Source organism: Brassica napus, chromosome C7 (genome assembly GCF_020379485.1).
Source record: "Brassica napus cultivar Da-Ae chromosome C7, Da-Ae, whole genome shotgun sequence".
Taxonomy (NCBI): Eukaryota; Viridiplantae; Streptophyta; class Magnoliopsida; order Brassicales; family Brassicaceae; genus Brassica; species Brassica napus.
In genome coordinates this window covers 23,523,263-23,595,351 of record NC_063450.1, presented here as the reverse complement: position 1 = coordinate 23,595,351, position 72,089 = coordinate 23,523,263, and the positions used below count along the sequence as shown (strand labels likewise).

Here is a 72,089-nt window from a genome sequence, read left to right as displayed (position 1 = left end):
ACTGTTAAAAGTCTCACATAAACTTTTGTGATCAATGTTTAAATTTTTTTTCTAAAATAAGATACAATGATAATAAAATCATATAAATGAATAATTTTATTTTAATAGATGTTTATGTTAATATATATATATTTCATATCGTTTAAATTTAATGATATATCATATACGATAGATAAGATTGATTGTTTTGTTTTATTTATTCTAAAATGATTGCGAATAAACAAGAGTGGTCATTTGATTTATATGTGCAACCCAATTTATTACATAATAGTAACTGATTTCTTAGTTATTTAATATATAATTATTATTTTATAATATGCAGAAAAATATAAAATAAGTATTTATTCTGCACAACGCAGATCTTAACCTAAGTATGTATCTCTTTAATAATTTTGAATCTTAAACAATTTCTAAATCTCAAGCCAAAATAAAAGAAATAAATGAGAATGAACTAAAAAATCAATATTTATATCGAGCAATAACCAAAATGACACAAAAAAGAAAAAAATATCGAAGATAGATAGGATTGGCACGTGAACGTAAACTTCTCATAATCATAATTAACTTTTAAATTGCTAAATCATGATATAAAACCGAGCAGACATAGTTTCATTGTAACCAAATAGTAGGCATGAGATTTTTCGGCCTAAACATTAGATTTTTATACGATAAATAATTTTTTGACCTAAAATATTTTTGAAAATAAGATCAGTTCATTAGTAAACAAATTATGTAATTAACAAAAAAAGTTTTAAAAAATTGTTTAAGAGCCAAATATATTTATTCAATCAATAATATAATTTTTTTCCATACGATATTTCTTAAATAATTTTCATATAAATTTACTATGCGCAAGGCGCAGGTCTTATCCTAGTATATGTTATATATGCATACTACATCCAACTATCTATTTTACAAAAAAAATACATGTATATTTTAACATCGAGATGTTCAGTCACCTTACATAGATGGGATACTAAGGATATAAATTCCTCCAGTATGTTATATGTTCAGTCTACATCTCTATTTCTATATAATTCATGCACAAGGATGTACTTGTATAAAAATTAATGGAAATAAGTAATAAGCCATTAATAATTAACATATAATCATATACATCGATGTATAAAATTCAAACCACCTATAGATTTCGTTTTTTGCTAGGTTGTATCAACAAACCAATCATCCAATCGATTTTCTGAGCTTTCTAAAAAACCAAATCAATAAATACAATCCCAAAACAGAATATTTTCTATTAATCAAAACAAAATATCTTCAATGTCATATCCTTAATGTACCTATTAAATATAGAAACTGTAACCAAGAATTTTGCTAATTATAATAATAGATTTGGTTCCAACCAATTGGTCTATCATTTTGGTAATTGATTTACTTGCGGATGAGGAACCAATAAATTCAAAATTTAATAGAATATAGAGATTCCAACCAATTGCCTATATTTGTGTATATTTTGTAAAAATTTAGGAAATAATTTATATTGTTCCATAAAATCACGAGATTTGATATTGCATCACACTTTAAATATATCCCCTTCATTAGGATTTTACATTTACATTATATATATATGTAACCTTGCATAAGTATTCAATAACCTAAACCGCTCCCAAACTAATATTTTCATTGTTGCTTACGGTTCATTATGTTAAGAAACAAGAGTCTTACATTGATAAACTCCTTTAAGCCGTTTAAAAATAAATGGCGTGTGCAAGTGAAACTGATTCACTCATGGAAACAAACCCCTTCCTATGCCGAAGAAACACTAGTATTGGTGTTAGCTGATCAGACTGTAAGTTCTACTTAAACCTATATGTAGATGCTGTTTAGACTTTAAGTTTCTAATCATTTTATTTGTTTACAAGGTGTTAAAATCCATGCATCATGTCCGAGAGCACACATGTTTTGGACCCAACGTAACCTTCCGTTGGGAGAGTGGCGTGTAATTGAAAACTTTAAGATATCCTATGTGGGTAAAGGGAAATACAGACCAACAAGTCTTCAGTACAAGATGACTATCACCAGTAAAACGGTTTTTACCGGATCCGACCACCAAGATGATAGCCTTTTCTTGACTTTAGCCAATTATGAAAAGATTTCAAAAGGAAGGGAAGATAACATTCTCATTGGTATATTTATTTATTTGTTCTGTTTTTTTAAAAAAATATTATACGAGCGTTTTATATAATTTATGGTTCAACTCACGCTTTACTCTGTTTAATGATTCTTAGACATACTTGGAAATAGAAAACTTGATTTAGGGTTAAATATATTAACCTTCCAGTATTTTGATCAAAATAGTGAACATGACCGCAAAATATAAAAAAACTCGTTTGATTATCTTGAGCAGATTTTAATGATTTTCACATAATAAGCTTCAGGTTGAACATCGAAGAAAATAAAGAGATTAATTATTTATCTTTCACCGACACAGAACTTAAACAAAACAAAGAGTTAAAGACAATTTTTATTTGTTACACTTCCCCAAAACAAAAACGGTTACAACATGGACTTTCATAATATGGTCTTTTAACATATTAATGTTATGAGCATTTAATAATTATCTTGACGCAAAACAAATACTATAAATAATTTATTATTAATAAAATTATGAAATTATTTACAATTTTATGACCAATTCATCGGCCGTTTTTATATGTTAAATTTTTTATAGAATTTTAAAAATCATTGTATTTTCTTTAAACATGTATAACTATTTTATAATCTTTTATGCCATACTAAGTCATAATATAATATTTCTTCATATCTTACATTCATAATCATTGTTTTTATATATCGTATACAATTCTCCATTACGTGTATATGTTCGATTTGTTTATATGATATTTAATTAGGCCTGGGCGTTCGGGTATCCGTTGGCATTCGGATCGGGTTTTTCGGATTTCGGTTCTGTTTGATAACACCTCCTAGTCCCATTCTAATAAATTTGCAAGTACGGGTCGGGTTCGGATATAACACTTCGGGTTCGGATCGGTTTTGTATCACATCATAGAACCCATAAAATAACCATATATCATTCGGATTCGGGTTATATCGGATCGGTTCGGATATACCCGAAATAAAATCTAAAATTTAAAAGCAAAACATAAGAAATATATACTTCTTTATATATAATTAAGTATTTAAAGTAGCTATTTAAATTTTAAATATTTTTTGTTAGATACCTTATCAAAATAAATATGAAATTGAATATTTGAAGTATATATATTCATGTTTTATATAATTACATTGTATATTAGTTTGGACATTCGGACCGGTTTCTTCGGATATCTTTTCAAATTTTTTTGGTTTTTTCGGTTTTTCGGGTTACCCGTTCGGGTTCGGTTAATAACACTTCGGGTTCGGATATGTTTTGTACCACCTTACAAGATCCATTCGGGTATTTTTTACATTTTGGACCGGGAACGGATCGGGTTTTTCGGTTCGAGTTCGGTTCGGATTTCGGATTATGGATTTTATGCCCATGCCTATATTTAATATTCGTCATAAATAGATGGTTTAAGATGCCAAAAAAATTATTTACTTAGTGAATATAATACATCAAATATTACAAATATATCATTTAGTTAAATAAATAAGTAAAACTCTCCAGGATAACCATTTTTAAGTTTTTGTCACAAAAATAGCACTCAATGAAGAAAATGACCAAAATAAGTTTTATTAAAGTGTAAAAATGTATTTTTACCCTTGTGTTAACTAATAATCTAAACTTAGGATTTAGAGTTAAGGGGTGAGATTTTTGGGGATAGAGTTTCTAATTTTTTAATATAAAAAATAAATATTAAAATTTTCAAAATAAAAATGGCTATTTTGATCATTTTTTTAAATCTATTTTTATGACAAAAACTTAAAAAGAACTATTTGAGAAAATTGCCCAATAAATAACCAAAAACCTAAAATTTCTACCCGCGCGCCAGTTTTTCATTAATATATGAGATGTTTATCAGTTTATATAATAATGTACTACGAGATATATCTTTCTCAGAAAAGGATATATAATCATTAAGACTTTCCTTATGTTGGGTCGGTTCTTCGGGTATTAATTTAGAAAATTGTAGTTGAGTTTCTTTAAATATTTTCCTTGGCCATGTCGTAGAATAAAGTCATTTTATTAATCGAAATTCAAGGCTAATGATATATGAGATAAATATTAGAAAACAAACCAAAAAAAGAGACATTTTAGCAACCGCAAAGTTTAAATACCAAGTTTAGTCTGGTGGTGTACGCTTGCGGCTGCACGGTTTCCGGGTTCGATTCGCACTGGCCACCAGGGAATTTACATGCGGACTTGCTCTGGCGCCCGAGACCGAAGACCGTTGTCTGGCCATGACCCACCCTCGGGTGTGCGTCCGAGCCGCTAAAGGGTTCGGTCTCTAGTCTGGACCACCACGATGGGGCCAGGACACTCGGATATCAAAAAATACCAAGTGAATGATCGACTCATGTTTGATGTGGCACTCAGATACAGTCCTACTGTCCTCAAGCTCCCTGCCTTGAAATATCAACATCTGCTGATCCACTGGAATGCTATCAATCTGCCCAAACTTAGTCTTGACTTCTCTAATGGTATCGGATCCACTAACCTCGAGGGTACGGGACCTGTCGGTAAGAGTTACTACAAAAATACGCATGGCTGCTGCACCCCGACCTGAAGGACCAAGTCGCACAACTAATTCACGCATCGGCTCCCCATGGATTTTAACGTCGATAGTGTTGGAGCTATCTTCAACCTCTAGGTTTATGTTCTTTCCTTTCAACGTTTAGATAGAGATCTCCATTGCAAACTCAAGTTCTCTTCTCTCTCTATCTCTCTTTTTAGGATTAGGTTTTATATAAGTACATCCTTGAAAAGAGAATTTATCCCTTCTACAATTTCCCATGATATTTTTCTGTTGTTTTGACCCGTTTGGGAAAACGTCGTCTTTGATTAAAGCTATTAATTAATGATCGATGAAAAAGACAATGCTGCCCCTTTGGTTTATATTTTAGAATCTTGCAATTTTACAAACGTTTGTGTTCATTCAACTTGTGACACCCCAATTTACATAATAATAAAAATAATACAAAAATAATAATATCTGAAATCTCCATTTATAAATATTTGAAAGTCTATGTACACGCTGGAAATCCAGTAAATAAAATGAACGTCTGAAGTATAAATAATAACATAAAGTCGAAAGTCTAAAATGTATAAATAAGCGGAAACGTCTAAAGCCCAACGGTCTGAAAGTCCAATAACACCCAAAGCACCAAGCCGATGTAATCACTTTTGCTCGTCGGTCTCACCTGAAAGGGGGAAAGAAGGAGGGGTGAGCAACAGGGGAGTTTCCCAGCGAGGTATGGGATGCTAAACCGCAAACCACTGACTCAGTTCATAGCACTACAACTATGTAGGCCTAGCTCTAGCATGAAACAAACACGGTGCCTATTACACCACACAGAACAATCAATATGTGGCTAGAGGACTAGCCATTACAGCCCATGCACTTATAGTACATAGCTACTCTATGCACCACGCATCTCCTCATAAGGATATACATACCCGCTGTGTCGCTAGTACAGTCTGTCTCTGTACCCCCGCACAACCCCCCGCTGCGTCGATAGTACAAACGTCTTTGTACCCCAGCACAAACACCATCTGCGTCGCTGGTACCTCACTGTACCCCCGCAGGTACCTCACTGTACCCCCGCACTAACACCATCTGCGTCGCTAGCTCAGACGTCTCTGGCCCCCGCACAACACCAAACATCTGCGTCGCTAGCTCAGACATCTCTGAACCCCCGCACTCGTCACATAGTCCCTACTATATAACTATATATATACATATATATAACAGTCCTTAACATCAACCATTTCACACAACCGTTGAATCTTCTATTATCCTATTTCTGGTTTAACAATCAATATCAATAATGAAACAAGCAAGACTCTCAAACCGACTCGATTCACAGAGACGGATCATGTTTCGAAACTAAATTTTCCATAACGGTAGTACTAAACTAGCTTAGAATTTAATCGGAGAAGCCCTCAACTTAGAAATGAAGAGAAGTGGTATCTATGAACTCCAGCTGCTCAAATAGACTCCAAATCTGAAATCAGGGCAAAATTCTGAATCAGAACGCCCTTCGAATAGTTCAAAACGGGTATGGTCAAGGTCTGCGAAAAAGTCAACTCGATGGTCAAAGGTCAATCCGATCAACCCTTGACCAGAAATCAATTTGACTTAACCGACCGGTTTAACCTAACCGAACCGAAATCAATTTAAACCGGTCAAACCAGCGGTTAACCGAGTCAACCGAGTTGACTCGCTGAGTTAACTCGGCCGGGTTGACCGAGTCACTGGCGAGTCAACGGCGACAGTCACCGACGGCGACAGCGGTGGCTTACCGGCGGTGACGGCAGACGACGGTGTTCCGGCGGCGGCAGCGACGACGTTCTGGCGGTGGCGAGGTAGTGGTCCGGCGGCGAAAGCGGCGGAGACGATTACCGGCGGTGGCGCGTGGCCGATACGCGCGCGGTGGCGAAACTTCCGGAAGTTCTAGCGGCTTCGTACGGGCTCCGAGTGTGGCGTGGTCGGTTGTTACGGCTTCGTCTCGACGAGAGGAACACGTTGGTGGCTTTGCATGCGCAAGATTCTCAACGGTTAGGAAGATATGGCCGATTTACTGAACGGACGAAAACAAAGCTTAAATGCATGGCGGTTCCGGCGATTAACTTGGGCTGCGACGATGATGACGAGCTTAGGAATGTTCTGGCATGTGGTGGCTCCGGCGAAGACTCCTGGTGGCTTAGCTCCCACAAACATCTTCCATTTCTCTATTCTACTCTTGAACACTTTCTCTTATTCTTTTTTTTCTTTTTCTAACTTCTGATTTTTGTTGATGCAGGTGGAGAAAACAATGCTGGGAAATGGGCTTTTATACCCACTACATTTGGGCCTTCGGAAATGGTCTGGACCTGCGGGAATGTGCCTTAGCCGGCTAACAAAATTCCGAGACCAAAATTCGGGTCGTTACACAACTATTAATACAAGTTTTACAAATTCTAGATCATGAGGCAATGAAATAGCTATGTGAATATTTGAAGCATTTGATTTCGTGGAAGAATTGTCTTTAAAACCCTAATTTCTTGTGTTCCAGCACTAATTTATAGCTTAACCCATCAACGCTTGGCCACCAAAATTAACAAATCGTTGAATCAGTTCATATTGAAATTTCTGTATCACTTTTGTGTTTCTTTTGTCGTTAAAGTTTCATAAAACCATCCAACAGACCAAAAGGCTGTCATGAAACAGAGTACCAAAGTAACATAAAGAGAGAAACAAAAGCAGCTAGTAGGCGCCAAACAAGAACCCAAACAGTTGGGGATCACTTTTGTTTTGGAAGAGTGTTTATGTTTCTTTAAGTTAATATTACTTCGGTTTCATTTTAGTTGTCGTTTTAAATTTGAATACACAGAGTAAAAAAAATATTTAATTTTATATAATTACTAAATAAAAACATCATTACCAATACATCTAACCACATTTCAACCAATGAAAAATAGATTGGAATATAAAGTCAATAAATTTTGTAAAAAAATTATAAAACGACAATTATTTTGAAACGAAAATTTTACTCTACAACGATAAATAAACTGAAACAGATGAAGTATGTTACAAAGGTAGGGACTAATGTGTTAGATTAAAGTACAATTGAAGTTTTGTGTATTTGATAGACCATGGATTTTATCCACTTTTAGCCATGGTCTATAAGTGTTTTAATATATATTTACTACTATATAGAGTCTATTTAGAGTATTTACAGGTTCAGATACGTTCTGGAGAAATATGGTGATTTTGGAATCTTTTAAGGTACAGAACTGCACAGACGCGTCAGATTTCTAGCTATGAATGGAGACCTTCCCACCGTCCGATTGGGCTCATATTTTTACAAACGATAGATCTTTGAATTAGGTTTCCAATGCCACCGGTCCGAGGTCAATCAACATCCTGTAGCAGAGGTTATGACCGTTTTACTGAGGAGTAGTCAGTCTGCCTCGCGAGAGGAAGCTGTCGAGAAGAGGAACGTATGTTGATTGATGCAGAACTCTTGACATCGATCGATATGGATGCCAGAACGTGGGCCAAGCATATTTCAAGACCGTTTGAAGCCCAGAAGCCACACCAAGTTACCAAAATACCCATGGACGACCAGAAACCCTATTTATGTATTTTTAAGCCATTGTTGACAGCTACAAGCTTTCTATTATCCTATTCTATTGTTTTCTCTTAGGTTTGGAGAGAAGATCAATTCTCCTTCAGAGATTGATTGGAACTCCATTGGTTTTATCACTAATTTCGCATTTATTATATTATTCAGAAAATGATTTGTGTTATTGATTGCATATTTGAGAAATTCATCTTGTTAGGTTTAGGGATTTCATGAGCTTAATGTCAAACTGATAATCAATTAGGATTGCTAGATTATCTATAGATCTCTACACCAAGGTGATTTGTAATACTAGGATCTGGAATCGTTAGAATAGCACGACAGTGTGACTAATTGTTTGAACCTAGAATCATAGGATAGTTGAGAGGCACGAAAGTGAAATCAATTAACGGAACCCGAACTCTGTTGGATTAGATACCTAGGCGCATACGAGAGTTGGTCTAGGAATCTAGTTGAACTAAATTGATTAGGTCGTTAATGCTTGTCTAATGAAGTATCAATCGACGCTCAGGCCATAGCATCGATCGACGACACTCGCTCCAAGTCAACAAGCGACAGCTGAGACTAGACTTAGACATCTGATTAGCAATTGCATACGAAAGCTGGATTGCTTATTTATTAAAATTGAGTTCTAGAATTAATCTATAAACCATTAGCATCCTTGAATTGTAGTTTTGAATCTCTTGATTGATAAATCCATAGGTCTAGCTATTTCTCCTAACTCTTTTCAACCTCAATCAACCAATCGAACAAATACATTGTTCATCTTGCTTTCATTTGTTTACTGCATTATAAACTGTTTGCCTAGTTTAATCTTGATTTCTAGTCTATTGTGTGCCCTAGCTCTCTGTGGATTCGATCCCTAAGTACTACAATTGAACCTCTTATTTGAGAGAGTAAAATCACTCCTTAGGGTAATTTGAGTGGTATCAAATTTGGTGCTGTTGTCGGGGAGCTTTGATCGCCAATATACTTGATTAATAAGTTTAGTTTAGGTTTTAATTTTTGTTTTAAGTTACTTACGAAATTTTTTTCTTGTTTTTCAGGCACATGCCTATCAGTACAAGAAGCAGCAAGGACGAATTGCTTTTCTTCTCAGACCCAGCACGTTTGGAACGCTCGATCCGTAAAGAAAAACGCGCAGCATCGATCGATACCAACTCTTCCACATCGACCGCCACTTACCACAGAGCGAAGATCGACAGTTCAACTCAAACATCGATCGATACCAGACCGCGAGCATACATGATTGCGACACTTGTGCTACAGAGGGATGAGAATGGAGACCTGCATGACCCTTATGGTCATCTGTGTAATGCAGCAGGTCAGAAACTAGATGCTCAGGGGACTGCAATCCCTGAGCACGATACTGTTGCTACAGGAGCTGCTATACCTGTAGATGAGGCTGCTCGACCAAGGACACTGGCTGACTACAACAATCCTGATGAATACTACTTCAACAGATCAGCCATTCGCCTACCAGATCTCCAGACACAGAATTTCGAGCTGAAGCCACATTACACAATCGTGGCACAGATACCCTACTATGGGTTATCTCACGAGCATCCTATGGACCATCTGGATAGATTTGAGGATCTTATTTCTGCTATCAGTATGGATGGAGTCCCTGAGGACTACCTTCTTTGCAAGCTCTTTAAACACTCACTTGTTGGAGAAGCTTCGCATTGGCTTAAGCAGCTACCACCAGGATCTCTTACATCTTGGACTGACATCCAAAAGGCGTTCCTGCGTGAATTCTTTGGTGAAGCACGAGCTCAAGAGATAAGAGATAAAATTTGGACATTCTCCCAAGGACCTACAGAAGCTTTCAAAATCTCTTTGGAGAGGTTCATGAGATACCAAAGAGACTGTCCACATCATGGTTTTATGGAGGTTCAACTGTTGAAGAAGTTCTACAAGGGAATTGATGTGCAATATCGTGTGATGCTGGATACTGCAAGCGAAGGAAACTTTGAGACAAGAACCCCAGAGGAAGCTAAGAGATTGATTGAGAACTTGGTGTCTAGCAACAGTGCCAAAAATCTAGATATGCACAGGATAAAATCAGCCGTGAAGGATAACAGCAAGATCGTTGAGGCTGAGATTGGTTCTATACATAAAGTCTCATTGGTGGAGCAAGCTGTATACCAAGATGAGGATCAGCACCATTTAGATGAGATGGAATTTAAGCTGGAGGAGCTCTTGAAAGATTAGCTGGAGATGACTGAGGATATGAATCTGCATTTGGATTTTCTCTGCAAAGAGCTGAATGGAAGATTAGAAACCTTAGATACCCGTGTTTAGATGCTATACGCCCAAGCTTCTCAGACTGCAGAAGCTGTTAGGAAGCAAGAAGCTATGATTAAAGAGAATGCAGTGGAAGTTGAAAGACACAGGGTTGATGACATCTTAGATAATGGATTTGGGGAAGTACTTGAGCAGGAGAAGCTGGAAGAAGATGCTTTTCTAGTCGAAAGTTCTATGTCTTTAGGCAGCTCGTATTGGTATCGACCGACACCAACGACTGAGCATCGATCGACATCATCACTTGAGTGTCGATCGACACCATCAGACAAGCATCGATCGACACCACTTTTGGGATCGGACAAGATTGTTCGAATTCAGAGCCACTCCGACTTCACCGCTCGACACCCACATCCTCCCACCCGAGCTCAAGTTAAATTAAAGGAAGTCAATCGACAACAACATGAGCGCATCGATCGACAACAACAAGAAAGAATCGATCGACAGCAACATGGTTGCATCAATCGACAAGAGCAGCCGAGTACTGATCATCCATCCACGCCATATCAAGTGCATTTACCAGATCTTGATGCACACCGCTTGAATGCCTCTAGAAATCCATCTCAGACATTAGTTTGCTTAGAGACAACAGAGAAGTCAGCAATCTGCAGAAGCACCATAGCAAGAGCAATCAACACTAGCTGCAACTTCTCTCGTTGAGATCGATCAATGCCAGTTGGATGGATACGAACCTTCGATGGAAAAGCAGTAAACAAAAGAAGGAGTTCGAAGTGAGAAAAGGGTCAAGTCTAGGAAAGTCTTTATTCCCAAATACCTCAGGAGAGAAGTTAACAAAGTGTAACTTGATGGATTTCACAAGAGGGTGAAGAGAGTTCCTAAGGATATGTCTTTCGAGGATGCATATTATAAGTACAGACTTGGTAATTTCTTCAGAGAGAGCGGAGAGACGGATAAGGACATTGAGATGTTATTCAACAAGGTCCGGCGTAAGCCTAAGAGGACTCTGAAGAAGGAACAAGATCCTGGAAAGTTCTTGATTCCATGTTGTATACATGATCACACCTTGCCAAACGCCCTCTGCGATACTGGATCTGCAGTAAGTATCATGGCTATAGACACTGCTGATTTATTAGGATTGAAGATGAAGCCTTCTCAGGATAGTTTCACTTTCGTGGATAACTCCAAGGCAAACTCAGCAGGCATGATCAAGAATGTCAAGGTAGAGATAGGAGACTGCAGTATCCCTGTGGACTTTCAAGTAGTGAAGAGCAAATCTGGCCAGATATCTTCTCTTTTTCAGGTACGTTCTGGAGAAATATGGTGATTTTGGAGTCTTTTGAGGTGCAGAACTGCACAGACGCGTCAGATTTCTAGATATGTATGGAGACCTTCCCACCGTCCGATTGGGCTCATATTTTGACACAAGATATAGCTTTGAATTATCTTTCCAATTCCACCGGTCTGAGGTCAATCAGCATCCTGTATCAGATGTTATGCCCATTTTACTGAAGAGTGGTCAGTCTGCCTCGCGAGAGGAAACTGTCGAAAAGAGGAACGTATGTCGATCAATGCAGAACTCTTGACATCGATCGATATGGATGCCAGAACGTGGGCCAACCATATTTCAAGACCGTTTGAAGCCCAGAAGCCACACCAAGTTACCAAAATATCCATGGACGACCAGAAACCCTATTTATGTATTTCTAAGCCATTGTTGACGGCTACAAGCTTTCTATTATCCTATTCTATTGTTTTCTCTTAGGTTTGGAGAGAAGATCAATTCTCCTTCAGATATTGATTTGAACTCCATTGGTTTTATCACTGATTTCTTATTTATTATATTATTCAGACTATGATTTGTGTTATTGCTTGCATGTCTGAGTAATTCATCTTGTTAGGTTTAGGGATTTCATGAGCTTAATATCAAACTGATAATCAATTAGGATTGCTAGATTATCTATAGATCTCTACACCAGGGTGATTTGTAATACTAGGATCTAGAATCGTTAGAATAGCACGACAGTATGACTAATTATTTGAACCTATAATCATAGGATAGTTGAGAGGCACAAAAGTGCAATCAATTAACGGAACCCGAACTCTGCTGGATTAGATACCTAGGCGCATACGAGAGTTGGTCTAAGAATCTAGTTGAACTAAATCGATTAGGTCGTTAATGCTTGTCTAAGGAAGTATCGATCGACGCTCAGGCTATAGCATCGATCGACACTCGATCCAAGTCAACAAGCGACAGTTGAGACTGGACTTAGACATCTGATTAGCAATTGCATGCGAAAGCTGGATTGCTTATTTATTAAAATCGAGTTCTAGAATTAATCTATAAACCATTAGCATCCTTGAATTGTAGTTTTGAATCTCTTGATTGATAAATCCCTAGGTCTAGCTATTTCTCCTAACTCTTTACAACTTCAATCAACCAACCGAACAAATACTTTGTTCATCTTGCTTTCATTTGTTTACTGCATTATAAACTGTTTGCCTAGCTTAATCTTGATTTCTAGTCTATTGTGTGCCCTAGCTCTCTGTGGATTCGATCCCTAAGTAATACAATTGAACCTCTTATATGAGAGAGTAAAATCACTCCATAAGGTAATTTGAGTGGTATCAGTATTACATTTACATGTCATTGTTTATTTTGTAATAGTTCAAAAATATATTTTTTTGACAACTAATATTTCAAAAAATATATATTGCAAGAAATATAGTTAACTGAGTTCAATAATCCTTACAGATATCCTTAAAGTGCGTGCTAAATAGTTTTATATATCTATCTATTATAATTAGGTAGAAGTTAATAGACCATGAGTTTTAATCTCTAAAGTATGTGTGTGAGAATATAAAATCGCACATCAAGTAAATGTTTTATCTAACACTTGGGTAATTTTATGTGGGAAGGTGTAATTCCCCGACCGCCCACGTGTAATGGACCACTCACATTCGCTCACTCGGTCTTTGGGTTCCATCCCATCTAACGAGCGGCGCGTTAAATTTTCAAGGTCGAAAGTCTTGTTTACTGACCCTGCAATTACCACATGACCTTTTCCCGTGCTTTGGCTTCACTCGCACGGTATCGCGAATCACTTCCCGATAGGTCACACATCCTTCCACTACTCCAGCTCAAGCACATTTAATTCTGGAACTCTAAATGGATGTATAACGGAAAAGACAAGTCAAATTTGGTGACATAGGTAGTCAAATCAATTTTCTTAAATCTTTTCGTATATCACAACTCGGGATACTACAATTAGGGATGGCAATCAAGGACCTAGACCGCGGGCCTGACCCGTAAAGACTTGCTGCGAGACGGGATTGGGCCACCATTTGGTAAGCCCGCAAAATTGCGGGTCTCGCGGGACGGGCTCAAAGCGGGACGGGCCAAAAGCGGGATGGGCTACAGGTTAACATGCATGATTTTGAAGACCCGCAACCCTAAGTCCCCATTTCTGCGTTCGCCTAAAGTATTAAGATAGAGAGAGAGATAGAGAGAGAGATAGAGAGAGAGAGAGAGAGAGAGAAGGCGATTCGACGTTATGGAGCTCCGATGATGGTGGTTTCAGGGTCGATGATGCTTCCGGTCTCCCAAGCGCATTCGATCTGCACGGGCGGAGCTTCTTCGAGCCATCATAAGAAGTTTGAAAACTCAATTTCCACCGAAGAAGAAGATCTAGTTCCCGCCATGGGTTCTTCATAGTTTTGCTTATATGTATTTGTTCACATTATCATACATTTTGGAGTTTTAGGTTTCAATATATATTTAACTAACTTCTATTATTCTTATTTGCAGAAGATGAAGTTGATGGTGAAAAAGAGATATCCCCATCTTTTTGTCGCTTGTTGGTGATAAAGTTGAAGAACAAGAAGTGTGATTTGGTGTTTTCTTTTTATTTACTTTTTGGATTAGCATATTTGATTTGGTGTTTGTGATATCTTGTGAATTTACATGTTTTTAACTTCTTATTCTTGCATGGTTTGGTCATTTAGAGCATCATTTAGACACATTTAGGTTGCATATCATTGCATTTGTACATATCAGGTGTTGGAGAACACCATGGATGAATTAGAGGACCATTGGTGGGATTTTGAGTGCAATTGGAGTCCAAAAGAAATGTTAAAAGTGATCATTGGGCGAGCACCTTACCAGAGCGACCAGCTGGGAGCGACACCGTCAAGTCGCTCTGATCTCCCTATCAGAGCGACCTTACTAGAGCGACAGGGAAGAGTCGCTCGCGTATTGATCACCCGGAGACAACGAATCCGGAGCGACCTCTCGCAGCGACACAGTGAGGTCGCTCCCGAATCCGGAGAGTGAAAGATGAACACGGATGAAAGCCTTAAATATCTTTTCTGAAGCTGAAAATTTGTGGAGACACTGGAAATTGAGTTAGCTTTCCAATGGAAGTGGTTTCAAGTCATTTGGAGCTGTATTGGATAAGTTATAATCGATTTACTACAGGTGTATCAACCCTTGCCGGGGACCACTGGAAAGTTGATGGGATTAACCAACTTCCCACTTTCTTCCACCCACCTTTCCTTTGCACGATTTTTCCTACTTTTATGTATAATATCTGCTTTCTTTTTATCAGAAGAGTGGGCAAGAAACATCATTATCCAACTTTGTAATAATTTAACTTGTCAAAACTCTCTCTCTTTGAAATATCATTGTTCTTAGTGTTCTTGAGCTGTTCTTCAATTGTTCATCATCTGTTCTTGAGTTTTAATTTCGTTTTGCTTATTTAATCCTTGTTTATCTTTATTCTCTGTTGTATCTACTTGAATATGCTTCAATCTATTATGAGATTAAGTGTTTTCATGAAGATTAGTGAGTAGTTTCCTTAAGAATTCATGGGTTAGGGAGATTAGAGTAACTTAGTGAAGATCTATGGTGTTATTGTATTAGATCCTTGTATGAACTTGCTTGTTGAGTATTTTTAATGCTTGTTTAGTCTTGATCACTCTAAACCTGATTTCTAAACACTTCTCATCAGACATGATTAGATGAAGTGTTTGAATCAACTCAACTAAGCTCTAGTGAGATTAGCCAAGGACACTTGATGTTAAAATTGCTAGATAGTTATTAAACTTGAACTTAAAGATTGCTTGATTGAATTAAGCCAAAGACATTTGATGTTTAATGATTTCTAAGCAAATGGACATTTACCTAGACATAGGACTTGTCTAAAATTGTGTTTAGACTTAAGAGATTACTTTGATTGAAAGCTTGTCACCTAGATTGGATCTTAGTTACTTGAAGTCAATTCCCTTAGCCCATGGATTCACTTGTCTAAATTGATTAAAACCTTGTTGTATTGCTCTGTTTGCTATTGTTACTTGTCACACACTCACAACTATTGAATCTGCTTAGCTTAAGAAATGACTTGTATTCTCACTGATTCACATCACTAGGACTGGTTCGACATTCACCCCCCCTACACTACAACATTTGCAATAGGCAGAAAAACCTATTATCAATTTGGCGCCGTTGCCGGGGAACTAAGTAGATTTGTCATTAAGATTTCAAACTTTCTTGAGATTAAGCTTTATTTTCTTATGCTTTGTTTTGCTTTTGTATAGCTACTAACCTCTTCTTCTAGCTTTTGTTATTTGTAGAGATGGCTTCAAGCTACTCTGAGAAGCCACAAGAAGAGGAAGAGACATTTGAAGATCGCATTGAAGATCAGCCATATGTGAAGCCACCACCCTTTGATATACGCATACTCACACCAGACCAAAGGGATGAGTTGCATCGGCTTCAGAGAATGAAAGAGAATCGGGACAAGACAAAGAGAAACCTAGCACAACTTATCCGGATACACCTCATTAGGGACCGAGCAGAGTTTGAAGAAAGGGAGGTTACCCAGTATGAGTTAGATGCTGCTTGTGCCCTTAATGAGGTAATGTATTGGGCTCCACCACTCCAACTGGAAGGTATAGAAATTTCCACTTTAAAACTTCAACTCGAGGAAATATGCTTGCCTTGTGGTGAGAATAATATCTCTGGTCTTAATTCTCTTGTGCTCATGAATGAATGTCTTGATCTGATATGTGAAACTAAGAAACTAGATGAGTTGAGAATAGAAAAACTTGTTAGAGATCATATTGAAGTTTGTTTTGACAAGAGCTATCTATGTGCTTCATTTGATCTTGAATCTGAGTTTTTCATTCTTGATGAACCTAGACCTCTTCTTGAACTTCCTGATTTAGGGGATGAACTTGATGTGGATAAGCTCTTGCTTGAGATAGAAAATCCCCATGCTGAAAACTATCATGAGAATGTGAACATTGTGTATTATTTGATTGATGGAGATAGAGTTGACTACTTTGTTAAAACCTCATTTGAACATGTAGTTGATTTTGTGTTTCCACCTAATGCTTTTGATTCTCATGATCATCTGAACCTCAAGGAGCATTTCATAACTCATGTCATATCTTTAGTGAAGCTCTTTGAGGAAAAATCTGTCTATTTTCTATGGACAGTAGTGTGCTCCTTTGCATACTTGGTTCCTTGTTCTTGGAGGAGAGGGACCAAAGGTGCATTGGCTCAACCTTTTGATACTTATGATTAGCAAGCACACAAAGTCAAGCTAGAGACTTAAAACAAGCTCACTTGGGAGGAAATCTCAAGAGTATCCTTTGTATATATATGTGTGAATGTTTTTAATAAATTGTGTGAACTATCCTTGTTTGTGTGTTTGTTTGTGTGAATTGTGTGTCATTTCAGTTTGGAAGGTGCTCAGGAAAAGGAAAGGATTCAAAAGAGGCTAGGAAAGAAACACAAGTGCTGTGGAGACGTGCTCATAGCGACATATCCATAGTGACATGCTCAAGTCGCTACAGTCACAAGGTAAGTACTCTAATCCGGTTTAAAATCTCTCCACATCTCTAGTAATTTTTATTTTACTTATCATGTAAACCACTCCAAATTCAAAGTCACACAAGAGACTGTGTGATTCGAGTGTGGTGGGGGTACTATAAAAACTGATCATTTTGCTTGGTTTTATTTGGATGATTTGCATTTGACATATCTAGCACTTTGCATCTGTGTGGATTTTAATGATTTGCATTTTGGATTTTCTTGTGATTTCTAAAAAAAAAAAAAAAAAAAAAAAATAAAAAAATAAATAAAAAAAAAAAATTTTAAAAAGAGTTGTGAGTTTTGAATTATGCATAGGGAGCCATGATTGAAATTGCCATGAAAAGAACATATCTACAAGCATCTCTTGAGCCTTGAAAACTCTTTTTGAAACATGTTGCTCATATGATATTGACATTGTTCTTGAAACCAATTACAAACTGAACTTGAGCATAATGAATTTAATCTCTCTTGCATATGGGCACTTGCATACTTGATCATGGATTTCATACACATTTGGGTTATCTTATTCCATGTCTTATCCTTTGATTAACCCAAATAGCACTCCCCTACCCTTGAACCCTTGCCATTCTTTGAAACCAATATCGATTTGTTGAGTGAGGTCTCTTATTGATAGCTTGTCATGTGCAAAATCTTGAGAGTATTGGGAGCGACATATGTTTGTTCTCATCTATTGCTAGCATAAGATCCTCATTTGAACTAGCATCTAGGATAATGAGTGAGTTTGTGTGTTTTTAAGTTGTTATATCTTGGGTTTGAGAGAAGAGAAAAAGATCAAAGAGTGTCAATAAGAAAAGAAAACCAATAGGAACCAAGAAAATAAAAGAAGAAAAACTCTTAAGTGTGTCAATTAGAATTCCCCAAAGTAAAAAAAAAAAAAAAAAAAAATGAATGAAAGATCATAATGGGGAAAGAAAAAGAGTGTCAAGTTCTTAGTTGGTTGATCATGTAAAAAAAAAAAAAAAAGAGAGTTCACTTGGTGAGAAATGTGAGTGAAGTGTATATACTTGGGTTTTGAAATATAAAAGATGGGTAGAATTTGTAATCACTTAGGAAGAAGAGTAGAATGATGAGAATGAGCTATGTATGCATGAATTGCTCCTAGTCTTAGATAAATTTTGCATAATGATCATGCTCCTTGTTCTTGAGTGATTGCCACCATTAAAAAGATTGTATTTGAACCTTTCTTTTTATTCATAAAAGACCATTAATCTACCAAGCCAAGTGATTGAGATCATGTGCCCATTTGTGAGAATCCACCTTGTGTGTGTGTGTGAATGAATGTGAGAATTGGTTGAAGTTACTTGTTGATTGATGAGCATTGCACTTTGTATAAAGAAATAAAAAGAGGTTGATAGGCATTGAGAAGCTAGACTGATAAAAGAATGACCAATGATTGTTTGCTATGATCATTTGGAATGTTGTAGAAGAGCTAAGATGTGTGTCTTTTGGCTATGAGCTCCCTTTTTCAAACTTCTTCCTTCTTAGGACTTGAAAGTTTACTTGAGGACAAGTAAAGGACTAGTGTGGGGGAGTTGATATCTTGTGAATTTACATGTTTTTAACTTCTTATTCTTGCATGGTTTGGTCATTTAGAGCATCATTTAGACACATTTAGGTTGCATATCATTGCATTTGTACATATCAGGTGTTGGAGAACACCATGGATGAATTAGAGGACCATTGGTGGGATTTTGAGTGCAATTGGAGTCCAAAAGAAATGTTAAAAGTGATCATTGGGCGAGCACCTTACCAGAGCGACCAGCTGGGAGCGACACCGTCAAGTCGCTCTGATCTCCCTATCAGAGCGACCTTACTAGAGCGACAGGGAAGAGTCGCTCGCGTATTGATCACCCGGAGACAACGAATCCGGAGCGACCTCTCGCAGCGACACAGTGAGGTCGCTCCCGAATCCGGAGAGTGAAAGATGAACACGGATGAAAGCCTTAAATATCTTTTCTGAAGCTGAAAATTTGTGGAGACACTGGAAATTGAGTTAGCTTTCCAATGGAAGTGGTTTCAAGTCATTTGGAGCTGTATTGGATAAGTTATAATCGATTTACTACAGGTGTATCAACCCTTGCCGGGGACCACTGGAAAGTTGATGGGATTAACCAACTTCCCACTTTCTTCCACCCACCTTTCCTTTGCACGATTTTTCCTACTTTTATGTATAATATCTGCTTTCTTTTTATCAGAAGAGTGGGCAAGAAACATCATTATCCAACTTTGTAATAATTTAACTTGTCAAAACTCTCTCTCTTTGAAATATCATTGTTCTTAGTGTTCTTGAGCTGTTCTTCAATTGTTCATCATCTGTTCTTGAGTTTTAATTTCGTTTTGCTTATTTAATCCTTGTTTATCTTTATTCTCTGTTGTATCTACTTGAATATGCTTCAATCTATTATGAGATTAAGTGTTTTCATGAAGATTAGTGAGTAGTTTCCTTAAGAATTCATGGGTTAGGGAGATTAGAGTAACTTAGTGAAGATCTATGGTGTTATTGTATTAGATCCTTGTATGAACTTGCTTGTTGAGTATTTTTAATGCTTGTTTAGTCTTGATCACTCTAAACCTGATTTCTAAACACTTCTCATCAGACATGATTAGATGAAGTGTTTGAATCAACTCAGCTAAGCTCTAGTGAGATTAGCCAAGGACACTTGATGTTAAAATTGCTAGATAGTTATTAAACTTGAACTTAAAGATTGCTTGATTGAATTAAGCCAAAGACATTTGATGTTTAATGATTTCTAAGCAAATGGACATTTACCTAGACATAGGACTTGTCTAAAATTGTGTTTAGACTTAAGAGATTACTTTGATTGAAAGCTTGTCACCTAGATTGGATCTTAGTTACTTGAAGTCAATTCCCTTAGCCCATGGATTCACTTGTCTAAATTGATTAAAACCTTGTTGTATTGCTCTGTTTGCTATTGTTACTTGTCACACACTCACAACTATTGAATCTGCTTAGCTTAAGAAATGACTTGTATTCTCACTGATTCACATCACTAGGACTGGTTCGACATTCACCCCCCCTACACTACAACATTTGCAATAGGCAGAAAAACCTATTATCAGTTTGGTTTTATTTAATTTTGGATTCAGAAAACTAAAGCATTTGTTATGAACTTATGAGTTATAATATTTGGATTCAACAACTAAAGCATTGTTTATTTTTAATATGTTTAGAGTGTAACAAAAGTAACTAAACTAGTGTTTTGATCTAACTAAATTTTCAACTAACAAGTGTATTGTCTTATCCAGTTCAATCCTCGACTAAACTCACTTACTGATGCGTCATGAAGCTGATAAAGCGTCATGAATCATGTCTTGAAGCGTCGAGGAGCCATATGTTCGTTTGTAATTTTATGTCCTGTGGGCCGATCTGCAAATGCCTACATGTTTTACGGTACAGTTTGGTCAGCCATTTTAAGGACCGCAGCCCACGCGGAGCTGACCCGCCGTGACCCGCTCGAAGACGAGTCCGCTGGGGTACAGGACGAGATGGGATGGATCAACCTGTTTACAATTTGTCCTATGGAACTCACGTGGGTGTCGGTGTGAAACTAAACGAAAAAATTTGAGCAGGCTAGTGTTGTGAAGTTCTTGAAGTCAGAATAACAAGCTGTGCTCTAAACCCCACTATTAGTCTCAGATTGATTTATCATGGTTCATGATTTACGTATGCTTTTAAATATGCCAATTTAATCAGACACGACGAGAAAGTTGAATGAAGGATGAGATAGGGTGAACGTCCATGAACAATTGATTTTAGCCTCCCATCTATAGAGAATTAAATTTCCCTGTTTTTGTGGCTAAATCTTATTGAATCTTTCTCCATCTTCCTTTGTCTTGGCATCTTGAACAGGTGTATTAAAATGGCAATTGTGCATGACATCGCTGAAGGTAAATACACATTTTATCCTTGTTTCCTTGTCTTTTCTGCTCACTGGGAGACCTGATCTCTTCTCCTCCTAGTTAGTTAATTCTTTTTCCTGCAAGTATGGGGTGGTTTGGATGATACAACTTTGTTTAGTTTCAAATTCCTGTGTATGGTAGATTATATAACAGATATATTTGTGAAATTGTCTTCTTCTATGGAGACAGAAGTAAACATGTGTTAAGACTTAAGAACTGATTACATTTGGTTTCTTTCGATATATTCTTCCTCTTCTTCTGAAACTTAAATCCTACAAATTAGATTACTGGTTTCCAAAACACTAATTCGTAAGTCAAATGCCAATGTGCAGCTGAGTAGATCACAGAACTTTGGCTGGAGTATGAGAACAATGCTTCTTTAGAGGCAAATCTTGTAAAAGATTTTGATAAGGTAATTATGGATTTTGTGTTTGCAACGATTGATGACTTTTAATTGAGAAATTCTTGATTCACCAACCAATAGTGTTTGAGTAATTGATATTTGATATCTTTTAAAAAAGGAAACAAAATTGAATTTCCAAATAAGATTATATTTTTAAAATAAAACAACAAAAATACATAAAAATAGTTACAAAAAAAAAATATATATATATATTGTTAAACCGTTAGCAAAATATTAAATCCTATACCCTAAATACTAAACTTAAAACCTTAAATTATAAACCTTAAATCTTAGATAAACCGTAAACCATTGGAAAATTTTAAACCCTAAATCATACATTAAAAACTAAATCTTAATAACACTAAACCCTAAACCCTAATCACTAAACCTTAAACCCTAAACCCTTGGATAAACCATGAACCCTTGGATAAATCATAAACTCTAGAGATAGTAACCCAGTTGCATCTTAGATTCTATCAACAATAGAATCTGCAGAGTAACTTCTAAAAACCAAGCAGCCTCTTCTTGAATCAGAATGCAAAAGCTTCTGATGACTTTTTAAAAAAATTTGTTGTGCAAACCTTTTGGTTTCTAGTTAAATTAGTCATTCATGGCCTTAGTTCAGTCATCGAGCCTTTCAAATCTTAAATATTTCTGCCAAAAACCCTTCTTCAGTCTACGCACAAACAAACGCTCAATCTCTTCATTCTAAAGTCAACTAATAATCTCCTTTGAAACGTGATGTTACCATTTATGTGAGAAATTATAGGCAAAGTGCACATTTATGTTATCTACTAAGTATCTTATGAAGTGAAATGATAAACCAACTACATAAACTATATATATAAAGATATATAAGATTTTAATAGTTGAACATGAAGCGTGAAGTCCAATAACTGATTATTCTAAAAAACCAAGAACAACATTTCAGGCTTTCAGCACTCAACAACATTTCAGGTCATCGTCGTCTAGATCCACTGCTCCGGTTTCGAATTTGTGCCGGAGTTTTGAGAAGTCGATATCGAAACCCTGTAAAAAATCACAAACGAAGAGCAACGAGATAAACAACAACAACAACAAAATCAAAATGGAGAGATCATCGTCTGCCCCCAACCCCGCTCTTTTTCCACTCTTCATTAAACAGTCGAAGATCCTCGGTCAAATCTTCCTCCCAACTGAAAACCCCGGTACTCGCAATCGCTGGACTCATCGCAGATAACGAACCCTAATTTTCTTCTGGATTGATTATATCGATTTCTTTTTACATACTAGTATTTCATTTTAATTATTTATTTACATATTATTTATTTATTTTATCACCAAAAATCTTATTTACAGAAATTTTGATACTGCATGTTTCTTAGAAAATATAAAAAATTAGGTATTTTGCCTGTATTGCAAACATAATTATCTTACTAATATTTATTAATAAATATATTTTTAATATAAAAATTAATAAAATAATTTATTGTCGTACACTTACAAAATCAATAATAATTTAACATAAAATATTTATATATGATGCAATCTTTCACTAAAACACACACACACACACAGATATATATATATATATATTATAAAAATTGTAGAAATTTCTTTATATATAATTTTGGTTGTGTTTGTTCTTTTTAAATTTATTTTTTCATTAATTGTCAAGATCTTTAATTATGTTTATCAAAACATAGCTAATATAACTTATAATTATCCAGACTATTTAATGATTTTTTTAATTCAGAATTTATATTTTTACTCAATAAATATATGTTCAGGAATTTATCTATTAAAAATAACATTATTTAAGATAATAATACAATATACATGAATTTGTTTTTTTTTGTAAAAACGTTTTTTCTTCTTTTTGAATATTTTATTATAATTTATTTATTTTTAATGGTTAATTATGTTAACTAGTTTAACTTTTAACATGAGATCTCGAATGCGAAAAAATTATGAATTTGCTATAAAACAATACCTCATATAAAATAATAAAAGGATTAATTTTTTACCACCAATTTATTTAAATTTGATATAATTTCCCATATATCTGAAGATTAAAAAAATGTCTAAAGGCTCGGGATCCGAAATCCTATATATTGTGTAAAGCGAAATTCTCTCGACGAGATGATCAGTTTATGGATGGTGATTTGGTTTTCACAACCTTGAACAGTTCAAACCAAATATAATAAAGAGATTCACCTTCATGTTGGGAGCATTCTTGGATCATGTGGGTAATCTTTTTTTCTTTTAAGTAACAACTAGATCTCGATCCGCGCGGTCTAAACAGTATATAAACATTTTGTTTCAAGTCTAAATTGATATATATTATAATATATATGTGTCTGTCAATTTTTAAAACATAATAAGTATACGGTATATTTTTTCATTGAATAGATTGTTTCAAACTTTCACATGTATTTGTATCTTCTTCTATATATATATATTTTCGGATTATTATTTCATTATTAAAATCGTAAATATATATATATATATATATATATATATATATATTAGTAAAATATTGTTTTATTGTCATATTCAAAAATATTGTAACATTTCACAAATTTAGAAAGATTTTAAGAAATTAAACTTTTCGCTTCATAGATTTATATTATCGAGTAAATAATTAAACATTTAGTTTTTGTTTAATTTTTAAAATAAATTATGTAGTTAATTTGTTTTTATTGGTTTAAGGAAGCAAAGATTAATCATTGTTAGATAATATGATTTTTGTTATTTAAAAAAAAATATTTATAATTTTAAAAGTTAACATCGACAAATATTTAAATAATTAACATATGAAGATAAAGTATTACAATATTAAATTATATCTATTTGATTTATACTATCTATAAATCTAATGAATCATCTATTGTTTAAATCCAATTATTGATAGCCCAATAAAAATTTCTGGTATGCCCAAAATTTAAATGATAAGAATAAATATTAAATGTGACATGAATTTCTAAGAATAGGTCCATTAGGTCTATTTTTTAAACAATCACACGTGAATCAATGTTGTGACTTCTATTTTAATATATAAGATAATAGTTGGTGCACTGATTTATCACTAACTGTTACTTCAGTTATCAACTAGTAGGAAGTACTACTCGTGCATTGTTTGCTTTCATTTCTACTTGTTTATGGTTAAGAAAAATGTTCGATCAATTCAGACTTCTACTCTTAGATAAATCAAGTATGTAACTTAAAGAACATTTCTTCTCCGTTTCTCATGCCCTTTGATGAAACAGAGATAATGCAACTTTTGGGTTATCCTCACCAAACCAAAGAGTTGTAAACCTCATCATATAACAGAGGACAAACTAAACCATCTGTGCTTGCACTAAAATACTGTCGTCTATACAGATTAGATGGCAAGCGGCTGTTTCTTGCTATTTTGTGATTCCTATAGAGTGATTAAAGGAGATATCAAAAGAGTAGACAGATGTTTCTGTTCCATAAATAACACAACTTACTTTAGTCATGTCATAACTCAACAAGATCTTAGACGAATGGGTGAACAGTATTTTTCTGTTCCAATACGAAATTATCTCGAGACTTCTGCGATCTTACATGAGACTGGACAGAAAGATTAACACAGGCAAACACATGCCAAGAGTCATCAAAAGTAAACTTCCATAAAAAAAGCATAACTACTCTCTACATGAACATGATACAAAATGATTTGTCATAGGATCAGTGGCATCAGCCAATAGTCATCAACATAAGGTGGTGTCTCTATTAATACTCTCTCATCTTCTTTGCTTATGGTATTCATGTTGGTTTATTGAACAAGAATCCAGAAAAGAAGCTTAAGGCGACAGATTTCAAATCTCTAGCTCGAATGTTAAGAAGTGATAGGTGAGTAAGACAAGGCTGTAATATTGTAAAATCTTTCTTTACTCTTTATCTTAACTCATGTACAATCTCCCACTTTTTCCCAATATAATTAGATTTTTCTCGACATTCAAACTCTGTAATATTCTAGTCTTTTTCACCGGTCAAGGCCGCAATAATCAGAATTTGCACCCTTTATGCTGCAGAAACCATTAAAAAAAAACCTGTTCACTACAGTCTTGTAATGATCTACCACTTTCCCCTCGTTCGCAGTTCATTTGGTATTTTATTTACATCCTGCCAAGTAACTAAACCCACCCACCCACCCCCAAAAAAAAAACGAGGGAATCATATGACTTGTCAAGGTCCAGTCTGACGAGATCTCATGACCGATCTCTTTATGGCCTCTATCCTAGCCGTAAAACCAACCAATGCAGGCCTTACTGATGCCTGTCTCACCAACTCTAACTCCCCAGGGTCATTGCACTGATCCTCGTACTTAAGCAGCTTTATAGTCCCATGAGACATTGGGAAAAACTGCATCTGAATAGCAGAGAAGATGAAGTAAGGCATCATCGTGGCCATCACCACAAAGAGAGTGGTGATCCAGTAAGCAGGCGCGGGCGCAAGAGCTTCAAGAAAGACCATATATGCATCTGTAGACACCCTCGGCGGCAGTGATCCGTACACCGTCAGGAAAAGGTACCATACAACCACAGATCCCCAAACGACTAGATGCTGAATCACTGTGAAGTAACTGATTGTCAACACCATCTGCAAACTCACAACCCACACCACACATGTGTACATTGTTCCTCCGAAGATATCTCTCCCTGCGGGTTTCCCTTGGTGGTTGAAGGCTTGAGATTCAAGAGTGGTTTTGCAGAGGAAGAAAATGATTATTGCACTGCAGAAGCCGTGGAACATCCAGCTGAGTATCCGCCGCCAACTAAAGAGGAGGTTTTGCACACCTTCTTGGTACAATACAGGGAACTGTTACAGCAAACAAAGCAAGACTTTGGGTTAAGAAAAAATTAAGCAGCTCATTTGATAAGAATGATTATTTTATATACCTTAAGACAGAACCGTGCAGATACATCCTGGTCGAAGATTCCCAAACAAATGACAGGAAGTGAGGAGAAAAGGACGCTATAGAGAGATAGATACCAGTCATTGTAAGCAGGTGTAGTAGAGAATGAAGTGTATGCCTCATATAAGAAGAGAGTGAACCCAAATGTGATGTTCTTGTAAAAGAAGTAGCAAATCTGCATATGAGAAACACACAAGTATTGAGATAACTGCATCAGCTCAGAGAATAATGAGACCATTCGACTACCATTTTTGAGATTCTCCTGTAACACCAGTGTCCGTGGACGAGTAACAAGCGCTCCAGATATCTAAACTGAGCAATGGCGATGTCGCTGGACATCACAGCCTGAAAAATTAACAAGGATTAAACAAAGTTTCCAACAAAGACTGAAAAATGGTTTGTTCTGAGATTCTTTTAAAGAACCTGCATTCCTTCCACTCCACTGATCCCAACTCCTATATCTGCTTCCTGAAGCATTCCAACATCATTTGCGCCATCTCCAATCGCCAGTGTCGTCTGACCGCTTCCAGTTTTGACTAGTCTTGTCACCTAATGCAATATGAATCTTCCGGAAAATGAAAATTGCTAGGCAGCCACTAAGTATATGAAAAGATAAAGCGAAAATTGTACCAGTGCTTTCTGTTTTGGTGATGAACGACAACAAATCACTGAGGCACAACCAGTGGCCAGCTCAAGAAAAATGTACTTCATATCATCCTCTAATGCATAAGCAAGTGATTTCCCATCAATGATTAGAGCAAATGCCTTAGAGTTTCCACCAGAAGCTTTTAGTTGAACCTTTCCATTAGTTATCTGACGCAGTACATTTTCCTTCAACGCCTGCAAGACAATAGTTATGTGAGACTAATACATGGTAGAATTCTAATTTCACCACAAACTTGATACCATTTTTTCGAATTCACCGGATGACAATTTCAACAAATACCTTAAATTTGTGATGAAAAAGACTAAAATAATCCTCCTAAATTATTTTATAAATGTTTAATAATCATTTATAAAACATTTATAGAGGTTTATAAACCCAATCCCCTTAAATACTAAACACTAACCAATAATCACTAAAGGCTAAACCCAGATGTTATGGTATTTTTGATTGAATATATTTTTGAAAAGTGGTACTTATGGTTATTCAAGCAATTTCTCTTAATACATGTGTTCTAAAAGAAGCAATTACCTCTGCAATGACATCTTTTTCACCGGATTTTTCCAACTGCTGGATTTCAGGGGTCTCCAAGTTGATTATGATCTGCTTCATGTCTCGTCTCAGCAAACTACAAGCGAAGCTGTTAAAGATGTACACACACAGGTGGGATCAGAGAGTGAGTAAGAATGTATGCAGGAAACTCAAGAGTAAATATAATCACAAGGTACCAAGAAATCAATACCCAATATTGATAGCAGTCTCCATCTTGTCTCCTGTCAAAACCCAAATCTTTATTCCTGCTTGAGCAAGCTTATCAATGCAATTAGGAACCTGGAAGAAAGCCAAGAGAGAGAGAGAATGAGACAAGAAAATTTCACCAATCTGTAGTTTTGGTTGTGTAGTAAGCAGCTTACCCCATTTTGGAGTTTATCCTCAACAGCGGTAGCTCCAAGAAGAACCAGATCTTTCTCAATCTTCTCAGTGACTTCATCTATCAATGCTTCTCGATCAGCACTAACCGAGCTCTTAGCCTCACTGATTCTCTCGGTGAACACCTCGTATTCTCTCTCGTCGAGTTCACGGTAGGCAAGAATCAAAGTTCGCAGTCCAGCATCAGCATACTCGTTCACATGGTCTCGGGTTTCCTCTTCATACTCTCTACCGTTTCCAGAAAGTCTTTCAAACATAACACTGCCAGATAAAAACACAAGTTCAAAAATTAAGTTCGAAAAGAGAGTTTCTAAAGTCATGTTCACGTACCTGTCTGCACCTTTACAAAGTAAAAGGAGTTTCCCATCTTCATCCCTCACTATCACTGACATCCTTTTCCTTGCGCTACTGAACTCAAGAACGTTCAGGACTTTATACATCCTGCAAAAGAGAAACCATTCTCGCTAAAGTAGAGAAGCTTTTGATGGCAATAAAGAAGAGAAGATACCTTTCAACTCGTCCCCCAGTCACAACGTCTAGCTCTCTAACGGATACTGTTGTTTGAGTCCGGATAAAAAACTCAAACCCAAGCTCCCTCGCTGCAATAACAAAAGCTGCCTCGTCCGGTGATTCAGCCTCGTAAGAGATCTTTCCCGTATCTTCATTCACCTCAGGTATAACCGTATGACACACCGCCAACAAACGAAAGAACTTCTGAATGACATTAGCATCCGTTTCCTTGACCCAGTTCCCATTCATTATTCTTTCATCTCTGAAGTTGAATCCTTTCACCACCGGTTCTGCAGCAACAGCATACTCAATACCGTTACCCACAGCCATCTCCACCTCTGTAACACCACACCCATACGCTCTCCCAGCGATAGAACATTTGATGAACTCCATTGAGTTACACGTCAGCGTTCCAGTCTTGTCCGAAAGAACTGTCCCCACTTGCCCAAGCTCTTCGTTCAGATTAGAGGTACGTGCTAGCGCCGGCTTGTCAGCTTCCTCGTAATACATATGGATGTCTTTATTGATGAAGATGCTCTGAAGAACTTTAACAATCTCTATAGAGACATACAAGGAGATAGGGATGAAGTAGCTGTTCAGCATCAGGGCAGAAAGAAAGTGACAGACAGCAGCCAGAGGCGCTCGCTGAGGGTCAAAGAAGACGGTGGAGTCATCTGGCTTCAGATACCATCTCGTCATGACGCCGTTCTGGTAATCTTCTCTCGTTGTTATCCCAAACAAAATCGCACCGAGGAAGGCCAATGAAACTACCATAAGGAACATGAGGTATATGATCTTATCCATCTTCCTCTCGATCATGCTTCTCTTTGAAGGAGGCTCCGTTGAGTTCTGGACTACCTTTGTGTCAGGACCCGTGAAGATAACAGCCCCATAGATATACTCTGTGTTCCTGAGTTTTGAGCCTCTTAGAAGAAGCTGTTGCGGCGAGAGAGGGTGCTTTTCTCCCTTGAGCTCCATAGTGCCGACAAAGGAATACAAGTTAGCGTTAGGATCCTCGCATTTGATAAAAGCCTCGAAGTCTCTGAAGTCAACTTCTTCGCGCAGTGACATGGTTACTTCAAGTCCTTGTTTGAGTTTCAGATTTGTTTCCCCGTCGAGGTTCATTGTCTCTACGTAGCAAACAGCGTCCTCGTAGCTAGATGAAAGCAGGACAAGGTCTGCCGGAAAGAAATCGTTTTTCTCCACCTTTAATATATCTCCAACTCTTAGTGTCTTCCACTCCTTAAGATCGAAGTGCCCATTCCCTTGGTGCACTCCAACTTTTCTACCATTCACCTCAATATCCTAAAAAGCACGATAATTTCAATCAGAATTATATCAATCTGCAAATGAAGTAGAGAGTAATACTTAAATCACAGTTCAGAGCAATGTTCTAAAAAGCGGTCTAGGCGGCAAATCGAATATAAACGAAATGAATTTTAAGCTGATATTTTAATCAAAAAATCGGTCTACGCGCCCGCCTTCAGAGCAATGTAACTTAATCCAACCTAAACTAAAGATCAATCTGCGACTGAAGTAGAGAGTAATACTTTAGTTCTGAGCAATGTAACTTATTCCAACCTAAACCACAGATCCGGAACAATATAACAACACATGTTTCATTTAAAAGCTAGCATCCTAGTAAGATCCATGTGTTCTACAAAATCGGTCTAGGTGGAGCTTGGTTTAGGCATCCGCCTAATCAATAATCTCCTATAAAGCGTCTAACCACCGCCTAGCGATTTTTTGAACATTGAGGATCATCAAGTCCTTTTCTAATCTATCAACCACCACTCATTTCAAGTTGAACCAACATGAAAGGGTACCTGCTGTTTCCTACGCCAATCTTCGACACCTTCTTTAACCATAGTAGCAAGGATGACGAAAGTCAAGGGAACAATGGCGCTCACAGCTGTGTAAGGAGCGAGAGGAGTGAAAGACAAGATCCCAACGACAAGGAAGTAGAAGTTGGCGACTCTCCTGAACTGCTCGAAGAGTGATTTAGGGAGGAAACTGGCGGGAGTGTACTTGGTGGTCCTCACGTAGTTGTCGCAGTAATCAGCTGATTCAGGTTGGTTGCAGTAAACCACACGGGAGAAACCAGTTCGTCCGATCTGCGAATGTGCTGGCTTGAAACATGCTTTGGCTGATGATAGTGTGAACAGCTTGCTTAACTGTAACTTCCTCCTTCTACGCTTCCTTTCACCTCCTGCCATGGCTCCCTCTCTCTCTCACTTGCAGAATCTCTAAAACCCTGAAAATTTGAAACTTTTCAGACCAGACACGAGCAAGAAAGACAACATCTTTAGTTTGTGTCTGAAAAGCATTGCACTGAAGAAAGTTGAAAGCTTTTCCTATAAAATGTCGATCGGATTAGCTAAATCTCTAAACCCCTGAAAATTTTGATATATTTCAGACTAAGTCTCAAAGTTGTATATACAGACAGAGACACGAACAAGAAAGACAACATCTTTCAGTTGTGTCTGAATAGCATTGCACTGAAGAAATTTGAAAACTTTTCTTATAAAACGTGGATCAATTAGCTAAACCGACGAGAACATTTCAACACAAAGATGCCCAGAAAACAAATTTTGAGAAAAGAGAAAAGAGAGAGTACCAATTTTTTGGCAGAGGCGTTGAGGAAACAGCAGAGAAGCTCCAATTTTTTTTTATTCCTGATTTCCCGAGAAACTGGATAATTTCTAGGAAAATCTGGTAAAGAAATAACTAATCGAGTGGGTTACGATCAGTATTATGAAATTAAGGAAAGAAATCTGAGGACAGGAAGGTGTGGAATCTGGAAGATTTTGAAAACTGTAATCTTAATTAGGGGACATGGGGTTTAAATGGTATAAACCAAAAGTCTTGGGTCTTTTAATGCATGAGACCAAAAATATGGGAAAATGAGAGTTTCCAACATTAACAGACTTTTCAAATTGTCTCATTGGTTGACATTTGAAACGAAGACTTCGTGTTTTTTTTTAATTCGATTTTCTCTTCATGGCATTTGAGATGAAAGAAACGTTTTAGCAACTTTCCAAAATTTTCCTAAAATAAAATGCAGCTTTGAAGATTTATCAAACTAATGATGTCAAGAACGTTTTACAAACAAACTATATTGAGAGTTTGAAGCACGCACGAATATAAAACAAGGAAAAAAACAAGTTTTTTTCAGGAGAAAGACAAGAATTAAAACATGATATGCCTTCAAAAGTGAAATCAAACACTATCCTATTGTAATGATGATGATATTTTGTTCAGGTGAAACAAAGTATTTGTTTGAGGATAAATACCGATTAGTGTTTTAACCTTCTCATCACAAAACAATCTCAACGAAAAAAGGAGAAGGTTAAACACAAAATTGCATGTCAAAATCTCTACATCCGATGAACTAATCCATCTCTAATTTGCATTTTAAAACTGTTAAAAGGAAATTTGTTGTTTCCATTATATAATTAGTTAGGTTGATTATTAAATGGGAATAGAAGAAAAGTAGTTTTCTTAAAAATGGAGTATGAAATAGTATAGTATTATCTGTCTCTCTTCTTATAATGAGGACATCAATAACGTGTCAAGAGCGTCATCAGCCTTATTTGCTTAAAATGCATTAATCAAAATTGAAAAGAGAAATTGTTTGAAATATCCTAAATTAGCTATCAATTTTTAAAAATATATTTAATCAAAAATACATTAATATTTAGATTTAAAGTTTAGTAAATTATTGTTGAGAATTTATTATTTAAATAGTGAGGTTATTAAACATTCATAAATGATTTAAAAGAGTTGGTTTACTTTCTTCTATCACAAATTTAAGATATTTATAAAAATGATCATCATTTAAAGGTAAACTAGCGTTTGATCCGCGCAACCGCGCGGATTTTTTTTTTACTTTTTATTGATACATATTTATTTTGTGTAAGCAATAATCTATATTTTAAAAAATTGTGCGCGAGTTTTTGTTTTTAATTTTTATAAATAAATATTTATTTTTTGAAAGTGATAATCTATATTGTTAAAATTTATCCATATACAATAATTGTTTAATATGATATTTCTAAAAACAATAATTTATAATTTATATTGAGTATTATACATTGTCTTGTAATTCGTTAATTGTATCATCTGCATTTTTAGAATATGACTCGTATATCCGCACAAATGTATTTTTTTATGGATCGAATTTTTATGATAGATATAATAAAATTATTTTATATACTATTTAAAATCTGGTGTTATATACTTTATACTATTAAACCTATTTATCATATTGAATTTACATTGGCTTATTATTTATAATAGAATTTACATAAAATAATAAAAGGCATGATTTTAGCCACAACATTTTTGGCTTTAATTTTCAGAATATTTTGTTTATTGTGATCGTTTTGAAACCACGAATAGGGAAAGTGAAGATTTTATTCTCTTGTTGCCGAAATCTTTGTTAGTGTTATAATTATTTAAGAAAATTATGTAATAATTAGAAAAGACAAGCATTACTTAATAATAGGTTTATTTAATTTTCAGTGGCATTGTATTGTAAATATTTTACAATTTTAAGGGTAAGTCTAAATCTGTACTTCTTTTTTAATAATATAGATATGAAAGTGATATCAAACTTGTGGTAAAATTAAAATTCACCCGATTCACTCTTTGATTCACTCTTTCTAAGGAGGATTGTGAGTCGTTGATAGATAAAATCAGAACAAAAATGCTCTCCTAGACCAATAAAATTTTATCATATGCAGGGTCTTTGCAGCTTATAAATCAGTTATTTCCAGCATAGCTAACTTCTGGAATCAAGCTTTTATCTTGCCAATGGCTTGTCTGGATACAATTGAGAGCTTTTGTAGTGTTTTTCTGTGGTCAGGAGATCCTCATCAGACCCATAAGACTAAAGTCCGATGGAAAAATTGTGTTATCCAAAGTCAGATGGGGGACTTGGTATTAGCGCATCTCCATTCCCATTACATAATTTACTGCGAAATGAAGTGTGAAATAGAGCAATGAAAAAACATAAAAAAATCATTATTCCATTTATGGAGTAAACACTTTTTTGTTTCTTCACTACTCTATTTCCTACTCCATTTTGCAGTAAATTATGAAGTAGAGTTGAAGACGCTTTTAGGAGACTTTGTGATTATGTCAGAGTCTTTGCACTTAATTTGATATAGCGCATATTTAATATGTCAGACTCTATGTGGGTTTCGTGGATTTAACATTATCTCCTACGTCATACTGGGATGTGCGTGATGAATCTACATGATCATGGATATGGAGAAAACTCCTTAAGATGCGTACTCTGGCATTTCAGTTTATCAGGGTGGAAGTTGGTAATGGTGCAAGAGCTTTCTTGTGGCATGATGATTGGCTGCGTGTTGGCAAACTTATCAAAGTAACAGGTGCAGTTGGCACACATTATCTTGGGATTGTTCGAAGTGCAAGGGTGTGTGATGCTGTTCTATAGTAATAGTGGAGTGTAAGGGGGCAAAGGAGCCGTCATTTCCAAGAGCTTCATGCCAAAATTCAAGCAGAACCTGTCCCTGATCAACGGTTGGGTGATGATAAATTCCTCTGGAGGCATGATACTGAGGTTTATATGGATTACTTTTCTGCTACAAGAACATGGGAACGTTGTAAGAAATCAAAAGTACTGGGGTAGTTGTGTGTGCAGTTCAAATAAGGCATTCCTAGGTTTGCTTTTTTTTGTTTGGCTTTCAATTCAGAACATGCCCTTTACCAGCGATCGAATGAGGTAATGGAAAATTACGCAAGGATGCATCCTGTGTGGTGAAAGGGATTAGACTCGTGATCACATGTCTTTTGTGTGTCCCTATTCATACATTATATGGGACAGAGCTACAGGCAAGCTCATAGGACGGAGAATCAACCCAGATTGGTCAGATATGCTAAGTTTTGTTCGTGAAGGAGCATCTAACTCAAATGGGCCAGATTCTCATTCGCTTACTTTTTCAAGTGGTGGTTGAAAGAAATCTCAGAAGGCATCAACAAGGGCAGAAGGGAACATAACAGATGATCAGTATGGTTAATAAGGTAGTCAAGAACAAGATCTCTTATTTGGGGTACAAGGCTGATCACAGACTTGCGGGACTTCTAAGAAGATGATCTGAGGTTTTTGAGTGACCATAGAGCTCTTTGTACAAATTTCTCTTTTTTCCTATAAATATACGTAACCTCATTTTTTTCTAGAATAGTATTCTTTGTAAATTCCCCTTGATGATGATCAATAAATTCAAAATTTCATCAAAAAAAAAGATTGGACAGAATGTAGTACATGTATTACTTTAGGACCAACCTGCATAGGTTTGATAGCTTTCATAACTGAAAACATAACATACATGACACGAGAACATTTGGAATTAGGGAAGCACATATACGTCCAGAAGGCTGGAACATGGAAGATTTAATTATATAATCCCCTTAATTGCAAATATGTATAAACCAAATGTTGTGGGGCTTCTTATTAGGGTTGGACACAATTAGATATTCGAGCTCCTCAAGATATTTTTGATCTGTTTCATTTAGTCTGGATCACCAATTATATGATTCGATTTGCTTCGATACCATCTGGATATTTGATGCCCGAATATCTGATAAATATGTATTTTTAACCAGATATTTGATTCATTTCGTAAGAGTAAATTTTAAATTTCAAAAAATGATCTAAATGTAGTGAACAGTACAATATTTTATGATAAAAATAATAACATATCATTTTAAAACTTGAAATAACTAAATACTGTATTTAATGAAAAAGAATGTTGTAAAAATTGTACATGTAAGAAGATTATATAACATATGTCGTCAAGGATTGCAAAGAATAATTGTACAATATTTTTAAACTTGTAAAGGTAAAAGAATAATTATAAAATTTGTAACAACAATTATACGATATAATATCAACTATTATATGTACATAATTGTAATTGATAATACTATAAAATAGGTATTATTTACTTTAACAATCTTTATATATATATATATATATCATCTCTATAATATTATTTGAGAAGTCACTTTTATAGGTGTCGCTCTCACGTTAATTCTTACGATGGTTGATTTACAAAGGTAACCTTAATGAATTAAAATATTACACCGTATCTAATTACCTTTATTAAAAAATCTTTTTATTTATTTGTTTCTATTAATTAGATTGTAATTTAGTTTCCTTTTCTTTTTTCCAAATTACATATATAATAAAAAGGAAATATTTATAAAGATAAAAAAGATATATATATTTATATATATAAATCTTAAATTAAAAATATATTATTAAAATTTACTTATACATCTAAGATGAAAAACTGAACTAATACAATAAATAAAATCAATTCGGTTTGATTTTATAAGAATCAAAAATAATTATACTTTAATTTGATGGAATATATGTAGTTCAATATACACACAAAATGAGTAACTGAAATAATTCAATTTCTTATATCCAAAATCAAGTTCTAATTAAAAAAATGTTAAAGAAATAATATTGATATTAAGAATTTTTTTTATCAAAATATACTCAATAACTCACAAAGTAAGTAACTGAAATTATCCCATTTTTTAAATCCAAAATCAAAGGTCTAACTAGAATAAAACATATTCTTTGAAAAAGTATTTTTTTATTTTATACATATAAATTACAGGATACTTCAAAACATATTAATAAATAAAAAAATTAAATATTTTTTAATATGTTTTTTTGTAAACTATATATGCATGAGATTTCAAAATAGTATATTTATGCTCCTTTATGTAATTTTTAATTGATTAACACTTAGTTTATTTTGTCTATTTAACTCTAAAAATATGTTATACATAATCTTACAAAAATATAGCAGATTTACTCAAAATTTTAATCCAGTTAGAACAAAAAAAAACATGGTTGAATTTAGAGAAGTAAATGCAATCTAATATACAATGACTAAATCGACTAGATATTACATATACAAAATATATATCTAATTAAAACAACATAATATTATTATTAGTAAATTATATATGTAAATTATAAAATTATTTAAATTGAACAAAATATTAATTGATTATTATAAATATTTATATCCGTGCATGAGCACGAGAAAATCACCTAGTTATATATATGTATATATGTGCCAGACGGGTCAGATCAGATATTAATCTTTAACATTTAATATTTATGATTTGATTTGTTCTAACGTATATATATTATTTTTTGCTTCGTTAAGTTACTGATACTTAATTTCTAGATTGAATCGAAACGGATAATAGATCGAATCAAAATTTATAGATATTTGTCAATTCAAACTTCTTATATTGCACGAGCCCACATAAGGAAACTCAGAGTATCAGCATTAATTAATAGACTTCCGCGTTGACGTTAACGAAAAGGTTGTCTAAATTTGCTAAACTCCACTTTGTTATTGATGTCTCGTTTTGGTTACATCATAAGTTAGAATGTTAGATATCATGAGATGTGTGTCTTGGTAAAGATGTGAACTTGGAGAAGTAGAAGAAAACAACGCTCACCAAAGCATGGGGGAGGGAGTGGAAAGTAAAAGGCTGAGATTGTGTAAACTTGTAAATTTTCCTGACCTTACCCAACAACTAATACTAGTTTTTACTTATGACATGAACGAAGAGAAAGTAACTTAAACCATGTCATGTTTTGCTTGGGGATGGTGAAATACTCACTTGTGGTTGGTATCAGTGGCGGAGCTAGAAAAAAATTTCACCGGCGGCAAAATATAAAACATAATTTTATTCAAATTATCCAAAAAATTATCCCAAAAAAATATAGCATGTTATATAAATTCTATTGGAAATTTGTTGAAAGTTTACTTAAAATATTTACTGTAAAATATTTAGACAGACATGACCTGTGAAAATAAAGTTATAGCTTATGTTCAAAAAAATTTAATCTGTAGTCATTATTAATAATATCATATAAAATAAAATTAAAACAATTATTATTAAATTGTTTATAATTTAAGCTTTAAAAGAAATTAAGCAAAAATGCATGTCTATTGAGTGATATTAGTAAACAATGAAAAAAAAAATTATTAGCCATTGTATTTAACGGACAACCCCAATTATAAGTAAAAATAATTAAATTAACTAAAATAGTGAACGAAAGAAAAAAGTGACTGGGGCAAAATAATTATAATGAATGGGGAAAATACTAAATTGCCTTAACAATTTACATTAGGTGTAGTTATTTCATGGGGGGCATATGCCCCCTCCACCTTCGACGTACATCCGCCCCTGGTTGGTATATGTGTGTGGCTAGAACAATCGAAAAGGGCTAATAACATCAAAAAGTGGATCTTTAACTATTAGTGTTTAGTGTGAACTATGCATCATAGCAGGTTTCGTTAATGAATAATGATCAAACTCTTTTTTTTTTCATTTAAATTTTATACATATGTTACTATCTTACTACAATCACTTTCATCATATATATCAAACTCTTTTCAAAAAAAAAAAAAACTCTTTTTTTCTTCTAAATTTTATCAATAATTTCATCAAATATAAAACTAGTTTTCTTCTAAATTTTATCAACATGTTACTTTGAACCACTTTCCCACTAGTTGTATGATTCTTTCACGAATTTATATGGCTTTGTGATTCTCACCAGTAACTAGGCCTCAGACTTTTATCGGAGATCCGGATTCGATCCGAGATTCGATCCGGATCCGATCCGAAAATCCGGATATCCGGAGGGACCGAATCCGGATCCGGATAGTTAAATGTTGGATCCGTCAAAGTCGGATCCGGATCCGGATATCTTAATTTTTATGTCAGGATATCCGGATCCGTAAGTTTTATTAATAAATATTTCAAAAATAGTAATATATATATATATAAATTAATTTTATTTAATATATTTTCATTTTTATAATAGTATATATAAATTTTATGTAAATTTTGTAATATTATACATAGAATAATTAAAGACATTATATGTATTTTTATTTTAAAATTATTGTTAATATTTTATATATATTAATATTATTTTTATTTATTTTAAGGATCCAAATCCGGATCCGGATATTTGCTGGATAATATAATTTTTAGAAGGATATCCGACACCTGGATATCCGAGAACCCCGAATCCGGATAAGGATAGTAAAATTATGGATCCGCCGGATAAAGATCTGGATCCGGATACCTTAAAATTACTCGGATACCCGATCCGTTCCGGCCTACCAGTAACTAGTTACATGAACAAACGCCAATTAATCTTCAAAGAAAGCAAAGAACATAAAGCAAAACACAATTGAGCAATGTTCCTTTAGCGTTTGTATATTAATTTTGTGAATAAATAAATTTATAATATTAGACTCGTATTTATACTATTACAACGATGAAAAATATTACATAGACGTTTCTACAGCCGACAATTCTACCATCATATGAGAATGCACGTCTGACTGCATCACTCCGAGCCGCCCTATGAGATTCATGTTCGATGATACTTCATGCACCATGCTGAAGACCTCTTGTAACTTTTTTTCTCTATAATCTGCATAATTTGCGTTTTCTGGAGTTTGAACCCCAGACCTTTTGGTGTAGAAGCATTAATGAACCCTCAATCAAACCACTAGACTAAGGGAGCTTCCAACAGTCATGACTGTAGAATCGTCTATGTAATATTTTTCATAGTTGTAATAGCATAATTAATCAGACGTTAAAAAAAAGACACGTATTTATATTAGCCTCAAAATTTGTATTTTTTCTTTAAAAAACATCTTTGAAGTGATTACTTGGGTTATAGAATTAAAATATAAGTTGTAAAATTTAATATGTTTAATTTTTTCATATAGATATATTTTATCTAGGTAAAAAAATTCAATGAAATAAATAAAAATATAAGAATATATTTTTACAGCCATATATTTTTTTCCTACAATACAGAAAATAGTGCTTTAGGTAATAGAGGTTTTACAACCACTTTTAATTTTTACTGCAGTTTTTAAAAATTCATGTAAATCATAATTGGTAGTTTAAAAATTGTAAATAAAAAGTTACTCTATTGAAGTAGAGTCACTCTAAAATTTATATATATTTGGCCCATTTTGTTCGTAACCTAACAAATTTAATTTAATTTAATCTAACCACACATATGTCGTTGTCACTGTTTTTTTATACGAAAATCAGTTTAGCGCTTTGGCTCTGTTAGAGCATTTCCAAAAGGAAACTTATGAAGTTTTAAAAACTCTACGTTTGAGGTTTAAAATTATTTTTCTCCAAAAGTAAAACTTCAAACTTAACTTCAAAAGTATTTGTATCTTATACTATGGTCCTTATATTTGTCATAATTAATTTAAATTCATAAAATTTTTGTAAATAACTAAACACATATATAAAATATTACAATAGTGTTAATTAATAAAATGTTATATTAAATGTAAATTTTAAGAAGAAATAACATAATTAATATTAAAATTCAATTAAAATATCAGATTATTATTAAGTTACAAAAAAAATCAGATTATTCCATAAAATTATTTATGTAATGCACATATGATCAACTAGTGCATTTCGAAGTAAAAATTACTCTCTTTATTTTAAATTTGTAGATTACAAACTAAAAATTGTTAAAATCGGGTGATCTTAAACTTGTAAATAAATTAGATCTAAACAAAAAAAATAAAAGAGGAAAATAAATATTGCTAAAAAACTTAACTTATATCGATGATATTAATACTCAGTGAATACATCCAATCTGAATAAGAAACAATCGTATGAAAAAGACATCAAAACAACAACAACAACCATCTTCGGTTGCACAAAATTTGTTTGGACAATATTACGGAGATTTTTGGAGGCTCCTGATCAAATTTATCTGACTATTATTGTTGTTGTAATATTTAAATTTGTGTAATAATTATATCTTCATGTAATTTTTTAAAAAGTCTATTTTTTTGTCTTTAAGTTTCTTTTGCATTGTTGTTGTATAAATTTAGTTTTAAATATTTATAGGCATGTGTCCAGATCCGGCCTTGATGATGTTTTACGCAATCTTTTGGGCAGTGGTGGTGTGACAGGAAGTGCATGCCAAAAGCTCTAGTTCAGTTGTGGGAACAAAATGGTTGAAACTTTGACTGATATTCTCTCTTGACTTAGAAAATAGAAATCCACCTTTCAAATGTTGTATCCATAATTGTATAATGCAGTGGTACCCCTTTTATCATTGCAGCTCCGTTCATGAGCTCATTCCAGCTTCAGCACATGAATTGAGGTTTCATTTCTGTTTAGTGTTTGTTAAGACTTAAGACAATACAACCAAGGAATGGACATATTATTTTGGTTTGTTTTTAGTCTTAGAGATCTTCAATGACACTCTATTTTTTAATAATTTACTCTAAAATAGAGTAATAGAGTAACTATATTATAAAGTAATTTTTGTTCAAATAGTATTATTGTATAACAAAATTATTTTATTATAGAGTGCAATATACATGAATGTCACATTTTTACTCTAAAAATATACTAAAAATTAGCATTCTTTAATATTCCACTTTATTATCTATAATAAAGTAACTCTATTATAGAATAATATTATTGGATTAAAACTTACTTTATAAAAAATTATTCTATTTTAGAATAAATCATAGAAAAAAATAGAATGATGTTGAAGATGTTCTTGCAACCAAAGTAAATGGAGTCACAAGTGCAAGCCTCTTTTTTATTTTTTATTTATTTTTAAGTGCAAGCCTCTTTCTTTCTACGTATATAAAATGTTTCCATCAATACCACTAGCAACCAAAGCATTAGCTGCAACAAATTTTTTTTTTTTTTGTGCTCAACTTCAATTTTCATTCACCAACAAAGTTTGAAACTACAATAGGCAAATCTGTCTCAAACACAAATTTCAACCAATCTGCCACAATAGAGTATAATTTAGGGACATGATTCTCTAAAGAAAAAGTCTCATTTGCTATTCTATCTGCTACTTTATTATCCTCCTGTGGGTGATACTATATCTTGTAGCCAACGTTTGCAGAGAGACAGTGTAATATTTTCTGGATGATCGGTCTGAGTTTTGGCCATATTGTTTCAATTCCTGCGATCATTTTGACAATCAAAATTGCGTTTGTCTCAAAGATCACATATTTGTATCCTAGGCTGCACATAGAATGCATTGCCCATTTGATTCATTTCGCTCATGTTTCTCTAAGTGATCCCAATCTCTGAACGCCTTTCATGCATGTCCATAGCAGTCTACCATGATCATTTCTGCTAATCCAGCCCACTCCATTTTGATGCCGGTCATTTATCCAGCTAGGAGGTGGGGGTTTCCATCTATGATGTGGACTACCACAGGTGGCTGTGTTGGCTACAGTTTTTCCTTCCTCCTTTCTTTTCAACCATTTTCTATGTCCTCCCATGCTTTGCTGACTGCATTTGGCGCTGAGTAATCAGTTCTTTTGAACCTGAAGTCATTTCTATTCTTCCACATTCTCCAAAGCAGCCAAGGAACCAGGTGATCATGTACTTTTTCAGTAGGATCTTGATGTTTCAGGTTCACCAAACGAAACAGATTTGTTGATTTGTTGGATGTGACATTTCCCCATTTGGAGGAGCATGAATCGGAGACATAGCCCAGATAACCTAGCATATGGACACATGAAGAGAATACGATTTACCGTTTCATTGTCCATAGAGCATATCCACAGCTTCCATCTTTGGCTGTATGTCTGCTCACAAAAGTACATTTCATGTCTCGGAATATTCTCGTTGCAAATACTTGAAAACCATTCCAGTCTATATATTGAACAAGCATCAATAACTACCAATAGGAACCGTCCAAATAGAGTGGCTCGTAGGCTTGGCTGGACCAAAAGGTAAATTAAGAAGAGGGCTATACAAGTAGACATGTGGCTTTCCACGATTAGTTAGCAGATTCACGTCAACGGAAACTCCACGAGGGTACTTTGGGTAATTTACGGGAATGGATAATGAGAAAGAGAGAATATGCTGGATCTCCCCCAATTAGAGTAAACCCTAATCGTTCTGTTTCGATAGCTTTCTTTCTTTCTCTCTCTCTCTCTCGAAGCGGATCAGATCAGGAACTTGCCTAGTGTGAGGATTCTTCTTGGTACTCCGGCGAAGAGAGACGTAGATCGGACATGGCGACTGATAACACAGGCGCGAAATCGAGCTCCTCCGGTGCCGATTCTTACGTAGGGAGCTTGATTAGCTTGACATCCAAGAGCGAGATCAGATACGAAGGCATCCTTTACAACATCAATACCGATGAATCCAGTATCGGACTCCAGAACGGTACGATTTCGTTTCGATTAAGTCGCAGGATTGCTTTGAAATGAGAGCTTAGGTCTAGTGAGATTGAGATTTCCTGATGCCTTTAATTTTGAATGTATTGTAGTCCGATCGTTTGGAACCGAAGGAAGGAAGAAAGATGGTCCTCAAGTTCCTCCTAGTGACAAAGTTTATGAGTACATATTGTTCCGTGGAACCGATATCAAGGTATCCATCAGGATTGTGCTTATGCTATGATGTTATTATCACTGTTTGTGCACACTGATTCTTCTTGCTGTTGGCAGGATTTGCAAGTCAAAGCCTCTCCACCTGTACAACCTCCAGCTCCACCTACTATAAACAATGACCCTGCTATCATCCAGGTGAATTGTGGAAATGTTATAGAGAGATCTTGTTTGCGACCTTAGTCTCACTTTGATGTATCCTCTTCTTGTTTTGCAGTCTCACTACCCTAGCCCTATGCCTACATCGAGTAGCTTGCCTCCTGCAGCGAGCAATCCTCTGCCTGACATTAGTTCTCATAATGGACAACCTGGGATGGGATTCCAAAACTCAATGCCTTTGTATCAGCCTGGTGGAAATCTTAATTCTTGGGGAGCATCGCCACAACCGCCAATGTATTGGCAAGGATTCTACTCACCACCTCCCAATGGTCTTCCCCAGTTGCATCAACAGTCTCTGATTCGACCCCCTCATGGACTGCCAATGCCCAGCTCTCTACAGCAACCCTTGCAATATCCTAACTTTAATGCCCCTACACCTGCTGGTTCATCAACTTTTCAGGGCTCAAGCTTGCCGGAACCACCCTCTTCATTGTTTCCTTTTAGCAGTAGTTCTCAAAGTCCAGCACCCAGTTCTTTGCCTTTTACTAGTCTACCTATGACGCTGTCTTCAGGCCTGCAATCAGCACCATCTCCTTCCCTAGCTTCAGATATGGCACCTCCTTTGTTTTCGAACAAGGCTCCTATTTCTGTGCCTCCTGCCCGTCCTCAGGATACTAATTTGCTTCCCTTTTCTGTACCAAGTACTAGAGTTACCGATACAAGTGCTGGCCTTCCACTGTCTGACAAGCCTAGTGTAGTTACTGGTCCCATTTCTGTACCGCAGACAGCACAATTAACATCTGGTCCTGTTGCTGGTGTTTCTAGTTCCGTTAGTCAAGATCAGCCAAAACCTGTATTGGTTACTCCTGGCCAACTGCTGCAGTCTGGATCTGCTGCAGTTTCTTTGTCACCACCCTCTAACAACGTGGATAAAGATGTTGAGGTGGTTCAGGCATCATCATCAGCTAGGTTGGAACAATCTGCTCCAGTTACATCAGAAGCACAACCTCCAATACTGCCATTGCCTTCATCTGCAAGGCAAACTCAGGTTTTTTAGTAAATTTCTAAAATCTTTTTTATCTACTTGTCAGTCTTGTATATGATCTTGCCGACTCACTTATTGATATGAGAAAGAGCCTTGAATTATCTAGAAGTGTTTTTGTGGCGTAATGAACACTTAACATGATCTTATCTTGCATTTGATGATGTCTGAATTACCTTGAACGGCATGTGCCTGTTATATGTGCACCTTTAGGTTAATAATGCCCATTTTATTTTTCCATCCTATCTCTTTATCTTTGTCGTAGCTCTCAGGGTTTCTTCTTTGGTCTATTAGATTTCGTCATTCATGACTTGCAAGTCTTAATTGTTTGCTGATTTTTTTTCTCTCAGCCAAATGGGCATTCGTACCAAACCCATAATGGTTACAGAGGACGAGGTAGAGGAAGAGGAAGAGGAGCAGGGGTAATATTCTTCTCACTTATTTGTAGAATGTGACAAGGCTTTCGTTTCTTTTTACTGTGGAGAAGATTTACCAGTTAAAAATAGCCCATGAACCATAGCCATCATGTATGCTAATAATCCTCCTTGTTGCAGAGATCACACCAGGTGATGAAATTCACTGAAGATTTTGATTTCACGGCTATGAATGAAAAGTTCAATAAGGATGAAGTATGGGGTCATCTTGGTAAGAGTACTAATGATGATGGTGATGATGATTCTCCAATCGTAGAGGATTCTGAGCTGCCAAAGATCGAGGTCAAAGTAAGTGAAGTAGACTTTTGTATAATCTAGTAAAACCGCTATACCCTCCCCCTCTCTGGTCTCATATACCGTGCCTGTTTATTGATGTAGCCTGTTTACAACAAAGACGACTTTTTCGATAGCCTCTCATCAAATACCAATGACAGAGATTCCCAAAATGCAAGGCCAAGGTTCTCAGAACTACGGAAACTAGATACTGAGGTACTATCTATATCTGTCCACGCTCAAAAAGCGGACTAAACATAACTATTCCGTTCTGGTTTCTGGAGATACTCAATCTCACCAGAATCTTGAGAGAAACCCATTTGACTCTTAACAAATGGTAACGGTGTGATTCCAGACATTTGGTGAGTTCTCAAGATTTAGAGGAGGCCGGGGAGGGCGTGGTGGTTATGGTCGGAACGGTCATTCACGTGGTGGTTATGGTGGGCGTAGCTATGGCGGCTATAATGGACGCGGTGGTGGTGGCGGCGGCTATAATGGATATGGTGGTCGTGGCCAAGGGAGAGGAGGTGTATCAAATCGTTCTTCCTAAAAATTGTACTAAAAAGGTTCTCTAGTGACTCGAATCCGATGGAGCTCATCATATGCTTTTGAGTGCTTTTGGTATATTACAATAAAACAAAACTCGAGTCTTATGTAATACTTCTCCTTGTTAAAACCTCCCTTGTGTGGGTTTCGAATGTCCCAAATTGATTTCGGATCTTTGTCTAAAGTTTGGTAATACCGTTCGTTCTTCAGTATTCAATGTCATTTTGTAGACTTGACATTTTGTAAAATGCATTTTCTTATTGCTTTTGTGAGAATTTCGTGATCATGGACTTAAAAGTCAAACAGTTTGACTTTGAGCACAGTGCCAGAAGCCTCAAAACAAATGGGCCGTACAAGGAGATAGAGGGGTCCATTATATATAGATCCATGATTGTCGTTCATTCCACAAAATACCCACTTCGTCTGCAACTATTATGAGATAGTCAACTTTGAATGAGAATGGGAAGTGATTCGCTTGTCGTGTTTGCGAGACTCTTAGGTTTAGCAATCGCAGTTGTGGTTGTGTACTGGTTTCTTTTGTTCAAGTCCAGCTTCGCCCCTCGTAAAGGCCTCACAAAAACTGTAATTTCCCATACTCTCTGATTTAAACTGGATTTTCCTCTGGTCTGACCTAATCAGTTTGATGATCCCTTGTAGACAATTCATGCTCTGCTGATGGTGATTGGCTTTATTCTTGTAAGTGGAGAAGGTAAGTAGTGAATCTCTTTTGAAGATTTCATCTCTTTCTTGGATAATTTATTGAGTAATTGAAAATTTGGGGTTTGGGGTTTTAATTATGCAGCGATTCTGATACACAGATGGTTGCCTGGTTCAAAGAAAACGAAGAAAGCAGTTCATCTATTGCTACAAGGAGTGGCATTAGTCTCTGCAGTGTTTGGAATGTGGACAAAGTTCCATTATGAATCTGGAATTTTCTCTAATTTCTACAGTCTCCATTCTTGGATGGGCTTACTCTCCATTTCTCTCTTCGCTATCCAGGTCCGTCCCTCCTTTCTCTCTTAGACATCTGAGATGGTGGATGATTCATCTCATAGAAACCTGACAAAGATTCACCCTAGTTAGTAAGGTTTAATTATTCGTATTAGTATTAAACAGATAGAGAAGGCATTCTGTCCGCTGCTTGTGTCTTATTGGGAAACTGGGGCATTAACTTACCTGTATTTACGAAATTGCCTCTCAACTTTTGGGAGAGACTACTGTGGTTTTAGAGTTCTTTTTAGTAATAACGACGTTGTGTTGCAGTGGGTGACTGGGTTCTTGAGCTTCTGGCATAGAGGAGAAGCACGGGAAACGAGAAGCACGTTACTTCCATGGCACGTCTTTCTCGGACTCTACATCTACGGTCTAGCCATTGCCACCGCTGAGACTGGGCTACTTGTGAAGCTCACACACCTTCAGACCAAGAGAAACCTCCCGAGACACTGTGCTGAATCAGTGGTCCTCAATGGTGTAGGGCTCGGCTTGGTTCTACTATGTGCCATTGTTATTGCTTCGGCTGTTTTGCCAAAGTATCAGAAGAGCCATTCTGGTAATGATAAACTCGTTTATTCATCTCAAGACCATCCCAAATGTTTGGCTTCTTGACTTGTCTTTTTCTAATTTTGTGTTTTATGTTTTGATCTTGGGGACAAACTTGAAACTACACACACGTCTCTGGTATACGCAAAGGAACAAATTGGTTCTTTTAAAAATATATTATAAATTGTGATGATGATACTTCTGTCCAGAAACTTGGCTCCTCCAACCTTTCCAGTCACTCTTATTATGACATTACAGATGAGGTAAAAGAACTTATCATCTCCAGTCACTCTCATTATGCCATCACAAGGAAATACAAAGAGTGTTTGTATGGAGATGCTAAGTTCTTTTACCTGGTACACTTTGGTATCTGATATTTTTTCAAAACCCGGCATGAAAAGAGTTCTTTGATGTATTAAAAGTTACCGGTGGCGTCAAGCTGTTCCAGAAATAAGTTACGAGGCACTCGAATTTACGTGGTCCAGCAGGATTTTGTCCCAATCCGAACCAATGCTACTAAAGGGATACAACGCAGAAGCAAAGGGCAGCAGCACAAAATTTCTATTGGGATTTTGCTTGACTCTGTTGCCAGATTCAAAGAAGAGGAAATAGCAAACGCTGTATTGTATAGTACCATCCCAATAGCGTAATGCTGATTTAACAGACATGGGATTGTTTGGATCCATTACAAGAAAGTTCCTAAACCTGTGTGGATCTCTCAAAGTAGAAGCACCAGTCTGCAGTTTACAAAAGTCCAATTGTTATATTCAGAGATCATGCACTGAGGTTAGAATGGATAGATACCTCCAAGAAACGTTCTGAAGTATAATGTATCCCACATGGCAGCACTCTTTTTTTTTTAATGAATGTTAAATTTTATTCATAAAAAAAACCCTTTGTATATCAAGTGCATCCTTAAAAAAAACTCTACTCTTTTGCTTTCTATGACTTCTAAGAACTATAAAGTAATCACAATCTTGTACCAAACCAAAACTGTAACCCTCTTTCCATACCCTTTACATGGCAGCACTTGTCTTTGGTCTTTTCTTCTTTTTTACTGTCCGTTTTTGTAACTATAATGAGTCAATAAAACATGATTGAAATGAGTTGAACAGAAAAATGATCTCAAACCGATCTGCTAAAAACTATGTTAAATAAAGGAGCGAGTTACAACTTTAAAGAGTAGGCCTGAGTGTTTTTACCCCAACCTAAGTACTTATCTAAACTCGGAGCGGAAAAACTGAAACCGGATCACAACTGTTATACAAAAATATCTGAACGAAACTTATGAACTTAGTACTTTGGGATTTGATTTTTAATCCGAACCAAACCGAAATCCATACTAGGATCCGAAGATAACCGACATTAGTTAAAGATGTTAATGTTTTATATAAGTTAAGTTGATTTAGATATTTTAGAGTATTCAAAATATGTTTGTAGTTTGTTTTATTTGTTATTTTGAATACTTTTTAATTAATTTAGATAGTTTAACTAATTTTAATTAGATTTGTGAATAATTTTTATATTTTGAATTTTTTTGGTCAATTTTTTAAGTTGAAAAATATATTTTTGGACGATTTCAAACATTGGTTACAATCCGATCCGATCCGTACCCGGAAGGAACCGAACCAAATCCGACCCGATAATTAGTAAAACCCTAATGGAAGTTAAGAGCATGACACCGAAAATCCAGAAATCTGAATCAACCAAACCGAAACTGACAAAGCCTCCGAATGCTCAGACCTATTAAAGAGTAATTGCAGCTATAGTCTACGAACTATTTAGAGGAGTAATTGCAGCTACAGTCTACTAACAAGTGAATAGTGTAACACTTGCAAAGTACTACTATTATTTACTCAACGAGGAGATGGCAACTGTTGTAATGAGTGAAGGGGAAATAAAAAACGATTAAAATACAATGAAAAGAAAGATTTTGATTTGGAAAATCAAACCAACGTGTTAAAATACCTTTATCAATATGTGAAAAGCACAAAGAAAGCTGATAAACACTTTCTTTCAAAGAAAAAAGCTGATAAACACACACCAGTGCTCTATATGCTTTATGGTTGGATGACGACTATAAAAATCCAATAATCCTCTCCAATGGAAGGCCCATCATCTTGTGTTATGCTGTGTCGCAGATCATATAATCATTCTAATGAATAATAAAATATTAAAACCCATCATTAGTTGGAAAGCTAATCAATTAGTAGACGCATCAAAGATATCACAACCGTTGATCAATACGACCACTGGAGTCAACGCAAAGTCGCGTGGCAGAGAATAACTTCCGTCTACTGTTCGGAAAAACATAAAAACTGGCGCCTATCCAACTCTCTCTCTCCACTACCCAGTGATCTCCGGGGAAGGACTAAAGATTTTTATATTTTCTCTTAAAATCTTTTTTTTGTTTCTCTTTAAAATAAAAAAGCGAAAACAGTAATAAACCGGAGTTGAGTTAATAGTTAGTATCCATCCATCGATTGGGGTGTCGAGAAAGCTTCAAACCCCTAAACTTCTGAGACTTGTCCTCAGGGCTTCTCGGATTCTGTCTTCATCGAGCTCTAATGGCTGGGTAAGCACTCGATTCGTTTACCTAAGTACGTTTTCTGTCAATTTCATTTCGAGAAAGGAGACGGTAGCGTTTTTCGGTTTTGTAATGAGCGCTATAAGGAGGTTATCTTTCACGTCTAGAGTTAGGTCATTCTTTGGTAGGGTTTATAAAAAAATTGGAAGCTTACTGTGCCCCTGTAAATGCTCTTGATTGATGAATGTAATTTTCGTAAAGTTCGTACCTTTTTTTTTACAGCTAATTAGTATCCACAATATGTCTATAGAACTTAACCCTTTCGTCTAGCTACAAACCTTATTTCAGTTCGGGATTTCATTAGATTATTTTCACCTTATTTAAGATACTTGTGCGTATGTTTTCGAATATATTGAACTATTGTCCTGTGACCGATGGATGCTTTGCTTTGCTGTTTTGTAGAAGAGCATGGTTGGTTGACAAAAACCGCATTGCAACTAAAATCTTGTGTGCATCGGACCCCTGTCGTACGGTGTGGAACACCAATCCTACTAGACATTGTCCCAACTGTCATCACCTCATTGACAACAGCCATGTACGTCTTGCTCTTTTGATGGTCCATTCTCCAATACTGTTGTAAAATACAAGTTCTGTTACATTGTCTAGGAAGTTGATGACTGGCCAGGCTTGCCACGAGGTGTGAAGTTCGATCCATCTAATCCAGAGATCATATGGCATTTGCTTGCAAAAACTGGTTCACTAGGTCTAACTCCCCACCCTTTCATCGACGAGTTCATCCCAACCGTTGATCAAGACGATGGAATCTGTTACACTCATCCTAAGAACTTACCAGGTTAATCAATCAATCAATCCATGTTTTCTTTCTATATTTTTAAAGTGATTCAACTCCCTTTAACTCAGATTGAAATCCTTTTTAGGTGTCAAGCACGATGGGACTATGTCCCACTTCTTCCACAGAGCAATCAAAGCTTACAGCACAGGAACTCGGAAGCGCAGAAAGATTCACGACGATGATCTTGGCGATGTGCGCTGGCACAAGACTGGGAGGACTAAGACTGTTGTGTTGGATGGTGTTCAGAGAGGTTGCAAGAAGATAATGGTTCTCTATGAAGGAAAATCCGTGAAAACCAACTGGGTTATGCATCAGTATCATTTAGGAACAGACGAAGATGAGAAGGATGGTGAGTACGTTGTCTCTAAGATATTCTACCAGCAGCCTCAGCAGCAAGGAGTACTCAAAAAAGGTGGTGATAAAGATAAAGCTGAAGAGGAAGTCTCTGAAGATATATTTGCTGCTGCAACGACGACTCCTAAAGCGGATCCTGTCACTCCGAGATTGTTTACACCTGAACCTAGTAGACAAGCTGTGCCACTTTGCTCAGATTCTCACTTGCCAAATGAATATGCTACTCCCCAAGAGGTTTCTCTTGCTGAGGTAAGTTCCTTTGTAATTATACAACTTTTTGCTAGTTCACTAACTAACTGAATGTTTCCTTTGCTTCATGGTTCCTAAGAGTAAGACATCCGAGGCAATGTATATGGAAGATGAGGTTCAAGGGGCTCAACGTGATCATGAAAGACCAAGTTCCGAGGATGAGCCTGCGCCTGAGACGGTGATTGAAAACGGAGATAATGAGATAATGAGATTTGATAAAGAAGATGAAAACGATCAAGTAAACAAAGAAGGTGAAGAAAACCACGAAGATGAGGAAGAAGGGAATTGGTTGGACAGTGATGGATCTCAGTTTATATTGAACTCGCAACAGCTGGTGGAAGCCTTGTCTCTTTGCGATGATCTCTTGCAGGTGGGATCACAGGACACAAACAATGGAGGAGGAGGAGGAGGTTTAAGGAATAAGCAGCAGCCATGTTTTGGTGATTACGCACACCTGGGAGGAACAGATGACTTCAAACGGGATCTGGAGGATTGTCAGAAACTGATTATTGATCCGTGCAACATAGAGCTGGATACTCCACCTGAGTTCCGTTTGAGCCAGCTGGTAAAACTTATACAATCCCTTTCTTCTCTTAAAAGCTCATATGGGTTTTGTTATGTGTGTGTTTCAGGAGTTTGGATCACAGGAGAGCTTTCTCGCTTGGGGAACTGGAAAGACTGACTGACAAAACAGAACTCACACGAGATGGAGACTATGGGAACTCGCTGATATATTTTTTTTGGTTGGCAAAACGGTGCTGTATGATATTTTCCCTATGTGCCTAAAGTGCTTGAGTTCGAATTGTTTTTTGTTTTTGTTTTCGGAGTTAGAACAACTACTTCGGAACTTGTGTCTCTGATACTTGCAATGTGGTTCTTTTGTAAATAGTGCTTTTGAGATAATGGAGCCTAAAACCTCCATGTATGGACTCTTAATCTCCTTAGGAAACGGTTTCTTGCTAAAACCTTGTGTTTCTCTGAATTAGCTGATTGTGAGTTTCAGGGAGACTCGTTTACGCAGAGTATACGGTCTTCAGTCACTGTCCACTGCTTAGACAAGATCAAAAATGGTGATTACATATGCAGAAGTGTTTTTGGTAAAGGTTTACTCACGCTTTGAATACTGCAAGTGTTTGTGAAGTATGGTGGACTAATAAGTCATCATATCTACACTTATGCACATCCTCTCTGTGGGGATCCACACTTTCTTCAGCTTGGTTAATCTAATCCATTGTTATGGTAGTGACTAGTGATTGTTTGCTCAAGGAAACACGTTTCTCTTAGATTTTTTGTCTCTCACAACATTATTATTTAAGTTATGTTATAGACTTATACTTAATGTTACATGCAATATCCAAGCAGCAGGTTTGCCCGAGTGGTTAAGGGGGAAGACTTAAGTTCTTCTGCACATAAGTGCGCGTGGGTTCGAACCCCACAGCCTGCATTTTTTGTTTTAAATTTGACAAACAATTTCAGCTCAGATACTTTCTTTTACTTTATCTAATCTATGCCGCATTTTGCTAAATAACTTTTTCGTAACGTATGAACGTGCCCTCGAGCCTGTACCTGTGCATATTTGTGGGTTGGTTGGGCTTTAAAGCATCCGACGACATAAGCCAATAATGGCCATATGAGAAAACCAAGAGGATTTGTGTTGCTAGATATTTGCTATAACAGGTAGCCCTGTTCGTTTTAGAACCGCTGCGTTAGCGACCGGCGACTAAAAATATAACTACCTTCTTAAACTTTTTGCACGCGCGTGTGAACAACAATGACGGAAACACCGTAAAAAGTAACCGCAGCCTTCATTCCAACTACCGCTGTTTTTTTCAGCGACACCAATGGCACTGGCAAACACATATAAAAACAGTCGCAGCGTCACCTTCTTCATTTTCCATCAATTCAGTTGCTTCAATTGATGTCTATTTTTTTATCGCTGAAAGCTATCGCAGTGGTAGCGTAACGAACAAAGCTATACTTAAAAAAGAAACGAAAAAAATGTATCTCTCTAATGTATATTAATTTTGGCAACATATAAGCAATCTTCACTATTTTTATCTCCCTAAATATATTGTCATATTCACAAACAATGAGGACAAAATTCTGATACAAAGGCATCTCCAATCCAACTTCATTTTTTACTCTAAAATTGAATAACAATGGATATGGAGTAAAAAAGTCTTCAACTCAACTTCATATCCCACTCTATAATAAATTTTACTCCATTTATGGAGTAATTTATTTTTTGTTTATTCATTGCTCTATTACGGAAGGAGAAATGAAGTAGGGTTAGAGTATTTTTACTCCATATCCATTTTTACTATGTTTGGAGAAAAAAAATAGAGTTTTACATTGGAGATGCTCCGAATTTCTTCATCAACAACAAAAAACTTTTATTTTTTTACTTGAATTAACAAGGAACTACTAACGGTGGCGGATCTAGAAAACTTTTCAGTCGGGGGCACATTATTATAAATGTAGTATATAATTTAAATGTTAAATTAATGTTAAATTTCAAATATAATGATATATATTAGTCAAATAATAATCAAAATTTTATTTTAAAATATTATATTATATTTTTGTCAATCATCCTTTTTGTCCATAAGAAACTACTTAAATTTTTTATAAAAAAATCTAATACACACTAGTATAAAATTAAATAAAGTTAGAAATAGTTTCAAAGACAAGAGAAAAGAAAAAAAATAGTATTTTATAAGATGCATAGAAAAATCAGGTTATATATAAAAGGTGTTTCTAATACCATAGACTAGCCATAGTCTAGCGATTAAAGAAACATAAAATGGTCCAAAATAAAGGTTATATTAATATATAATTAAAAATGAAAAAAATAAAAAACCGAGCTTGGAGAAGCGAACCTGTCACTCTTTCATTAGCTGTGCACAATGAATACCACCGGCCTCGTAGAAGAACTTATAGTACTCTTACACACGAACTTTATATAATCAGTCGGGGGCACGTGACCCCGTACCCACCAACTTGGGTCCACCCCTGACTACTAAAAATAATAAAAAAAAGTTTTTTTTTTCTTTTTAAATTTTTGAAAACCAATAATAACATTTTTTTATTATTTGAAAATAATTAATCAAATGGTAGTTGTCTAGAAAATTAAACTTTTCTAAACAACTACCATTTGATTAATTATTTTCAAATAATAAAAAAATGTTATTATTGGTTTTCAAAAATTTAAAAAGAAAAAAAAAACTTTTTTTTGGGATTATTTTTAACATTATTTTTTTGGAAGGATACTATTTTCACTTTGGTTTTCAAAAGTGAGAGCAGGGGCAGACCCACGTTGGTGGGTACGGGGTCACGTGCCCCCGACTGATTATATAAAATTCGTGTGTAAGAGTACTATAAGTTCTTCTACTAGGTGGGTGGTATTCATTGTGCATGGCTAATGAAAGAGTGATGGGTTCGCTTCTCCAAGCTCATTTTTTTATATTTTTCATTTTTAGTTATATATTAATATAACCTTTATTTTGGACCATTTTATGTTTCGCTAATCGCTAGAGTACTATGGCTAGCCTATGGTATTAGAAACACCTTTTATACGTAACCTGTTTTTTCTATGCATCTTATAAAATACTATTTTTTTTTCTTTTCTCTTATCTTTGAAACTATTTCATAATTTTATTTAATTTTATACTAGTGTGTATTAGATTTTTTTATAAACAATCTAAGTAGTTTCTTATGGACCAAAAGGGATGATTGACAAAAATATAATATAATATTTTAAAATAAAATTTTGATTATTATTTGACTAATATATATCATTATATTTGAAATTTAACATTAATTTAATATTTAAATTATATACTACATTTATAATAATGTGCCCCCGACTAAAAAGTTTTCTAGATCCGTCACTGACTGAGAGCAATACAAAAGGTCGAACATAATGTATATGGACAATGGTTCTGGTTCATATCGTGACTGACTATTGCACCACACATGCATGATGTATTGTTTTTCGTACTACAACCATAATACACAATGTTCAATTTTCTTTTCTCAGACATGCGTCGTGTATGGGAGTTTAGATAGTAATTTCCATTTACATTTGCAAGTTTTCTGCTCTCGTGACTTCAAGCCCATGTTCATAAACAAAATTCTATGTTGTTTCTCTCTTCATCTTCAAGACTTCGACCCTAGTTTTCTTTTCTTTTTTTACTTTAGAGTATTCTGGACTTATGGAAGGATCCAGACTAATCCCTGAATGGAAATGCAGTCCACGGATAGACCCTCTTTCCGGGTATGCAAATGGACTCTAAAGCATGAATCCATATCCGTGTGGTGTCCAGAAACATGATGAAGTAGTTCCCTGCAACAGGGTTCAAACTCGCAACCTGAGTGCAGAAAAGAACCCGTCGTTACCATTGGGCCATGACTTCAACCCTACTTTCATTAGTGATTCATCCATTCTTGGTGTTTTTTTTCTTGGACAGACCAAAAAGCACATGGTGAGACCCCAAACTGATATTCGCTTGAGTCGAACTTGAATTATTCTGGCATTATACAGTTATGCGATATCATTGTTTGATCGACAATGGTACCCAGTCGATGAATAAAATATTTTACATTGTAACATGTTTACTAAATTCATGGCCGGATCTAAAATTTTAGGGTTATAAATATTTATTTAAAAATCTTAATAAAATTAAAATTTTATAGTTTGGAGGTCTATATCTATTTTTAAAAAGAGCTCTCAAATAATCTTCAACATGGTGCAAGTAAATCTGGTCAGGATTGGATCTTCATAGGACGGTTCAGATGATGTAGTTAGGCGTAGATCTTCATAAGGCAGGTAGTATTGTCGGTTGTCGAATTGTCTATGTAATCTCTCTCATAAATGTAATGTCATAATAAATCAATGTTATAAAAAAAAGAGCTCTCAAAAATTTTGGTGAACAAGACCAATTAATGTTTCATTCGGTTAGGGACAAGGCTAACATATGAAGTATCACTCGCTTGCTGCACGTCCGCAAACTTCGGTAAGGTTACAGAACAAGCACCACGTATAAGTTTGTAGCTCAGAAGCTAGCTTGATAATACTTTTTTCGTTAATGAAAGCTTTGCAAGACCTTAAAACTCGAATTAACCCTCTCAATGTTTTTTTTTTGAAAGGAACCCTCTCAATGTCTTTAGACATATTATCTTTAAGGAACCATCCCTATCAACCGAGTAATTCCCACTTTACCTCTAAATTATCATCACAAGGAATACAATACGATGGTCTATCATAAATTATTATTGTTATTATTATTTTTTAAACAAGTCTAACATAAATTGTTAATAATTGTTGAGTAGAAGCCAAAGAAACAGAACAAAGAACACACCGTGGCATGAGGCCAGCCTTATTAAAATAAACTAGGGATTGGCTCGCCCTACGGGCGGGTTAGTAACTGAACGAAGTATATAAAATATAATAAATTTTATTGAATATTTCAAAGTGTTTAGTTTACTTTAAATTGTTAGTAATTTTTATTTCTTTAAATTATAATACAAATATTATAACTATGTCTTTAAATTAAAAGTTCCATTGAATGTTCTGACCAACATCAAACCAAAACTTACCAACAAAAGCATGAAAATTTGATAGTATTCTCAAGATTTTGGTATACCAGCATAATAGCGAAAGAATCTGGCGAGCATTGGAATCTCTGCTGTTTTGGCTTGTTCATAAGTCTTCCCATCGTCCCATGTCTCTATAGCTGCAAGCTTTTCGCTGTTCCTGAAAACCAAACAAAGATCAGTCCATATCACATTGAATTTCATATTAATTTCAAGACCCAAGAACATTATATATATACATAAGCAATTATCTTTTGCCATGGTCCTTCATCAATGGCCTTCCTTGCAGGCTTGTGGCTTTCACCGCCCGGTCTATATCTTCAGCATCGACTTTCAGCTATGTTCGCAATAACTCCCCCTATGCGTGGATCAAGAGTAGGCAACGTCTTACCTAAATCACCAATTCAAAAACCAAACATTAGTTCTCATGGAACTTGAATCTCAAGTCAAACTTTTTCTTTGTTATTTCTCTGATTCTGAACAGAGCCTTTTTTTAAATGAAAACTTTACTCACCAGAAGCAGCGTCTACAAAGTTCCCATTGTTGAGGAGCTGTGTGTAAAAAGTGAACCGGCTTATGATTTCTTCAGCTGCAGAGGAGGTTCTAAATCTCCGTACGATCTTACTTTCATTGTTATAATTTTTTCATGCAAACCGAAATGTTTTAATGTCTACATTAAAATGACAATTTTTCTGCTTCGTTGTTGTACACTACTCAACACTAAATGACAACTAATCCAAAAATCAGTAACGAACACCTTAACACACAAAAATTCTAATTGACCAAAGAACACACAGATTCCAAAGGAGCTGAACCTGAGCTTGAGCAGCCTCGAAACCGCTGAATCAGCGCCTCTTTCTCAAAATCTTCGGCTGAGCCAGATTCTGAAAGTAAGCATTCTTGGTAAAGATCATATCATAACCTAACCAAAGAACATTTCTTGTTTAAAATTGAGGTTTGAGAAAGAGAAACCTTTGATTGGCCTTAGTTCTTTCATTATATCCGTGGAACTCTTCCAAAATTCTGGTAGCAAGTAATAGTCATAAAAATAAAATAAAAATCAAGATCAACGTATGGAAGGGTAAGGAATGGCCCAAAATTCAAAATTGTGTTATACAAAAACGTAATTTCCACAGATTCTTTGAAAATCAACGATTAAAAGCTTATAAACCCAGAATCATATCTGAAGGAAAGTGCAATAATAGGATTCAAACTTGTGGTACATGAATTTGGGGTTCAAAGAATTTTATACAGAAAGAAAAGAGGACACATAATCCAGAAACTGAAAATACCTGACAGATCTGAAGCTTTCGTACCTTATGCAACACATGCCACTGCCGCGAAATTCTAGGTTTGTGTTGGTCAACAATCTCCAGCATATAACTTAAATTGCAAATTATATTGTCCCGTCGTCAGCTAGCAGAGAAAATGAAGTGATGAAACAGAGAAAATATGGTTATAGAGTAGAAGAAACACTAATACAAAACTTTTACATGTTTTGAGGTTCATAAATAGAGTCAAAATCTTGAATGTAAGAGATGGTTCAAGAAGGAGTTCAGTTAGTCCCATCAAGAACCTGTTTGAACCATCAATTGACAGGCATGGTTATTAAAGGCATACATATATGAATGATATGTACCAAAAAAAATCAGAAACGTAAGTTTTTAAAACCAAATATAGTGCCTATGCCAAAGAAAAAACCTGTTTATCAAACTCTTGTTATAGTCGATACAGAAACCCTCAAAGGGTTGTGGCATTAGAGACCCTGCAACGTGAAATGAAAACAACACATACTTCTTAATTCAGAAACATAGGAAAAGCCATCCAAAAAAAGTGTGATTAGAACATAAACATGAAAAAGGTAAAAGGTGATAAGTATTTGAAAGGTCTGGCACAAAATAAAACTCTACTAATGCATTTCTGAAACACCCATTTCGATTCTGATTGACTGGTTCAAAAGCAATGCGTGGATAATGGAGCCATGTGGATGCGTGATATATGTTAGGTTACATAAATTGGCGACTAACAAATTTAAGGGTTTGAGAAGATTAGGTCATACCTATTCGTCGATCAGAACCAGCTGAAGGCGAATTAGCATCCCTACTTTAGCGGGATTATGGGCTTCTCAAAACTGAATCGACTTGACCGGCGGCAACTTTGTAGAAGTAAACCGTCAGAGATCGACGATTTGGAGCGTTTTAGGACCATCATTGCGGTGGTTCAAGGATTCGGAGAAATAGTGAGCAATGGAGAGAAGGAATCAACTTAGTTTTGAGTATACTCTAAACTGGAGAAGATGAAGAACAAAAGTAAACGATCTAGATTGGATCGTGATTAATTCAGAGAAAAAAACAATAATTTGCAGGGAGTGGAAGCGCCGGAGTCGATTACACGTTAAAGTCTCGAAAATAATGACCCAATGACAGAAACTTACGTGACCTGTCATATTAAAACTTTCTCATTGGTCGATTTAATTGTCCTACTTGGACACACTCTCTACTCCTCGTATAACCCTTTTATTATAGTATAGATAATGTTTTTAAAGAATAAATTAAATTAATTTCTTGAATGTTGTATAGTTATACTTTGAACAACTTCCGGATTGACACATCTCTCGCTTTTTCTTGTAGCACAAGCCAGATACTCAGGAATGTATTCATTCGAGCCAATAAACCATGATACATTAACTACGCTCTTCCATATACTAGGGGTATAGCCTCCGCGTAAGCGCGGAGCCGGATAAATTATTGATCGTTGTGTAGTTTTGTGTACGGAATTTTTTCGTTTATTTTTTTCCACTTTTGTTTTTCCGTGTTGTATATAATGGTGATGAACATAACATTTGGAAATGTTTGTTCAAAAAAAAAAAAAGAACATAACATTTGGAAGTCACACAGTTTGATTAAGTTGATATAAGAATGACCGGTGAATTCATATGCATTATTTTCGTAATGATTTGATCGACTATTAGCGTTATTAGCGCTTTCATGTTCAAAAGATAAAGTTTATGAAGTTGTTTAGTATTTACTTAAGTAGTTGTTAGCATATAAAACAAATAGTGTAAGGAACAAAATATAAAATTTGAATTCAAAAAATTAAACAATTTATCGAACAATAAATTAAATTATTTTCTTATTTTACCTAAATTAATTTCAAAAATATAGAATTGTAATAAACTATTTTTTTAAAAAAATTAATAACTCAAGAAAAATTTATAAAATTGTACGGTTGGAAAAATATTTATTTTTAGAGTTTTACTCGATTTTGTTTAAAATAGTTTATGGTGGACAAAAAAATGTCAAAAATAGGTAAACCAAAAAAATACACCACTGACAAATCTTGTATGAGTTAGACGTTTCATTAATAATCCAAAATAGAAATAAAATCTTCAAACAGAGAAAACATGCAAGGGAAAAAATATCCAAAGTTTAGGATGGAAAACAAAGATAATAACAGTTTTTAAAAATGCATAGAAAAGACGTTGACGGGCTGATAGGAATATAATAGATATTTCCAATCACTCACGGCAGCGCTTACAGTTGTTCTGAGCGTCTGAAATCTCTGGAGGATCTGCTGCAGCACATTCCTCATCGACCTTGTCTCCCAAAACCAGACGGGCCCGATGATGCTGCCAATCCTACGTCACCTTCACTGCTTGAAAGAATGTTCTCACTGGGCTCCTGAAATACATGAACGTGATGACAAGTAAAATTAGACAACCTTGTCATGGTTCTCTATGATGGTATCTTCAGTGATGGTGGAGATAGTGAAGGTACGGTGATTGCTATTAATGGCTTCCATCAATCTGAGAGCTCTCCATGTTTTGGGCTGGATCTTGGCAAGTAGCTATGAATACATCAAACACTATGTTGTTGGCATGTGATTTGAATCGACCTAGAGAGCATGCAACAACATAGACGGTGAAGTTCTTGAGTATATTGAGCTCCACCAAGCCAGACACACTCGTTTTCCACACCTTGTTCCCTATCTCCCTTCTAATTATTGTTGTGTCCCTCGATGCAGTTCACCGCAACAGGTTTGTTAATGTCGGAGAAAAAGTTATCTGACCAATAAATTTCAAGTTTTTAAGTCTCAAGATGACACTAAGCTAAAAGGCATTGTTTTAAAATCAAACCAATAGCATACAAAAGGAACTCACCAGAGATTCCGATCACATCCATGTCAGGGGAATCATCGCTGAGGAACTCAATAACATAATGCACACCTTTGGTTACCATGGCCATCCCCATTGCACCACACCGGTGTTACAACTGAACCATACATCCATTTTTTCCCTGCCAATGTACAGTGAACAGTTTGTAGCCTCGTAAAATCTAATTGACATGCATCCACAAAATCATTATTTCATCAGCAAAAGTTTCAATCTTGAGTCGAAACACACCACAAACATAAAAAAATTTACATCTTGGTGGTACCTGTTGAAAATGACAGCCGACGTTTCGAAGTGATCTGAATTCTCCTAGGAAGGCTTAAGTTCCATAGCACGTTGGCACGACAAAAACCGGACAATAGGCGCTCTAGTTGTACCGTCCTTCAGCTCCGCCTGAGACGTACCCAGCCTTGCAGCCTCTGTTAGTCCTAGCAACCAAATAACTTTCCGTTATAGCCCATCAGAACAGAGTTTACATCATATTAGTTAATCGGACAACTTCAAAGCGATCAATCAACTTTCACGATCGACCCCCTATCGTAGCGATGGATGGTAGTGATTCACACGAACTGGGATAGAACCGTGGATCTCGGAATACTGCCCAGAGAAACATACGCTTAAAGTATTAAAACTGATAGCTTGAATATTGATTAAACAAATATGGTATATAGTATTCCATAGAAAGTCAAATTGTCAATACCTTTTCCTGGGTACTATGTTCTAGGTGGAGAAACGTGGCGGGGACAACGACCGATTAAGCAACAACAACATTGGAGGCTGACATCTTCGAAGGTTGGCTAAAAGCTGCGACAGTTCAATTTAGGAGTAATTTAATAAGAGATATGAGTCTCAAGATTTGTTTGAGGAATTATATATACTGAGACGGATCGTTTCAGAGGTGAAACGGTACCATAACTGATCGTTGGAGATATAGAGAGGTGAAGATGAAAAGTTTCAGATTTTTTTTTTGATAAGCTAAAAGGGCAACGCTTCGGTTTATCGGTGGAGACAGAGTACTATAAAAATCTTAGATACATACAAAAGAGATTTAGCCCACTTATAAGTTTTATTGGGCCAGAATGCGGATTTTACTAAATAGGTTTCGATGATCAAAGTTACACGTGAGTATTGAAACATTACAGTTATGTATGGGATCCACTATAAGAAATCCTTCATAAATATATATTAGTTTCGGTAATCAATGTACAAAGTATCTTTTAGTTAAGTGGTATAAATGTTGGTGTTTAAATCACACTAACCCGGGTTCGAGCCACTCAATGTAGATTCTCAGGCAAGTAAGCAATATATACTCTTACATCATCATTCATCAATATAAGATGATTCGGCGGTGCTTTCTTTGATCCGCTTTAACGAATCAAAATTCATCACAGCATATAAGACCTTCGTCGGCTCATGTGATAATTTCAAAATCGATAAATCTACTCACCCATATAGAGATATGATCAAAGGATTCAAAACAAGCACCTAATTTTATCTAGTAAACCCCTAATTATATATAAGATTGAGTGAAGGAAGCACCTAATAATGTGTACCGCTTTGAAGCAAGGAATTGAGCTCGTTTCCATCCATTCTAGTTAGAACCAAATCTACCACAGTTTGTATCGATCTCACTCAACCATAACTCCGTTGCGATCTTTGAGAGAGACGTGAAAGCTGTGAAATTGGAACACTATAATCAAAGAGAAGAAGACAAAATTTACATAAACCTAGTTTGTTAAAATAGAGAACAACCTTTTTCAAAACTTTAGATCCAGAGATCGAAATCAGATAACAAAGCGAATCCATTAAACTCGATCAACCATTAACAAACAATCCTAATGTGGGTGGATTTGGTCAGGGGGATGCGGAAATAGTACTTCAAGATCCATTACGTGTCCAAGGCCTTTTGTTCTTCTTAGGATCTGTTGTTTTGGCACAAATTTTTGTGGTTCTTAAAAAGAAACAGTTTGAGAAGGTTCAATTATCCGAAATGAATTTTTAGATCTGTCTAACCTATGGCCACTTTCAAATACATTTTCTCTTTGATTATTTCCCTAATATTTATTTTGCTTTTTTCTTTGGGACAATATATATTAAGTTGGATCTCTGAACTGATTTTTTGGGTGTGAGACATTGCACTACAAGAAAACATCGGTATTCTGACGGACATTCCGACGGAAAATGAAATCCTCGGAATTTCCCGAGGAATTTTGGGTTTCCTCTGAATTTCCTCGGAATATACCGACGGAATTCCGAGGAAATATCAATCCGTCGGAATATTCCGAGGAAAAATGTGTTCCTCGGAAAAGACCGATGAATTCCGAGGAAATAGTATAAGGATTTTACAAAATTCCGAGGAAATTCTGACGAACTAGTGATCGATCGATGCGTTTTTGGACAGAATCCCATCGATCGATCACATTGTTACGCTTTGGTCCATCTGAGTGATCGATCGATGCGTTTTTGGACATAAATCCATCGATCGATCCGTATATAAAAAAACATTCGAGATTTTGAAACCCCAAACACTAGTTCCTCGGAATTTCCTCGGAATATTCCGAGGAAATTCCGAGGAACACTTGATATCCTCGATCGATCGATGGGATAATCTCATCGATCGATCACATTGTTACGCTTTGGTCCATCTGAGTGATCGATCGATGCGTTTTTGGACATAAATCCATCGATCGATCCGTTTATAAAAAAACATTCGAGATTTTGAAACCCCAAACACTAATTCCTCGGAATTTCCTCGGAATATTCCGAGGAAATTCTGAGGAACACTTGATATCCTCGATCGATCGATGGGATAATCTCATCGATCGATCACATTGTTACGCTTTGGTCCATCTTAGTGATCGATCGATGTGTTTTTGGACATAAATCCATCGATCGATCCGTTTATAAAAAAACATTCGAGATTTTGAAACCCCAAACACTAGTTCCTCGGAATTTCCTCGGAATATTCCTCGGAATATTCCGAGGAACACTTGATATCCTCGATCGATCGATGGGATAATCTCATCGATCGATCACATTGTTACGCTTTGGTCCATCTTAGTGATCGATCGATGCGTTTTTGGACATATATCCATCGATCGATCCGTTTAAAAAAATTGACGTTTTGAAACCCCAAACACTAGTTCCTCGGAATTTCCTCGGAATATTTCGACGGAATTCCGAGAAAGAAAAGGGTTTCCTCGGAATTCCCTCGGAATATTCCGAGGAAATTCCGAGGAAATAGGGTTTTTAAACCGAAAACAACGTTTTGCGGTTTGAATAACACCTATATAACCCTTATTAAGTGTCTTACGTTCATTATGAAGTCAAAAATTTGTTCCTTACCCTATAATAAACACTTTTCCGATTGTATGAACGAAATCCCCACAACATAAGAGAAACACTTATACACTTTAATGAACGGTAAAGGGAATACTTATAATTCGTTTTGAAATTTGTTATTTCATGGTTTATGCTCATCTATACAATGAATCCTCAATGGTATGCATTACAATTGTATAAGAAATGAAATACGGCAAAAAAAAATTGATGTTTTGAAACCCCAAACACTAGTTCCTCGGTATTTCCTCGAAATATTCCGAGGAAATTCCGAGGAACAATATAAATTAATAGAAATACATGCACAGGATATTCTTTTTCCTCGAATTAATGAAAATATTCCGAGGAAATTCCGACGGATATTTAAGTGGCCGTCGGAATTTCCTCGGAATATTTTCATTTAACCGGGCAAACAAGCCGCCAAATATTTCGCGAAAATTGAAATTGAAAATACTGAGGGAATTCCGACGGAAAATATCCGTCGGACCCAAGGTTTTATAAACTCGAAACGCATCTTCTTCCCCATTTCTCTCTTCTTCCTCTCCGGCGATCTCTCTCTCCTTCCGGCGTTCTCCACCTTCTCTCGCGACGATCTCTCCGGCGAATCCTTTCCATTCTCTTACAAATCATGTAAGGACCATATCTCACTCTCCTAGGTCCTATTTGTTAGGTCTTTAAGTAGATTTGATGATTTTAGAAGGTTTTTGATAGATTTTTGTTAGGGTGATTGGGTAGGATTGTGATTTGTTGTGTAATAGGTTTAGAATTGTGATTTGGTTGTGTTGAATTGATTTAGAACTTTTTTTTATAAATTGTTCATTATTTTTATATTTACAAAACGTTTTTTCTATATAAATTCGATTTTACAAAACGTTTTTTGTATATAAATTCAATTTTTGGATTTATAAAAGATGATTTCATATTTATAAAAATATTTATATTTATTAAAACTAATTTTGTATTTATAAAACATTTTTTTGATTTATAAACACTATTTTTTTATTTTTGTATTTATAAAAACTATTTTTAAATATACAAACCGTTCTTTGTATATAAATTCGTTTTTTGGATTTATAAAAGATGATTTCATATTTTGAAATTAATTTTGTATTTATAAAATATTTTTTTTGATTTATAAACACTATTTTATTATTTTTTGTATTTATAAAAACTATTTTGTATTTATAAAAAGATGATTTCATATCTATAAAAATATTTATATTTATAAAACTAATTTTGTATTTATAAAACATTTTTTGATTTATAAACTCTATTTTATTATTTTTTGTATTTATAAAAAGATGATTTCATATTTATTAAAACTAATTTTGTTTTTATAAAACATTCTTTTTATTTATAAAAACTATTTTATTATTTTTTGTATTTTAAATATGTTTTCTATTTCAATTTTAATTTTACATTTTCGAATTTCAATTTAAAAAAATAAATTTATATTTTTTTTTAAATTTTGGAAATATTCTGAGGAAGTTTATCCCTCGGAATATTCCGATTACATCTTCCTCGGAATATTCTGAGGAATTTTCGACGAACTTGTGGTCCTCGGAAATTCTGAGGAAATAGGGTTTCCTCGGAATTCCGTCGGAAATTTCCGAGGGATTTCCGAGGAAAGATGAATTTCCGAGGAGTTATTTCCGAGGACTTTTTTCGTCGGTATGTCGTCGGAATAGCGTTATTCCGACGACATACCGACGATTTTTTCCCTCAGTATGCCGCTGTTTTCTTTGTAGTTTGTAACTAAAAAACTGAACTTAAGTAACCAAACCCATGTCTATGACAGAAACAGTGTAATTAATTAAGTAAAACATGACTGGAATCTTAAGCCAAAGATCGTTGGATGAGTGCACTAACGTAATTTAGAATCCATTGACTTTCCCTAGTGAGCATAAGATACCAAAAACCTTATGGAATCAATGAAAGTGGGTGGTATTATTCTTTGTCACGATTTGTTTGGGTTATTTGGGGAAAGGCTGACAATCTTGTCTACATTTCCCGCTATCAAGCAAACCAAGAAAGGACTCACTTTAAATCCAAAAGTATATAATATCTTTTAGGAACTTGATGGGTAGTAGTTGAATTTGATGTAAAGGGAGGGCCACTTGGCCTTTAGGAGGGGCAAGGGTCATTAGTTAGATGGGTGTTTAATGCAACTTCAAGATATCTGATTCCATTGATTTGCCTCCTGATTACATGGATCATTGTCTTCTTAACTTTGCATTTCTGAAAAAAATATTCATTTTGGTACCACCACAAGGTAAACCTTAAAAAACTAAAAAACCTGTGTAATATGGAACATAGTGATGTAATGTAATGTTATGAATGGTAAGTATGACTAAAAATAAATCATGTTTTTAATATGAACATATTGCATGGTATTTGCTATTAATGGAAAATCTTCTTTTTTTTGTTTTAGAAATAAAAGTGATAAATAATACTCTCCTTCTGTTTCCGAAAGCAAGATTTTCTAAAGTGTTCACGATTATTAAGAATTCAATAAATGTTTATAATTTAATTTTTTTTTTACTTTATTATACATTTTCCGATAACTTTTCACCAATGAAATTTAATCAATTCAAATATTTTCATTTAATGTTTTTTAAAAGTATAAAAAAATACTTTAATCGTATAGAAAATCTATTTTTGTGGAATAATTAAAAAATCTAAAACATCTTACTTTTGGGAACGGAGTGAGTATTTTATTAGGTAAAACAAGAGATTCGGTGTTTAATTTCATGATTCGCTTTCAAGGGTGATACCAGTAACTTTTTGTTTTGTTTTCTTTCACAAGAAGATAACTTGAAATGGTAGAGAATATCTAAACTTCGAAAAACAAATGGCAGGGAATATACTTTGGACAGCACCAACATCATTTCTTAAAGCTTGTGCGTTTCGTAAACTGTAAAGGATCCTTTTTCTCGTGATTATATTTAATCAGTTGCAAGAAGAATGCCAAACAAAATATATGCTTCTTTTTCAATATACCAGAATATTCGGCCACCAGGAACCTCTAATTGAATACTACAAACCAAAAATCGAATTTTGTAAATTTCTAGCATACAACCCCAAGTTATTTACTTATTGATTATTTGTGCATTAAGAATCTAGGTAGGTCATGTTATTATTGTTTTAATAATCACCGCCTTATGCTTTTCCTCTTAAATGTCTTAAATGGTCGTATGGTCAATTATTTTTTATGAACAAAATGAATGATTCACGCTTTGTTACGTCGAAAACCATTATATAAAGGCCATATAATAATATAGTAACACTTACCAACATTGACCAAAAAGTCTCAAAGACTTTGTACGCAATTCTCCACTCCATGTTTTACATTTGAACCTATAGCATTTTTATGTTCTAAGATTTTCTTTCTTTGGCAACTTATGTTTTTACATTTAATCTGATGTTGATGTGTTTTAAAGTTTACTTATTATCATTTGCTTGACATACATCTAGAAATTTATTCACGAATCAAAACACTATTATAAACTCAAAATTCTTATTCTAGAGTTTATTCAAAACTTAAAACATTGAAGGAATTTTCTTGGTTTACAAAAGAAATGAATTTCCGTATGAGGTTAAACTAATCATGACAGAGGAAGAAGGTGTGAGGGGTGTGTAGAAGAAGATGCTGTAGGCGGTTTGCAACGTTGGATGCTTCTTGGTTCGGACGGTGAAGAACGTGGTGGCGGTTGTACTGCCACAGGAGCGTAAACTCTGTTATTCACTCCATCTTTTGACGGCACCCAAATGCCTTCAACAACAATTAACTGCTGTTGTTGTGGACTTTCGCAGCCGTTGGTCAATGTCGGAGTAGCTGGTCTTCTTGTGTGCAATCTATATTTCTGTAAAAGAAAAATTAACGGATTCAATAAACCATGCATGATTATTGAGATTCGAGGTTATTAATTTTCATATCAGATCTTGATTATTAACTAAACGGCTCAGCATCAAAACTATTATGGTTAACGTAAAATAATTATTATAATATACCTGTAAGTGGCTTTTAACTTCGTCATTGGTTAGACCATCGACTTGCATGAGATCTCTAATCTGCTTAGGCGTAGCAGCTACACATTTGGCAAAAATTACATTAAACAAACCGGCGGTTTAATTAAATATTATACTGTAAAATAAAAAGATTTTAATCTTAATTACCATGTGATCCTCCAAGCCGCTGAAGCGCGTGAAGGAATCTCCGGTGTAATTCCGACGACCAGCAACGCCTTTGCTTCCGATGCATCTGTAATTGTTTCTGCTGCTCCATCTCTTTTTTATTTCCGCCTGTTTCCGCCGTTGAACTCGACGCCTTCGGCGTTGGAGTGATTGCTTTCAACGGTTGAGAATAGGCGAGCTTTCCTTTTTGAAACGGCTGAAACGCACCGCAGTTTTCGTTTACCTCCGCCGCCACCACCGTTGTTGTCTGGTCCTATTGTGATTCAAACATTACACACAATCAAGTTTCAGGTTCTTGAGAAAAGTTTGAAACTACCAAATGGTTTGACTAATTTACCTCTATGGGCTGAGGATCAGGAGACTGGTTCCATAATTGAAGCCATTCAGATTTCTTCTTATCAACGTTATTTTCAGCTTCATCGTCTTTAACACGTTCACAAGATTTGATCGGCACAAACTCCTCAGACAAGGCAATGCAACCGTCTCTGCCTTCAAATTCACTTGTAGTCCGCTCTGAACCTTCTGATTGAATGTGTTCTGACCTGGAAAATTCGGATAACTCCTTCCAGTACGACTCGATCGCTTTTATAAGTAAACAAACAACAATTTAGAAACCCGAGAAAATAATAGAAGATCTGAAATATATATGTTATATGTATAAGTATTACCTTGTGTAACAAGCGATAAACATAGGGGAAGCTCACGCTTGAAAACTTGGATCTTCTTTTGTTCTTCTTCAAGTGCTTCTATGTATTCTTCACATCTCTTCTTTTTCAAGGTATAGTCCATGTTGTCTCCTTTCTTAGCCATAGTCGTACAGAGATCTTAGACAGTAACTTCGATTATCAGACCAGTTTGGATTAGAGACCATAAATCAAAGAGAGATGAAAAGAGGAAGACGCCTGAAAGAGAAGAGTCTTTTGATCTAAATAGAGAAGAGAAGGGAAAAAATAAACTTGTTGTTCAAGTTGGAAACTTTAAGAGGAGAGAGATTAGAATTGATGTGTGAAAACATTAGGGTTCGAGGTCAGGCCGTCGCGTACCTAAACGGAATCTTTTTTATTTTCAAAAGCGTTTTCTTAATATTTGCGATTTTTAAGATAAAAATAATAAAATCGTAAATATGCGAAGATGATGGGTTGACCAAAAAAATGCGAAGATGATGGGTTTTGTTTATAGAAGAGAATATTCGGGTATTATGGGGATTCATTCTTGTCACAATGACGTTAGCATTCATGTGAGTCGTGACGTTGAGATAAGAACGACGACTCATTAGAGCAACAACATTGGTGGGACTTGAAACAAAGTCCTTAGAGTTGTTTAGTAATATTTTTAGCTTAGGACATTTTTTCGGGACTTTAGTGAAATTTGAGAATATTGGTGGGACTTTTAATTGTTCCTTAGGTTTTTTTTTTTTTTTTTTTTTAAAGTAGTTAAAAATATTTGATAAAACTTATCACCAATTTGAATTGAAGTTTGGGGAACTAGCTCACCAGTTTTTCTTTTAGAACTAGCAATGGGATTAGCATTGTTGAGGTTCATCCACTTCTGTTCATACCTCAAGAGACACCACGCATGCTCTAGATTGAACTTGCTGTTGTGATTCGCGTAAAAGATAGCATGAGCCTCCTTAAGAACATCGTTGTCATTCTGTCCTGAACTGATATGTCTTTCTGCTGCCCCATAAGCGGCACAGAACTTGTTCACTACATCATTTATTTTGTGCCACCTCTGCTTGCAATGGAGGTGCTCTCTTGCTTCACCACCCCCTCTAACATGAGGACTTGCTGCGACATATTCTCCTACTCGTTTCCAAAACGTCCCAAGCTTTTGATCATTTCCCACCACCGCATCCTTAGATGTGTTAAGCCACCCACTAATAAGAACCTCGTCATCGGCAGGAGTCCACTTCCTTCTCTCCTTACGGTCCGCTGGTGTGTCTGGTGTGTCTTCACGTTGACTTCCTGCGTCGGTTTGTTGTGAACTGAATGGAGGAAAACTTTCATAAGGAAAGTCTTGACTGTTAAGCAGTCACATATAACTGGATGACTGATTATAGGGATTCATATCGATTAGAAGAGGATGAGAGGTTAAGAAGAGACACCGGAAAAAAAGAAGAGAATGGAGAGAAATAAGAAGATGGAGTGGAACGGAAGAAGACGATGGAGATATAAGAAGTAATTACCAAACCATAAACTCTGATGAGAAGTAATGACCCAACCATAAACATTTACATCATCTTCTCAGTCTACGTTTTTTCATTTCAAAAGTAATGACCGAACCATAGAGTACAAGTTATTACACAACCACAAACCTATAACAAGTCATTAAAAATCAGTCTACATTTCGCAGTTCAGAAGCTATATGTACAAAAGTCCATCACAAGAAATCATGACACCCTAAAGCAACCATAAGCATTCAATCAGAAAAAATTACAAATACAATTTAATCATTCACATCATCTTTCCGATCAGAATTAATGACCCAACCATTTAGTACAAGTTTACACAACCACAACCTATCAACTCATTAAATATCAGTCTACATTTCGCAAGTCACAAGCTCTTTCTACTAATTCTATCACAAGGAATCAAGATAACCCTAAAGCTACCGTATAAGACACAAAAGAATTCATCACTGTAGTCCCTAAAGCTACCATCATCAGCGGCTTTAAATCATTCACAAATAACATTTATTTTAGAAAATATTACTCAAAGGAATTCACAAATAAGCCGGATGTTGAATAAATTTGAAGCATACAATCAAAAACAAAATTACCAAGCTAAAGGGAACACGAAGAATCACAAACACACACCATCGTCAAAACTCAACCTAGTTAAAACTCAAACTGAATCCTAGAATTCTCAAGTCAGTTCCGAGTTCGATTGGATTGCTAAACGGAAGACAAAGAAGAAACACTAACCTGCTTTTGAGTTCGACTGGATTGCCGGACGGAGGAAAGGAGATATCGTCGTTGATTTAGCGGATAGATAGAGAATTGGGAGAGCCGCCGGATGATTTCTCCTTCGAACTCGTCTTTCCCCTACAAACACGAAGCATGCAATGAGAGATTGACTTTCAAATCTTAAAAACGGCTTCGAATCGGCGGAGATCCTTCGGATTACACAATGGAGAAGTGTCGATTGACCGAATATATATCAGCGTTTCGATTCGCCGGAGATATATCGATTTCGTCGAAATCGCCGTCGAGAGGAAGAGAGAGACGGAAACCAGAGACACCACGCGAGAAAAAAATGATTTTACCCTACCTCTTCGCTTTACCTACCACACCATGACACGTGCTCCTTAAGGACGATGTCGAAAACTTCTTAATTAGCCTACATCCCTCTTCTTTTTCGTTATTATTGATTTATTTTAAATCAATTTTACACTAAGGACGTATGTAAGATACGCCGATAATGTTGTTCTTAGTCATTCATCACTTTTTATTTTGAATAAATCTCTCACCATTTTTAATAGAAAAACTGGATTTATAAAAACAAAACGAGGGTAGAAGAATATACTGATTCTGTTACGTTGGCCATTATGTTTCACACACAAACTGGGTGATCAAATTTCCAGTTTTGTTTTCTTTTTCAATTTTATAGAAAAAA

General features: G+C 35.4%; 5 protein-coding genes and 1 non-coding gene across 7 annotated transcripts; 4 read left to right on the top strand and 2 right to left on the bottom strand.

Moving 5' to 3' along the window:
* Nucleotides 1-25,610: 25,610 nt before the first annotated feature.
* Nucleotides 25,611-31,610, bottom strand: LOC106394327 (probable phospholipid-transporting ATPase 12). Of its 2 annotated transcripts, none has more exons than XM_022705985.2 (12): nucleotides 31,377-31,610; nucleotides 30,586-31,013; nucleotides 28,758-30,064; nucleotides 28,580-28,690; nucleotides 28,234-28,510; nucleotides 28,062-28,150; nucleotides 27,851-27,959; nucleotides 27,286-27,495; nucleotides 27,079-27,204; nucleotides 26,902-27,000; nucleotides 26,639-26,830; nucleotides 25,611-26,558 (listed from the first exon to the last, which is right to left on the bottom strand). In XM_022705985.2, the coding sequence occupies exons 2-12, from the start codon at nucleotides 30,973-30,975 to the stop codon at nucleotides 25,926-25,928; spliced, it is 3,543 nt and encodes a 1,180-aa protein (XP_022561706.1). In that variant the 5' UTR covers nucleotides 30,976-31,013; nucleotides 31,377-31,610; the 3' UTR covers nucleotides 25,611-25,925. The 2 variants fall into 2 exon arrangements, with proteins under 2 accessions (XP_022561706.1, XP_048619509.1); XM_048763552.1 differs by having other exon boundaries at nucleotides 30,586-31,027; nucleotides 31,377-31,598.
* A 10,526-nt stretch (nucleotides 31,611-42,136) lies between these two features.
* Nucleotides 42,137-45,929, top strand: LOC106394310 (protein decapping 5). Its single transcript, XM_013834892.3, has 8 exons — nucleotides 42,137-43,039; nucleotides 43,143-43,243; nucleotides 43,321-43,398; nucleotides 43,478-44,407; nucleotides 44,752-44,823; nucleotides 44,956-45,123; nucleotides 45,214-45,324; nucleotides 45,464-45,929. Exons 1-8 carry the CDS (start codon nucleotides 42,886-42,888, stop codon nucleotides 45,656-45,658), a joined length of 1,809 nt encoding a protein of 602 aa, XP_013690346.1. The 5' UTR covers nucleotides 42,137-42,885; the 3' UTR covers nucleotides 45,659-45,929.
* A 113-nt stretch (nucleotides 45,930-46,042) lies between these two features.
* LOC106394320 (probable transmembrane ascorbate ferrireductase 4) lies at nucleotides 46,043-47,389 on the top strand. Its single transcript, XM_022706525.2, has 4 exons — nucleotides 46,043-46,236; nucleotides 46,312-46,363; nucleotides 46,457-46,653; nucleotides 46,918-47,389. Exons 1-4 carry the CDS (start codon nucleotides 46,108-46,110, stop codon nucleotides 47,257-47,259), a joined length of 720 nt encoding a protein of 239 aa, XP_022562246.1. The 5' UTR covers nucleotides 46,043-46,107; the 3' UTR covers nucleotides 47,260-47,389.
* Nucleotides 47,390-49,528: 2,139 nt separating this feature from the next.
* Nucleotides 49,529-52,107, top strand: LOC106394296 (SUPPRESSOR OF GAMMA RESPONSE 1). Its single transcript, XM_013834885.3, has 6 exons — nucleotides 49,529-49,768; nucleotides 50,183-50,315; nucleotides 50,387-50,573; nucleotides 50,659-51,176; nucleotides 51,256-51,741; nucleotides 51,809-52,107. Exons 1-6 carry the CDS (start codon nucleotides 49,761-49,763, stop codon nucleotides 51,860-51,862), a joined length of 1,386 nt encoding a protein of 461 aa, XP_013690339.2. The 5' UTR covers nucleotides 49,529-49,760; the 3' UTR covers nucleotides 51,863-52,107.
* Nucleotides 52,108-52,537: 430 nt separating this feature from the next.
* TRNAL-UAA lies at nucleotides 52,538-52,620 on the top strand. Its single transcript has one exon. It is a non-coding gene; the product is annotated as a tRNA-Leu (tRNA).
* A 15,159-nt stretch (nucleotides 52,621-67,779) lies between these two features.
* LOC106394289 (transcription factor HHO3) lies at nucleotides 67,780-69,638 on the bottom strand. Its single transcript, XM_013834870.3, has 5 exons — nucleotides 69,144-69,638; nucleotides 68,813-69,057; nucleotides 68,458-68,728; nucleotides 68,293-68,369; nucleotides 67,780-68,144 (listed from the first exon to the last, which is right to left on the bottom strand). Exons 1-5 carry the CDS (start codon nucleotides 69,283-69,285, stop codon nucleotides 67,887-67,889), a joined length of 993 nt encoding a protein of 330 aa, XP_013690324.1. The 5' UTR covers nucleotides 69,286-69,638; the 3' UTR covers nucleotides 67,780-67,886.
* Nucleotides 69,639-72,089: the final 2,451 nt, after the last annotated feature.

Coding starts and splice junctions, on each gene's coding strand:
- LOC106394289 (XM_013834870.3), bottom strand. CDS start 69,285: ATGGCTAAGAAAGGAGACAACATGGACTATACCTTGAAAAAGAAGAGA. Junction 68,729..68,812: donor CTGATCCTCAGCCCATAGAG/GTAAATTAGTCA, acceptor GAATCACAATAG/GACCAGACAACAACGGTGGT. Junction 68,145..68,292: donor AAGTTAAAAGCCACTTACAG/GTATATTATAAT, acceptor TTTCTTTTACAG/AAATATAGATTGCACACAAG.
- LOC106394327 (XM_022705985.2), bottom strand. CDS start 30,975: ATGGCAGGAGGTGAAAGGAAGCGTAGAAGGAGGAAGTTACAGTTAAGC. Junction 30,065..30,585: donor ATTGGCGTAGGAAACAGCAG/GTACCCTTTCAT, acceptor CGTGCTTTTTAG/GATATTGAGGTGAATGGTAG. Junction 28,151..28,233: donor AGGATAAACTCCAAAATGGG/GTAAGCTGCTTA, acceptor GCTTTCTTCCAG/GTTCCTAATTGCATTGATAA.
- LOC106394320 (XM_022706525.2), top strand. CDS start 46,108: ATGAGAATGGGAAGTGATTCGCTTGTCGTGTTTGCGAGACTCTTAGGT. Junction 46,364..46,456: donor TATTCTTGTAAGTGGAGAAG/GTAAGTAGTGAA, acceptor TTAATTATGCAG/CGATTCTGATACACAGATGG. Junction 46,654..46,917: donor TTTCTCTCTTCGCTATCCAG/GTCCGTCCCTCC, acceptor GTTGTGTTGCAG/TGGGTGACTGGGTTCTTGAG.
- LOC106394310 (XM_013834892.3), top strand. CDS start 42,886: ATGGCGACTGATAACACAGGCGCGAAATCGAGCTCCTCCGGTGCCGAT. Junction 45,124..45,213: donor TGCCAAAGATCGAGGTCAAA/GTAAGTGAAGTA, acceptor TTATTGATGTAG/CCTGTTTACAACAAAGACGA. Junction 45,325..45,463: donor TACGGAAACTAGATACTGAG/GTACTATCTATA, acceptor GTGTGATTCCAG/ACATTTGGTGAGTTCTCAAG.
- LOC106394296 (XM_013834885.3), top strand. Junction 50,574..50,658: donor TCATCCTAAGAACTTACCAG/GTTAATCAATCA, acceptor AATCCTTTTTAG/GTGTCAAGCACGATGGGACT. Junction 51,177..51,255: donor AAGAGGTTTCTCTTGCTGAG/GTAAGTTCCTTT, acceptor ATGGTTCCTAAG/AGTAAGACATCCGAGGCAAT.